General features: G+C 39.9%; 1 protein-coding gene across 3 annotated transcripts; it reads left to right on the forward strand.

The window, feature by feature from the left end:
* Window positions 1-23,188: 23,188 nt before the first annotated feature.
* On the forward strand, window positions 23,189-60,559 carry ESR2 (estrogen receptor 2). Of its 3 annotated transcripts, none has more exons than XM_076345616.1 (9): window positions 23,189-23,394; window positions 26,601-27,073; window positions 33,040-33,215; window positions 35,986-36,102; window positions 46,192-46,491; window positions 51,606-51,744; window positions 54,060-54,193; window positions 55,859-56,033; window positions 58,085-60,559. In XM_076345616.1, the coding sequence occupies exons 1-9, from the start codon at window positions 23,392-23,394 to the stop codon at window positions 58,272-58,274; spliced, it is 1,707 nt and encodes a 568-aa protein (XP_076201731.1). In that variant the 5' UTR covers window positions 23,189-23,391; the 3' UTR covers window positions 58,275-60,559. The 3 variants fall into 3 exon arrangements, with proteins under 3 accessions (XP_076201731.1, XP_076201732.1, XP_076201733.1); XM_076345617.1 differs by lacking the exon at window positions 55,859-56,033 and adding an exon at window positions 56,089-56,134; XM_076345618.1 differs by lacking the exon at window positions 46,192-46,491.
* Window positions 60,560-60,948: the final 389 nt, after the last annotated feature.

Here is a 60,948-nt window from a genome sequence, read left to right on the forward strand (position 1 = left end):
AAGGGGATCAGGCCCAGCCAGCACGGATTCATGAGAGGCAGGTCCTGCTTGACCAACCTGATCTCCTTCTATGACCAGGTGACCCGCCTAGTGGATGAGGGAAGGGCTGTGGATGTGGTCTGCCTGGACTTCAGTAAGGCCTTTGACACTGTCTCCCACAGCATTCTCCTGGAGAAGCTGGCGGCTCACGGCTTAGACAGGTGGACTCTGCGCTGGGTCAAAAACTGGCTGGACGGCCGGGCCCAGAGAGTTGTGGTGAATGGAGTTACATCCAGTTGGCGGCCGGTCACGAGCGGTGTTCCCCAGGGCTCAGTACTGGGGCCGGTCTTGTTTAATACCTTTATCAATGATCTGGATGAGGGGACCGAGTGCACCCTCAGTAAGTTTGCAGACGACACCAAGTTGGGCGGGAGTGTTGATCTGCTCGAGGGTAGGAAGGCTCTGCAGAGGGACCTGGACAGGCTGGATAGATGGGCTGAGGCCAACTGTATGAGATTCAACAAGGCCAAGTGCCGGGTCCTGCACTTGGGTCACAACAACCCCATGCAATGCTACAGGCTTGGGAAGAGTGGCTGGAAAGCTGCCCAGCAGAAAAGGACCTGGGGGTGCTGGTTGACAGCCGGCTGAACATGAGCCAGCAGTGTGCCCAGGTGGCCAAGAAGGCCAATGGCATCCTGGCCTGTATCAGAAATAGTGTGGCCAGCAGGAGCAGGGAAGTGATCGTGCCCCTGTACTCGGCCCTGGTGAGGCCGCACCTCGAATACTGTGTTCAGTTTTGGGCCCCTCACTACAAGAAGGACGTTGAGGTGCTGGAACGTGTCCAGAGAAGGGCAACGAAGCTGGTGAAGGGTCTGGAGAACAAGTCTTATGAGGAGTGGCTGAGGGAGCTGGGGTTGTTTAGTCTGGAGAAAAGGAGGCTGAGGGGAGACCTCATCGCTCTCTACAACTCCCTGAAAGGAGGTTGTAGCGGGGTGGGTGTCGGTCTCTTCTCCCAAGTAACAAGTGATAGGACGAGAGGAAATGGCCTCAAGTTGCACCAGGGGAGGTTTAGATTGGACGTGAGGAAAAATTTCTTCACTGAAAGAGTGGTGAAACATTGGAACAGGCTGCCCAGGGAAGTGGTTGAGTCCCCATCCCTGGAAGTATTTAAAAGACGTGTAGATGAGGCGCTTAGGGACATGGTTTAGTGGACATGGTGGTGTTGGGTTGATGGTTGGACTCGATGATCTTAGAGGTCTTTTCCATCCTTAATGGTTCTATGATTCTACGATTCTATTATTAGCACATTGCTGTGAAAGTAACCACATTCACTGGTTCGCTACAGCTTGCTGGCTTCACAGAATGTTATGAAATATGCTTTAATAGAAATGCATTGGTTGTATCAAATGTAAACATTAGATAAGAGTAACTGTTGAAGTTACTTAAAGAATGAATTAAAACTTTCAAACCATTGGGTTTTTTAGCATCAGAGCAACCTGGATGCCAGGAAATATGTTCAGTAAAATCAGAATTGGGATGATGTGGGCACTAGTTTCAAGAGATCAAAATGTGAGACTGGATTCTATGTCTGGCTTTGCTCTTTTTTGCAGTACACAGAGTAGCTCTTTTTCCCATTGCCTTTCTATTTATTTATGTCAAGACTGCAGATGTTCAAAATATCGTGGATGTTATAAGCTAAAGAGAAAACAGGTTCTTTTCCTCTGGAACGTAGAGAGATGAAGACTGACCACATAGATACACCTTACGAGCAGGATTATTAGAATGTCTCTATAAATTATGCTTGTTTATCTTAAACAACTCTCTTATTCTCACTGTTCTGCCCCAGTTCAGTCTTACGATTTTTCTATACCAATGCCCATTGCTCTGACATCTTTCTAACATTCAACCTTCTCACAACATATAGAGGAGTTAAAAATATCTTGTGAGCATGGTCAAGAAAGTAAACCTACAGAAAAGATATAGTAAAATAAATAGGTGTAGTTGTGGATCTGGTCAGAGGAAATGTTCTAGGGGATAAGGCACAGAGAAGGGAACTCAAAAGCCAGGAAATGAAGTAATTGTGCCACCTTTTTTTGCTTCTGTCTGACTGCCCAGTTCTAATTTTTGAGAGAGACCTCAAACTGCAGGTACCACCAGCAGTGATATTATGGTCCACATCAATGTCTTCTCAAAGCCTACCAGCTTTCTTTAAAATTGCCAGGGAGTCAGTGAGGTTCATTCCTATTGCCATTGAATCTGAATACCTTACAGAGGAAGAAAAAGAATGTATTCCAGAAGAACAGCTGCCAAGCTGGAAAAAAATCTCTTAAAATCTCTTGAAGTGGTTAATTTCATCCCATGTTCTCATTGTTTAAAGCTGGTGAAGAATATGTGTAAGTCCTAAAGAGGAATTAACATCAGGAACTCTGAATTCTAATTACATTCCAATTAACTATCTAATTACTTCCAATTAACTATCCTTCACTGACCAGTTGTCTTACAGAAATCCTACAATTCTGCTGCATGCCCATCTTAGAGACATATTTTAGGTACACTCCATGCTACTTTCAGTTCTGTGGTCTCTGGCTCAAATATTTAGACCAAATTAGGCATTTCTGAGGTCTCAAGAATATATGCCTTTAATATTTGCAATGGTGGTTAACATAAGTCATTGTATAGGATCTATTTGTTAGTTCTTCTTGTGTATTTTTGTGATTGGATTATTTTGATCCAGGGTAGTACAAGCAAGTGAATGTCAAATTTCATGAGAGAACATATGCTTCGTAAGCTTTCTGCCACATAACTGGTGAAGAACTACATGTATTTCTCTCATGCTTTGAATTTAATCAATGGATAGCCTTTGGATTTCTAGCAGGTCCTTAGTGCAGTAGCCCAGCTTAATGTAATGCATTCATTAATATTTGCATTCTTTCCATGTGTGACAAATTAAAAAATATCTAATTCAAAGCATATTACAAAATCAGAATATTTGTTTTCCTCAAGCCATTTAAAGTACAAAATGTGAGAGAGATGGTTGTTTGCTTGATAGCACTTTTAGAATCGCAATGCTAATCTCATCTAGATGTAGATTCAGAGATTTATTTTGAAGTACACTCCTTTTACTTATTTGGTTATTGCATTTGGTCCCCTAATTGAGTTCTTACACTGCCATCCTTCCTTTGGGAGGCTGAGTGTTAAAAAAAGCAAGCAGTATTCAGAAAAAAGCCCTCCTCCTCTTGCCTATTTATCTGCACATTTTCACGACTCCCATTCTATTGTGTCTGAGCAGGAGGTAGAAGAAGAAGAAATTATCACAAGTGACCAGTTGCTGATCCAAAAACTCTGAGAAACATCTGGGTGGATGTCTTTTGTTTTGTTCTTGCAGAACTATACTTAGAATTATATATTGAACTATATGTTGAAGGAAGTAAAAAGTACATATATATATATGTGTGTGTGTATACATATGTATGTTTAATTTTATGCTTCAAGCAGCCTTATTGTTAAGTTGGGTGCATCTTCAGGTGCAGCTGGATAACGATCATCGTAAGAGATGCAAAGTTGTTGCAAGTGTTCAGGAGCAATATTTGCTTTCTTATTATAAGAAATAAAATGTTCCGTATCTTTCTTATCTCTGCCTCACTGCTTTTCATGATACTTCTGGGAACATGACCTGTTGGATGAAAAACATCCAGTTACTGTAATTGTAAATGTACCAAAGAACTTCAAATTTATTACTAGGAGAAGAAAAACCAGAAAGTATTAGACTGTGAGCAGGTTCTCACTTATTATTGACAGCTATTATCTTCTTATCCACTGGAGATGCACTTGTATTAAGGAACATGCCTTAGGCTTTTCATGAGAGAAACCTAGGGATTACAAACTATGTGGAATATTTTAGGATCACTTACAGGCGGCAAGCAAACACAGTTTAGAAAGTCATTTAAACAAACTTGTGTCTAGATTAAACATCTCATATTCCAGAACATGGAAAGTATTTACAGTGTGCTTTTCCAATTAAGATTGTATAAATTGTCCCAGTAGCCTAATCCACTTTTCACAGTATGGGAAATTGGAAGGAACTAAAATGAAGTCAAAATCAAAACGAGTGCAAGCTGGAGTCAGGAGATAATTAGGTCTATTACATGTAGGTCTAATACATGTATTTTTTCTTCCCAAAAATGCAGCTCAGGAAATTGTAGGCAAGTCCAGTCTTACTGCATGCTACATCATGGTAAAACAGTCTGTTTCCCCAAAGCTATGATTTGTGACTTCTGGGGAAAAATATTGTTTCTGATTATATATGTTAGTAGCGTATCCCAGCTCTGGAAAATATGTTTAATCAAGGCTGTTTCACTAATGAGAGTGGAGTTTGGCATAACAGTGCTCCACACTTAGGTACTCACTCTGTGACACGAGCAGATCTTGGCAAGTGGGTGCAGTCAAGGGAAAGAAGATGGCTGGCACTGCTGGGGCTGCTCTTAGCAGCCCTCTAGCATCCCAGGGGTGGTTTTAGTTTCCCTGGGACACAGAAGCAGTCTACAAGCAGCCTTCAAATCAGAACCTCTTATGGTGATATAAAACCTCATTTGTTTCAGTGAGCTCAGCTCACTGGCTTCAGAACATTTAGATGCTGGGAGCCTGAATATGCTGTTTGTGCGTGCTCTTCTTTGGTTATTTTTGGCACAGAATGCAAGTAAAGCCTAGTCAATGAAGTCTTGGGATTATTCTGGATTTTGAATGGTAATTTTCCTGCAGTTTATTCCCATATGGAAGTAGAGATCCTGGCCCTGGTGAATTTAATGGCAAGACTTCCACTGATTTCAGCAAGGACAGAACTTCTCAGAAAGCCCATGCCATTCCATCAGCGACAGTTTCACACAGCTAAGAATTCGGAGGCAGGGCATAAAAATACCTAGAAAGGAGGTTCCTTTCCCAGAAAAAAATCAGTGAAATAGTTTTGAAAATGATTTTCTAACACTAATAAAGAAAATGTAATAGACCATTTTATGCTCCTGTCCTTAGGCTGTGCCTTATACCATGATCAATATAAAAGAAAATGATATTTCCTTGATTACTCATTCAAGCAGAAAATGAGTTCTGTTACCTGAAAATTTAGAAGTTTCCTGAGTAATTGAATAGCCTTTGTACATCTTCAATTTTTGATGTTATTGGGTAGTTTGTGGTATTTACTAAGATGTTTTAGCCTAATCATTTTTTTGACAGGATAAAATATCACTATTACAGTGGGAACATTCTCCTGACAGAGGAAACCATTTAACAAGTTAGATGCTGAATGCAATTTGCTGATCAGCGATGCAGAATATACAATGCATGTGCAAGAAATAGTTTAAATATCAACCAGAAACTATGTAAATTACACAAAAGCATCCTTCATTGTGCTGGTTTTCTCTTTCTTCCAAGACTGCAAAAGGCATTGGCAGAAATAATTTGAACGTCGCAAATACGTTGTATAGAAATCTGTCTGCTTCAGAATTACGGGCTTTTCTTTCCATGCTGAACACACTTAAAAAATCTAGTTTAACATTTGGAGGAGAGTGGATTAACCAGCAGTATGCAGTCAATTCCTCCTGGTACTTCTACAATAGTCATTAGCCTTGAGGGGTGGCTACCAAAGATAGGCACATATCTTTCAAAGCATTCATAGGAAAGGTCTGCTGCCTTGGCCTGCGAGAGTCTCCTTGAGGCACGCTAGCCCTGCTGTGGATTCTTGTTCGGATTTGTGACTAGTGCATTACCCAGCAACAACAGCAATTCAACAACTGCCAAAGAAACATCTCCTGGTTCTTGCACCTGCTGAAGTTTCAGTAGTGAGCACAGAGGCAAAACAGAGATGGAATAAAGCACTCTTATATTTGCATCTCAGCAACTGGCTAAACGCAGTTTAGATCTTCCAGCAGATAGTTTGCTTGAAATAGAAATCAGCATGGTAAAGAAGCAACAGGACACAGACTATGGTTATTTCTAGATTTTATCTGTGGTCCCAGAAGATGGGTGAATGTCACTTAGACATATACATGTAGCTGCAGCTGCTCTGCAGTTCTGCAACATGAAACATGTGCTGCAGAGTATAAGAGAGAATAGTTTCCCTCCAGCCTTGTTATTCTCTATAAACCTACTTCAGTTGTCCTAAATGCTGCCACTGTTAAAACTTTACAGCTCCTAGGAGCTCTGTTTAGCCATTTTGAGCATATGCATTTCCAATAGTTAAAGGACCTAGTGTGTTCAAGTTTAACTTCTCAAAAAAACTAATGAGCACTTCTAAATATTGATTCTAGTTCAGCTTTGTTAGATGGTGCCCCTCTAGTGTCATCAGAAACTGAGGGGAAAGATCATGAAATGCAGATCCTTGCGTGCCTTTTGTTTCTTGCCGGGAAGATAAATTTTTCCTTTGCTCTCATCTCACATGGACTACCCTTGTGAGAACTGGTTGCAGCTTTCATCTACTTGGTGGTGTGCTCTTCTCCAGTGGGACTGCAATGGCGTGAAATCATTCTTTGTCAGTGGAGTAAGGAAGTGGGGTGGGCTGTGCAGAAGCCCAAAAGTCTTTTCTAATATAAAACAAGCTGGGACTATCTGCTAAATTCTAAATAAGTTTGGACAATTAATGGTTGTGGGGCTCTTTTAAGTGTGTTCAGTGCCCACTAGATTGAAATGTTGCCAGAAACAATTTAAAATCCATATATATAACTAGACACTTTGGAATAAATTTGAGGATACTGCAGGTAGGGAGGGGGGAGACAGGAGGAGACGAGAGTTTTGTTCTCTAGTTCATGCACAGAATCACAAAAATAATGCAACCTGAATATCTGTGCCTTTTATCCCTATATTTCTCCTCCTAATTAATTTCTGGTGTTTCTCTTTCTTCTTCAGGCAGTGGACACTGGTATTGTCTTCTTGGCAATTTCCGTTAGCCCTGGACTGGACGCATCTTTATACCTTGTTTCTTTTGACTGTGTCTTCATATATACACAGTTCTGACTTTTTTCTCTAAATCTCTCAAAAGAGATGAACTAGCCAAATGTCTTTAGTTTGCATGTGACAAAGGTTTCATCTGCATGGAATAATTGAATAGAGTCATTGTTTTATGTGTTAAATTTGTTCAGGCATGGGCCTCTATTGAGAGGCCTGTTCTATTCCTTCCTAATTCCTACGATCACTATTACTACATCTCTGCATAATGCTGCCCAGGCAGAGATTGAGAAAATAAGGAATTAATTGGTGAAATGTCTCTAATGTTCATGAATCTTTTGGCTATTCAAATAAAATAGCTTTAAGAGATGAGTTTGCATTCAACTAGAGCCACTGTTGCTAGTCTCTAACACCCTCTTTATTACATTCAGAACCAGTGCAGCAGAAGTAAATGACTGCTCTCTCTGCTGTTTTCAGTTTTCACAATCCTGTGGATTTTGTGAATGTCCTTTCCTATCTTTCTTCCTGCCTCCTGGTTTCATATGAGGATCTCTCAGAACTCTGTCCTTCATCTTGTAGATGACGAAACTGACAGAGATTAAGGTTAAAATGTCAAGTTTCTCTCAATTTTGGGTGCTGATTTTATGTGTCCAGGCCCTGATCCTTTCAAGTGCACTCTGTGTTATTGGACTTTTAGAAGGAAGCTGCCCTTTGAAAACTAACCATTGTTGCTTCTTGCTTTTCAGAGCCTTCAAGGCTGGGTAAAAATCTCCTTGAAGCTGATGGGTGTGCTAGTTGTTTTCCATTCTGGCTGAAAGTGGGAACAATGATGTGCCCCTTTTTTTAACAATAATTGGAACATGGGAAGCTACTTCTGAGACCACTCTGAATGCAAGTACAAGCTGGGAGGTTTTGATTTGCTTGTGGGTGTGTGTGTTTAAACGTAAGCAAGGAAAGAGGCAACTAAAAAGAGAAGTGCTTCTAGTATGAGCTTGAGAGAAAAACAAAAATTGCTTGGAGCTTTTTGTGTAGAATATTTCAGGAAGAGTAAAAAGAACTTCTTATTGATTGCTGCCTTGATTGGAGAAACAGTGTTTTATATATATTCTGCAAGTAAACAGTCAAAGAGAAATGACTGCAGACCCCACATAGTATAAAAGCTTGGGCTTAGAACAGAGGTTGACCATAAACACTTACAACAGAATTGTTTAATGAGCACTTAGATTAAAAACAGTAGGTGCGTGGTAGTTGGGAAGTCCTGCAGCAGAGCTCACCAGGACAGTCTTCACTTAGGTGCTGTGTATCTTCTGTATTTAACTTCCTAATGCTGTAGCAAGTGACATAGTCCTCCTCTCCCTGGAGTGTGCTCCAGGAATGAATACGGGAGGAGTGCTGAAAGATGCAGTTCCCTTGACTGTCTGGCCTCATACCTTATTGAGTTAACGTGCTAAAGCATAAGAAACAGGCTACTTCTGGAAAAAAGGATAAAACAGTTAAGACAAATGACTCCCAAGATTTGATTTTATTCTGCCAATGTATTATGTAGCGCTAGGCAATTTTTTAAAATGGAGTAGTCCAGTTGCTTATCTGCTGCTACTCTCTTTCCCCATTGCTATCCCCCCTCTAGTAGGGAATCTAAGTCCAATCCTTCCAGCTTTGAGAAACCAGGCAACAGACAGGGTAGAGTTCAACAGAACAAGTGTGAAACCGCAGCCAGTCACCCAGCTGATTATCTATGTTGATCCCCTCAACTGGATATCTAGACTTCTTTGAGTTTATAGCTTTTTTTTTCTTGAAGGTTTATTTTTTCAACGGTTCAAGCAAATCAGACTCTGCTACTTCCTTTTCCCCCATTATGTTTGCTTTAGCAAGCTAATAGGTAGAAGCAATATGTTCCGTGCTAATACATTGGCAGCAGACTGTCTTTAAACTTCTATTACATTTAAAGCCTATTTCCATTTAAGACGTTGCCTAAATTCCTAGTGATTCTGGATGAAGAGCAAACCTGATTAGTCTTGGCATATACTAGGTCCTCCGTCCCTCAAGAGTTATCCTGGTTGAAAATCTGGAGCTGCTTTCCTGGGAGAGTGCAGAAGTCATGTCAGCACTGTAGGAATTTAACCCCTTCCAAAATGTTCTGTCTCTGCATCAGAGCACCTCAGCTCTAAAGCTTCTCAGTAAAAGAGAAATGCACATAAAATGCTGTTGTTTCATGATATTTACAATTTATTATTGCATTTCTGATGGAGAACTGTTTTAGGTTAGAATTCTTCTATTTGTTGGTTTCCTTGAGAAAGTGATGGCTTTTTTTGTTTATTGGTTTTGATTTTTTCCCCACCATGTAAATTTTAATCTGGATCCCTACTCTGTGCTATGGGGCAATGGGAATAGAAGGAGAAAGGCACTTCTTTTGGGAGGGTGGTTGTAGGTCATGGATCAGCTGACTAGAAAGGTAGGAAAGGGATGTGGTTTGAGAAGTGGGAGAAGGCTGGTGTAGAGTGAAACTGAAGTGGAGTGAGTGCAGGAGTGTGCTGTGGGAGAACAACCCACCAGCACAGTGTGGCAACAGGGCCTTCCAAGCTCTAGAAAATTATAGAATCATAGAATCACAGAATAGTTTGGGTTGGAAGGGACCTCTAAAGGTCATCTAGTCCAACCCCCCTGCCATGGGCAGGGACATCTTCAACTAGATCAGGTTGCTCAGAGCCCCGTCCAACCTGACCTGGAATGTTTCCAGGGATGGGGCATCCACCACCTCTCTGGGCAACCTGGGCCAGTGCTTCACCACCCTCAGTGTAAAAAATCTCTTCCTTTTATCTAGTCTAAATCTACCCCCCTTTAGTTTAAAGCCATTCCCCCTTGTCCTGTTGCAACAGGCCCTGCTAAAAGGTTTGCCGCCATCTTTTTTATAAGCCCCCTTTAAGTACTGATAGGCTGAATATAAAATACCCTAATTTTGTTTCTGTGACACCTCATGCTGGCTCCTGCTGCCCGTCATTCTGCTGTCTTGCTGGTTCTTATTTGTAGCTTTAGTTCTCTGGGTGGCAAGGGAGGGTTTGCTTGGGGAGCAAGGGGAAGAGGGGTACACGATGGTTCTTTATGAGTTTGGGCAGGGGGCTGACTCCTCCACAGTTTGGGATGATGGGGGAAGAGGGGTGCACACAGGACATGTGGCCTGACTTGAATCTAATTTTATCCTCTAATTTTATCTACTTAGTGCCTCAGCTGTAGCTAGAAGTCCTCCTTGCAGGAAGAAAGGAACTGATCTGATCTAACCGTTTGCAGTCAGGCAAAAGAGCAGTCTTTCCTCCCCCACTTCTGCTTGTGCAGCCCTGCCTTTCTCTTGGTTTGCCATTTGTCTGACCTCTCGAGGTGTAGATTCATCTTACTAGCCCAGCAGTGAGATGAAAAAGGAAAGAAAAAAAAAAGAAACTCCCTCTCTCCCTCCCTCTCTTTTTGCTGGGATAGCTTCCTGCAACGTTCCCAAGCTGAAGTGACTTCTCCTGGGTCAGGTGAGCTCCAGAGCCAGCACAAGGGACAGGGAGGGACCACGTGGTCCTGAGAAGGCAAGGGAGAGACGCTGCTACTGTTGATGGCAGTGAGCTGTCAGACAAGAGGAGATGACCCAATCTGACCTCAGTCAGTAGCTGCTGCCATTGAAGACAGATTATTTTTGAAGGGGAAGTTGAACTGCAACTTGCTGCAAAATGAGGTCTGATTCAGAAAACTGTGAATTAAAAAGATATGTGGGAAGAGTCACCATTTTTTTGTATCTACTTCTTTGTGGTGACATTGAAAAGAGAAACAGAAGTTTTTACCACTGTGGTGTTTGTGATGGTTTGATTTCTTTTTAAACAGACTCCTTAAAGGGCAAGTTGTTTTTAAGTGTCTGCATTGATCAAAGAATAAAGCTCCGTTGCTTCAATTGTTGTAAATACTTTGGGAATCTTTCAGCCACTTCAGGTGGCTTTGTAACTCTCTCTCTTCTCTTGTTCTTCCACTGGCAGAATCTTCTGCATCTTGAACTTTGCTTTGCTAGTTAGATGATTCAGGTTGTCCGCTGAGGAAAGAAAATATATTTCAGTTTGCTTGAGTATATTAGTTGTATTGTAAGAGAGACTCTGAATTAAGGACAGCTGTTCTTGATGTCTGTTGAAAAACTATTGAAGAGCAGTGGGTGTGACCAATTACATTTCATCCCCATACCAAAGCCATTTCATTAGTGATTGCCTTGTGCTAGCAGGCCTTCTCTATCTTGCCCAACTATTCTTCCCCTTCCTGTTGCCTACTTTCTCATAAAATCGTAGCAAAAAAGGAGGCAGCAATCATTTGTAAGCTTAGGTTCAGTAGATCTAATAAACAGGTGTATGACATCAGTCACGACCTTCAAAGCAGTTGTTATCTTCTGTAATTACATGGTTCACATTTTATACCACCTGTCCAGTATATATAGTTAATATATAATAGATAGTTAATTCTCTCTGCTGATTCTTTGTGGCTTCATGGAAAGCAGCCTTTTCCAAGGGCTCCTACGCTATAAGGATTATATGTCTTTTTTTTTTTTCTGAACTTGTCTAGTAGACTAAATGTAACTAGATTAAATGAAGAGGAATTGCTAAGACCCTCCTCAAAAGAGAGTTTTGGCTAGTGTAACTGTAGGGAAGATGGGAAATGAATCTATTGCCTTTAGCCCTGCAGTGCATAGGAAGGAATTCCTTTGGGGAAAAAGTAGCAGGTTGGGGCCCTGGAGAGCATAGGAAGGAAGTGAAAAGGAGAAGAGGGAAATGGACATTTATCTCCTGGACAAGAAGCATAATCCTGCCCTGTGACCTGACCATGGTTGTGTATGGGCAAGAAAAGGCTCATGCTATGGAAAGGACTTTGTTTCTGTTATCTCTAGAGGCCAACTTCTCTGGAAGCAGAAAGGCTGGAGAAACAAGGTCTACTTTCGCTTTTGGGGTAGCAGGGTTGCCCCCTTCATAGCATCAGCAAGTAAGCTAAGATCTCAGAAGAAAATGAATATTTATTTAGAATAACTTAATTGCTACTGCAGGACATATGAGTCCTAATAGACATGATCTACTATAGCAGTGTATTCAAGGCCCAGGCGTCCAAGGGAAGATACAGGAATATGCTGCAAGACCATGAATCATGGCTGGGAGCTGTATCTGGAAAGATGTCAATGAGGGCAGAAGGGAGTTTGAGCTGTGGCAGTGGGGGAAATCCTTTAGACCCAGCAGACCAAATCTCCTATTCAGTAATATCCTATACTGCATATGTGATATGCAGACTGCTTGTTTTTTCATGTATGATTTATAAAAAAGTTTTGGATCCATGCTGAGTATCTGGAAACCCAGGTTTCCTACTTTTGAAAACCAAACTAAATTCAAAACCACCTCTGTTGAATCTTTATTGGATGAGGTAAATTACAGAAAGAGAGAATTCTCTCTTGCACAGAATCAAGAAACACAAGTTCCATGTGCTCAGCCAGTGAATTTCAACCTTTGACCTCAGTTGTCTGCTGCCAAGACTGCAACTAATTGGAAAGAGAATAAAATACTACAGCAATCTTGAATCCTAATGTATGTTGCAATAATTTAATATTTAACATTTAAAACTTTAGATGCCTTTTTTCTCTCTCTCTCTAAAGGATGAACCTATTAGAAATGGTTTTCTTTAATTCCAGCCTACTAGATAAGAGACCTGGATAAAGGGATTCCTTTGAATGCAAGCAAGAATGAACGCTTAGCAGCGTGGACTCGATACATTTATTGGTCTCTCCCTAGTGCAATGGCAGAGCTGCTTATCAATACAGCTGAGCTTCGAAAGAGTGGACCTTCAGAACCTGCAGCTAGCGTTGGATGCGATCTGAATGTATTGCAACATCCAGACCTGTCACACGTCCCTGCTCAGCTTGAAGCTAGGAGCCTCAAGGAGAGGGTCTAGTATTGTGGCTGAAAGTTTTACCAGATTTGGAGGTGCTGTGAACCAGGTGGGTGTATTTAAAGTTGGCAATTTTTCACAGAAGCTTTTCTGTATGGGGTGGAAATAAGCCTTCCCTTGTGATACTGATTTTTCATTTCTTTTGGCAATAGTTAGGGAATGAAGTGCATGGTGCTGGGGTGGAAACTGTGGTAGCAAAGCAAGGTATTCACCCACTGGATGCTCACAGGTGATGAGGAGAATATACCTTTGCCCAGATAATACAGGGATGGGTAGTTTCCTTCAAATTCTTTTAGGCATAATTGTGGTATTTATTTCTGCAAATTTAATATTGCATCCTTCTTTTCCTTAAAGTTTACTTCTTTTTATGGATATGTGAGATACTGCGATGAAACTGTGTAGCTTTTTTTACAGCTATCAGCAGGTGTCCTTAAGGAGATTGCCACAACAATGTAATAATAGGCATGCAAGAACACGTAACGACTGATGAACACTGTCCAAAAAGATTCCCTCTGCAGTTCTGTTCTGGCCCTTTTTCTTCACTCTTCCTTCAGTGTGTTCCTTTCACTATAACACCTTTAAAACTTGTGGGAGGTGGTAAAAAGGTTCTTTGTTAGGTGTATCCTCAAGTCAAACCACTCTTCAAATTGCTTATATAGCGTGAATTTGCTAGAAAGCCAAGTCGTGACTGAGAGACCTGGGTTGCTAAATATAGTGGGAATGCTGAGAAGAAAACTTGGTGCTTTACTTGGGGGGTATACAAACAGTATACACCATACAGTTGGCATGGTGAATCCTATGGTCCCAGGAGCTGCTCAACCTTGAATAATTTTAGGTGATAATACAAATACTCTTTGTATCTGGGTCAATACAGACTTTATCCATTCATTAATGGTGGGCCTAGGTTGTCAAGCAGGTAAGTTTACCCATTTTATTCACTACAACACCTTTGCCTAAGGGAACTGCTTTTTGAATCTATTGGCATTAATGTATTCACCTTCATACACTTGTACACACAGGGGAGCATACCATCCTCAGCTTCATCTTATTTGGATTATTTTTGTCTTGAGTATTGTCTCAAGGCTCCTCGTAGCTGCTCCACATGTCTGCTAGACAGGTGCTGCTCCAGTTACAAACTGCTGTAGCTCAGGGTCTAATCATCCCTTTCTATGCGTGGAAACTCCTGTCTTGACGCGCACCCCCCAAAAAAAGCTATGAGGAAAATACATTAATTAAAGGCCTTCTCATTTTATATTGTTTTAGGAAACATTAATATACATTATATGTAAAAAAGAGAGAGATGAGAACTTGACTTATTTTTCTTTGTCTACTGCCAACCTGTTCCTGATTGTTTATCTAGTTACTCTTTATTCCATCTGCTTATCAAACACATAAAATCCTTAATAAAACTTTAATTTGCCTTGATTGAAGGTTTTTGCTTATCTTACCCAAAATAGCTGTGGCTCCTAACTGAGAGAAGATCTGAATGGAGAGGAAAGGTACAATTCACAGGTAACTACTTAACGCTGCTCCTAATGTTTATTTGGTATCCATAGTCCTTGTTCCCCTTTCCCCTCTTAGATGTGCATTTTGTGGACACTTCTGCAGAGGTGCACATGTATTATTCTATATATAAGGATCTCTTGACCCCACTGATGTCCTCACAAGTCTAACTTCTGCTGACAGCTATGGGTAGCGTCCCCTCTGTCCTTCCTGGTTTTGAAACCTTTTGCCATCCATTTGTGGAAAATAAGGGGCCCTTTAGCAGTAGAGTCTCTGTTGCTGTCTTGTGAAAGGGGCAGGAGGACGGTTGCTAAAAATAGAGGGGAGCTTTGGCAAGGGTCAGGTATTGAGAGTAAAGGGACTCGCAGGACCAGGGCCTGGTATGGATGGTTTAGGGGCTACGTCGGGACGTGAGGGCAAAGCAGCCCTTATACATGTGAACAACTAAGGTACGGTCCTGTAGTATTTAGCAGTAAACCTTTATGTTCCTATCCTGTTAGTATTGAGGATGGTAGAGAACATGACCTTGCCCTTAAACAGTGTTTAAGGGTTACTACAGGCACAAATGGGATTGGATAGACACAGGTCCAACTCTATATAAGAACTACTCATCAAAAAGTGCTGGCAGTAGGGATTTGAATCCCCTGTAGCTTGCAAAAGGCTCTATCTGTCAAAACAAAAGGAATTTCAGATTAAAAACAGCTGTCTTTGGACCTGCAAAATAGTAATGAGAGGAGATGGGGAGGCTCAAGAAAAAGAACATAGAAACAAGGTAGAAAGGCAAATCCGATGTTGAAAAAAATTGCATTAGCATGAAGTAATTATGGGAATAGCTGACTGAGTGGATAGTAATACTACCTTGGTATGGTCCTGGCTGTGCTTGCAGAGAAGCTGTTGATAGCAAAGGGGGCAGGACTATTTCAGCTGCATGGGTTGACAACAGACAAATCTCCTAATTCAGACAAGAGATTTCAGAAGGTTGTGTAGACTTGGAGGTATTTCGGGGTCTAAAATGCAAGAATGAATAACATCAGGCTTTATCCAAGCAAATCTACAAGCATGTCAGCTTCCCTAGAGTAAATGAGGTTAATGCTGTGTAACTAATCAAGCATTTTGAAAGCAATCCCAATGTATAATTGAGAATTGGACCTTGCTGCATGTCTTCAATTTCTTTCTTTTTTTTAATAAATGTTAGCTCGGTAAAATAAAGATATCACCTTAAATGGCTTCTAGTTAATTTGCTTTGTTTGAAAAAGAATGTAGTTACATTTAAAAAAAAAAATCCCTCCTTGTCTGTGTTTATGCATGTGGTGTTTAAAAATAATGCCAAAGTAGTTTATTAATGATGTTGCCCAGAATGTCTAAGAAGATGAGTACATTGCTGGTTCAGAGCAAATGTTAATTATGTTTCAGGTTTTCCTGTGACAAAGATATAAAAAGTTTGATTTAGCTTTTTAAATCTCAGTATTTGCTTCCAGAATTGCTGGTTAGTTAATCATTCATATTTCTGTGCTAAATATGAGAATGCTTGGCTTATAAAATGATTCAATCATGTAAGCGCTTTAACTGCAGTGAACAACAAATTCAGAAGCTTGTTATGTCAGAAAGGAGGAGGAGGAACTTCTGTTTAGGTCTTGCCTTCACAGGGAAAGGAAACACTGATAGTATCTGTGTAATCTTGCACTGATGAGCTGGCATCACATTGCTTTGAAAAGATTCATATTTGAAATCTGATGACTAAGTGGTGGTGGGCACAGCTGCTTTAGAATCAAGAGATAAAGGAAAGAAGGAAAACAAATCCAGAATTGCTATGTGAAAACCTTGCTGACATGTAATGCTGTCAGAACATTTATAAAGAGCAGAAACCCTATTCAGTGTCAATCAGGTACGTGCTATATTGAATGAAATATTTATTATTTTAAATGTTGCCAAAGCTCTGCAATTGATAGCCACTGGATTTATGAACAATAACCTCTATAAGTGAAATGGAATATTAAATTATTGAGAGTTTTTGTTTTAGTTCCAGTGCACATTTTGTTCTTGAAGTCTAACAGTTTATGCAGATAAAATGATCTTTCAACAGGTTTGTTTTAAAAATTCTTTGAGGATTCAGAGAAAATTGTGGAAGTTTGCTATATTTTAGGACTTTGGCTTAAGAATCTAATTAGAATAGGATTGCTGCACTAAAAGCAGAGGAGTATTTTTGAACATAACTTAGGGGTTTGGATTTTTTAACGTTTATGGAAAACTGCGCAAATGAATATGCTAATAAAAGGTAAAAGCCACTTCTTAGCATCATAGTATTTTTAGGACCTGATCCAAAGCAGATTGGAGTTATTGGAAGTTTCCTCATTGACTTGACTGGAGTGTGGATCAGGCTTTTCAAATTCTACGTCTCATACTGATAAACATCTCGGGTTTTGTTCTTACAGTTGCTGTGTCTACCTAAGTAGTTTTCCCATATTAAAGTTGGTGATACAGGTTTACATTCTTTTAATGAGAACTTCAGTTTTGAAAAGGATCTGCCTAATTAGACAAGAAGGTACAAGCCTGTTTCTTACATTTGCTTTTGGAAATGCTAACAGGTATATTTAACAATAACTAAAGATTGGACAGCACGTGTGTAAATCTCATCAAACCTATCAGAACCTCTGCCTGAATGCTAGTAAAGACTTTCAGCTAGCAATGACAAGAATGATCTGGTCTTTTTATCTTGGAGGTTTTATAAGTGAGGTTTTATTACAGAAAATAAATTTCAGTCTAGAAAGAGGATGGGGTAAACAGCAAATTATGCAATTTAGACCTTGGAATGGCTGGTAAATGTGCTAGTTGTTTCTGGGAAAGGGTTCAGCCTTGTCATATGGAGAATGATGCACAATTACCATTTATGTGCAGAGAAAGTTTTGATATGAGTTGCATGAGAAACCACTTTTGAACATAAAGTCATTTAGCATTTGATTCTGATGTGCTGAGTATTACCAGCAATCTGTTTCCTCATCCGTATCCTTGAAATTCCTTGCTCATCTGTTGTCCCCCCAAGAGGGGGAGAAATCTAAGACCGAAGTATGGTGCCTTAACTGAAGTAACAAATACATTTTGTATTTCTAATTTAAAGCTTTAGAACTTTTATTTGCTATTTCAGAACCTTATCAGAATTCTTTTTTATGTTTGTGAACAAAGTTTAAACATAGAATCACCCCTCTGTCGCTATCCTCCTTTTTGCTTTCCTTTCTTAACTTTCCTATATCTTTTTAAATAAGATGTAACTTGCATTTCGCAGACACAGTGACTGTAACACAGTGTTAGAGGAAGACAGCTGTAGCGTCTCCATTCTCCGACTGGTAACTCTGTGTGTGTGTGCAGTTCAGCTTCCTCAGACTTTCAAAAGAGAAATAACAATAAAAACCTTAGACCTGAAGGGATGGACTAAATCTTCTTTACAGTTGATCTCCTAAGTGCTGTAAATTATGAGAACCAGTTAACGGAGCTTCAAGTATTGCTGGAGAAAGTGGAATCACAAAAATGATTTTATATCCCAGTGAATTTTTTTGTTGGTAACCTGATAAATTTAAAATATCACAGGAAGAAAATACCCATAGTTTTAGAGATGGTCTTAAAATTTTGCACTTGCAGAACTGCCTTTGATAAGAGTTAGCCACTGTGGCTGCCTATGATGATATTCTGATAAAGAATGGATTAAAATGTATTAATTAAAACCACTATAAAGCCATATTAGTATATGATCTCTTTAAATACACTTAGTTTTAGTTCTGCTTCTTGAATATTGACTTGAAGGTAAAGTAGAAAAGAACTTACAGTGAAAAGGGATGGTGATCCAGGGGGCTGAATAGATTTTATATCCACTGTGGTGTTGTGCTCTTCCTCAGTCATCTGTAACATGCTTTTGCTAGCAGCAAGAAATATTCACATAGAAGAGTTTGCTGGTCCATTCCTTCAGAGACAGGAAATACGAAGGTCAGAGAACAGAAATCCCAGAATCATTTCTCTGATTTAATTTTAATAGGACTAGGAGGACATTCATGTTTTGTCTTGATAAATATATTAGACAAATGTCCACCTGTGTGAATCAACAACAAAATTCTGACTAACTCAGTTGAGACAGGATTTTACCCACAGTAAAAGGCAGTTTTCATGTCCAGGTTAATGATGAGACAAATCTAGAACAGCTTTTTTTGTTTAAGGGACTAAAATATACACAAACTTTGGTTACCTGTGGATGATGTTAAATGTATCTGATCTGGGATTTCATGCAGCATTGTAACAGTGTTTCATAGCTTGAAAGGCAAGAATAAGCAATGTGTTGGTTTGTGTGTTATTTCAGTGAATTAGTGATGATGAAGGAAAAGTTATGGCATAATTACTAATTTGTCAGGCAGTTGTAAGTCTTTTAAGTCATCAAAATCAGGTATCAAATAACTGCATTGCAAAAAATTTTCTTTTAAAGAAAGTTAGAATAAAATTGCAGGGGCAAAAATACTTAGTCTTAAATTTTCTGTTAATGTGAAGATGTATAGCAAAATGAATACAAATGAAATAGTGTTTTACACAAATTCCAGTAAGGAAACAAATTGAACTATAGCTAAAACCAGAAAAGCAGCTAAGATTGTACTGCATTTCATACATATTCATACATAGATTTCATTTCTATCTAATTATAGAAATGGTTGTTTATTCAAGTTTTATGACTAAAAAGTTTGCTTTGTGTAGTAAAAGGTAAGGCAACCATGTATTAGGTAAGGCAGCCATGTATTTATGAAGCGTGTTGTTTGGGTACTGAGTACAGCAAGACGCAAACTGGACACTCCTTGCTGTCATAGCCACACAAATGAAGCCAGACTCTCAGTGTCTCCCAAGGCATGGTTCAACTCCACAATCTGAGTTGCTGCCTGAGTGGCAGTGATGGAGATGGCATCTTGCATGTGGCATGTTTTTCGTGGTCAGACACAATAGGCTGTCTTGAAAACAATGCTGACAAGTGCTGTTAGTTGAAGAGGCTTTGGGCCTGTTGCTTAATAAGACCACTAGTGAAACTGTCTCTTTCGTTACGTAAATTAGTCCTACAGCATAAATAATTTGCATAGTAAAGAGGCTGTGTGGAAAAAACACAGTAAATAAGACAGTTTTATCTGGGGGAGGAGAGAGTGGAATAAGGGATATGGCACGTTGGTCTGACAGGGAAAAGTCTGCTGCTTTTTGTCCACTATTCATGTCACTTAGATCTGAAAAAATGGTTCTCTGACAGCAAGTTTGCAAAGAGGGTTTTCTTATGCCAAAGACAACTCTGGTTATCACCGTTCCCTCTCGGCCTCATAAAGCAAGAGGTCATTTCAGGAGCCTGAGGCATGGCACGCCCAAGGGAACAGCCAATGTATCATGTCTGCTTAACCAGGAGGAACTAAATCCCACATTCACTGACATACATGTCAAACAGAAACTCCCACCCTGTGTTTTGGAGCGATGGCAGGTCAGATGCTTGGGTGGCACAGCATGTTCTGCAGAAATAAATTAGTTCATGTCGTTTGGGGATATGTCCTGTTTGTCTACCCACCAATCTAATCTTGTTGCCTATAGATTGCCAGGGGGTCTAGGTTTTAGGGGCAGTTATGACCTTACTCTATTGTCCATTGGCCAAATGGCTCTTAATCTCATCACAGGTTTTTATGGCTAGTGATGGACAGCTGCTGCCAGGGAAAATCTCTCATCTTTGCTTTCCTCAGAAAGCAAGACAGACAGTCTCTCTTCCTGAGAGAACAGGAAGTTTCAATTCCTGCTCTATTCCTATAGTCTGATTTACTTGTTTTTCTTCACATATTGACTTTTTTCCCCTTCCCTTTTCTCTCTTAAGTTTCTGTCTGGCATGAGTGCATTGCTGCTGGCACTGCTCTGTGTGTGCCTGCTGTATATCCTCACAGACTTACATGGGGGAACTGCTGTGGGAACAGGGAATAAATGCAGTGGTATTTTCAGTCCCTGATTGATTTATTTCTAATACAGGAGATGCTGAATTGTTATAAAAGTAAACAGAAAGAACTTGACTTTAGTCAAAGAATCTCAGCCCCTGTGCCAGCTCATGTCTACAGCATGCAAATAACTAAGAGAGAGTTATTCAGTAACCCGTCAAGCTGTGTATAAGTCCTACTGGGCAAAATGAGGCTGTTTCTCCATATATATTTGCCCTTTTTGAAGGCAGATGATTGAGCATGGTGCTCTGTTTCTCAGCAGAGTCATATGAATTAAAGATGTCCCTCAATACAGGCTTTTGTAATGACTAGAAAGTAATGAGGTGGAGGAAGGCTCCTATACCCTTGTTCCTCACTGTCATTAAGGGAGAAATGGTGGTTGAAGGAATTAATTCCTCCTGGACCGAAGGAACTGGTGTATTCCCTGCTGTTGGCACAGAGCTGTGTTCTGATCATCAAACCAAGAATTAACTTCTCAGAATTAACTTCTTAAGAATTAGCTTAATTAATTAGCGTGTGCTGAGAGACCCAAGTGTGCTTCAGAGATGCTGGATACAGATGCACATCCCAGCTACATGAAAATCTGAGTCCCAGGTGTAGGCCAGCCTGTACAGCTCTTCCCTGCCCTTCCTTGCATCAGAGAGAGATGCTTTCTTTTAATAACAAAGTTCTTATTGGGCAAGGGTGATATTCTCTCTACCAGCTTCTGCTAGGATACTGCTGTGGATTGAAGTGTGATTACAAAATCCTCGGATAGATCCTTGTAATTACTACTTGTGTAACAGTTTTAATAGACGTTTCTTTTCTAATGGAACATGCTAAAATTTTCACACTGAAATTCAAATATTCTTTTTGATGGAATAGTATTGAGTGTCCACACTGTACTTGGAAGTAATGACACAGAGAGTAAAGGAGCTGAAGTCTCCCAGTTTGTATTCTTGAACAGGACAGTGGCTTTCCATTTCTGGTCTCTGGATCCCTAAGTCTATGAAATGTACCTAAGAAATGCAAATCACTGAAAGCTTAAATCCATTCTGAGGTCTGATAACATTTTAAGGATCTATAAATTAAAAGGCTAAAAACTACTGCAGTCAATCTTAACTCTAGTTTGAATTGAGATCTGAAAATCTTTTCCAATTGTATGCATACCTTCTTCTAGTGAACTAATCCCATTGCAGTATATGCAAGACAGCTGTTTTCATGTACCATGAAGTGTTAAATGCTGGTTGTCTTTGGACAGGACCCACAGCTCTTACCTTCTTGAACAAAGTTGACAAGGTGGTCAGTGTCCGGGGTAATTAATGATGCTTTAATATGCTTCACTCATTCTAGCACAGGTAAAATGGAATTTCCTCTGCTATGAATGCGTCCAGTAGTGGAGGGACATAGTCATAAAACAATTCTGGTGGGAAGGGACATCTGGAGAGCAACTAATCCATTGTCCTGCTTAAAGCGAGGTCAGGTTGCTTAGGGCCTTTTTCAGTCAAGTTTTTTTTATATCTCCAAAGATGGAGATTTCACAGCCTTTCTGGGTACCCTGTTCCTGTACTTAATTCTCACTGTGGAGAATTTTTTCATATGTCCAACTGGGATTTCCCTTGCACTGACTTGTGACTGTAACCTCTTGGCCTGGCTTGTGCACTTTTTCTGAAAAGAGCCTGGCTTTGTCATCTTTGTAACTCCACTTTAGGGAGTAGAAGACTGGAGTTACACCCTCCTGCAGTCTTGTGTTCCTCTGGTGGAACAAACCCAGTTCCCTTGGTGCCTCCATGTATGTCATATGCATTGAGCCCTGAAATATATTTATGAATGTTTAGAATAACCTAGAGGTTGTCAGCATCCTCAGTAACACAAAGGTTAAGATAGGCCAAAGAGAGTGCTCCTTTTGCTTAAGTGTTTCAAAGTATTCTTGCCCCTGTGCTTTTAATCTGCAGTATTTTCTTCAGAGGAGGTCTTGATCTCATTGAGAACAGGCTATTCATTTTGCAGGAATGAGTACAACATCTGATGTCTGGAATGATAGCTTTATTTTCATTTTGCTTCCCTATCTGTCCCCTATTTGTTGCATCCTGTCCTTCTCAGGTAATAATGAACTTGTTTACTTGTATGCCTTCTGTTGGCAGTATCTGGCACTGCTGTGTTTAATGAGTAATAAGTTTTTCACAAAACTTGAAGTACAAGTGCCATTTTATGCATCAGGAATGACTTTTCTTTAATGATCAGTTTTTGAGAAAATGATTCAGTTCATTGTTGCGGTGAGTTGTGTAAAGTTTAACTTAGCAGAATATTAATAGAACACTTCGCAAGATGACTGAGGGGCTTAGGCTGTGGGCTAGTGGAATGCATGCTTGCTGAATCACCTCTATTAAAACGAAAGGAAGAACGATTGCACTTTAATTTAAGCCTAGCAGAGAAAAAGGTCATCTTAATTCTCTATTGCAAAAAAGTCTTTGCTCAAAATATATGACTTGCCTATAAAATTCTAAGCATGTTGTAGTGTATGTTGATGGAATGGTGCCTGAGAACATCCATCACTCTATTGCTTTTTGCAGACTGTTGCATTTTTCTAGGAAAAGCTATTGTATTATGTTTCCAAGCAGGCTCTAAAACATGGCAACCTGCCCTCTCTACCTATTTTTTCCCCTTTCCAAAACTAAAAAAACCTAAAAAAACAAAAAAAAATTTCATACAAGGCTTTTAAAAAGATACTTGCTATAGGTAATGTGCAATAACTGGCTTTTGAGTTTGTTCAAATAGGTCAGATGGCTTAATTATTTACCCATGTATCTGTTTGACTATGACATCTAAACCAGTTCTTGTGCCTGATCTGGTGTGTCTTGCATGGTGACTCTCAACATACATCGAGTTCAATATGTAGAGCTGTTTAAAGACCAGAAACCTAATTTTTTTTTGGTGGAGAACGTTGATAACATCACATTTTTGTTTCTACATCCTCATGGATAGTGGTGTCATCCTCTATGTACTGGAGCCAATGGAACTACTTTCTCTTATGCCAGATGTGAATCCTGCCCTTAGTGACTTAGATTTGTGAATGGTAAGTGTTACTCAAGGAATCGGACAAAATGGCTATTTACTTAATAATGGCATTTCAGTTGTCGAGTATCTTGCTAAGCTACACTGACTTAAGCAGACTGAAACATTTGCAGTCTCCCAGAAGACTGCAGTATAAAAATAATGGATGCCGGTTTTGTTTCTGTGTCTGGTACAGATCTAGTGCAGTGCTGATAGATTAGATCTAAATAATGTACTTTAAAATTGAATCTTGCTTTTAAAATCTTTCTTCAGAGAAGGAGGAGATGTTGGAATGGGAGTTCACTTTATGCAGGAGTTCACTTCTGTTTAATGAATGGTGCTTAAGATATGAAGACATTATACCAGCATGGAACAAATTTATTAGCCTGTTGCACTACTTACTCTAATCCTTGACTTAAATGTGGTCGTGCTTCCTTCTGAGGTATTGGTGTTAGTGGAGTTTGTTTTCTGTATCCTTAGATCTTAAGATCTGGTTCCCTGAATCTACACTCCTTCTTTAACTTCACAGTCCTTAGAACTTCACAGTCCAACAGTCAGTTTTTAGGACCTTCTGAGCAATACCGGATAATTTCAGCAGCTTCACTTTATTTGTAAGGCTCTGGGCTTCCCGTTCTAAATTCTCTAGGTATAAGGAAATGTGAACAACGTGATCTCATGTAGAACCATAGTCTACTGCAGCTAAACTATTTCTATGACCCAAGTTAATTATCTTAAGCCGATGCTGTTATTCTTTCACTATATTGCAGTCTACTGAAAACCATGAGTACAGTTTTCTTTAACCTCCTGGAACCCAGAGTCCCTTCTGTTGTAAATAAGTCATGAGCAGACTGTTTTTGAGGAAGGCTGTACTGACTTCTCATGCTTGCATGGACTCCTCCCTCTAAAACAAACTTCACTCTTGCTTCTTGTAACTTCTATGTATGTTTCTAAACACTGTGTGTTGCCCTTTGGAGAGAATATGTCCTTCTGCTAAACAGGCAGTTATCCTGCATACCACTCTACTGGATTACCTCTTCAGAAAAAGGTGACTTAAAGCTCAGCTGATTTCAGTTCGTAAAATTGTGTAGTACCAGCTCTGTGTTCTCTCTGCTTCTACAGCGTACATGCATATATTTTCCAAATGTCTGAGGGAAACTACACAACCGGTTGCCTGCTGCAAAAACTATCAAAGTATCATAGCAGAATGTCTCCAGCTGACTATAACAGAGAGGTTGTTGTAATGCCTCTCAGGTGCTTCTCTCAGAAGGGTTTGGGGTTACCCTGCACTCTGTGCCCTTCGTAGGGGGGCAGAGGGACACAGCACGGTCAGCTCTTGCTGGACATTCCAGATGCTCCTGCAGAGTGTCCACGCACACCTTGAATATGTGCAGCCTCTGAGATCACAAATGGTGTACAGCTTTACCTACACAGAAGCTTTAAATGCATTTTGAATTCATTGTGCTCACTGGGTCCAGTCGTAGTGACCACTGAAAATAGTCTTGATACCATTTCTTAGTTCCATCATTTGCTGCTTAAAAATTACTTGGGCTACCCACCCCATAATCTGGGAGCGAAAGCACCTTTGGGATTTTCAGTGCTTTTTGCTTGGTTTCTCTTAGAGGAGACTGTGAAGCATCTGGCTGGGGCAAATGAAGCATGTAGATTGTGTGAGGAGCGAGGTCAGATTCTCCTGCTTTGGCTGCATTGGAGTTCCAGTGCAACAACTGCTGGACATAAACAGCTGCTGACATATCTCATTTTCCTGTTTCCCACAAAGGAAAAAACAGCAGCTGGGCCTGAAGTGCCTGAGATGATTTAAATGAGTTCCTGGTTATTTCTATAGATATCTTCAGTTTCATCAACAGAGTGCAAAGTGAGAAGGAAGGACGGACCCTAAACTATCCATTTTATTCAAAAAGACTACTTCTTACATTTTTTGTTAATGCTTCTACCCTCAGTCCTGACCCTAGAGGAGAAAAATGTGTCAATGCCCCAAGACAGCATACTAGAAATGCCATCTGGCTGAGAATTTTGGGGACAGGGAGGTTGCTGGTACTTCAGCAAACCTGTGTTTGAATCTTCCTCATCTTGCTTTATGGTCACGTGAGGTGAAAAAAGGTAAGAATATTTGGCATCAATACTTTGGCCACTTCTGGAATAGCAAAGCTGCGGGTGACTTTTTAATTAGCCCATGATTTTTCATGTCAAGATCTTATTACCATCTGTAAAAGTACACTACGGTGTCAGTTGTGGGGGCTGCAACTTGCTATTTTGTTTGGATTACAAACTGTAAGAGGGCTGCATGTCTGTCTCCAAAGCTGGAATGAATTGCAGATGAAATTAGTGAAGAATAAAAAAGAAATATTTTTAAATGCAACTGTAAAAGTAATGCTTCCAGGACAGGGATTATGTCTCAGGAGGATGGTTTTGGTCGGCTTTTTTTTTTTCTTTTCAAAACTTTTTCTCCCTTAAACCTAAATCTGACAAAGAGTATTTACTGTGGGCAAATTAAGGTCTCTGTTTTGATAGTTGATTCAGGTGGGAGGAAGGATGAAGAGTAGTTGGGATGGGGATGTAGAGTGGCAGGAAATTATAAAACTTCCTGACCTTATGAAATTGCTCAAGTTCTGTCTTGTCAGCTTTGGGAATATCTGCATTTTGCGACTTCTATTTTTATAATGGCTCTGTTCAGAGGTGCCGTATCCAGGGACCTCTCTGTGATGAAGTTGCATTGCTTACTGGCATCCATTACATGTCTTCCTCCTCTGTGGAGAGGGATGTGCAGTGGAGTTCTGGTTTCGGAAGGTAAAGGAGATATATGTGTGTGTGTGCGTGTCCTGGTTTCGGCCATAGAGTAATTTTGCCTCTGACATAGAGCAGTTTTACCCTGGTTGTAACGAGTTACTTTTGTTAAGATCCAAGTTGTCACCAGCATCTTTGTTTCAGGCTTCAAGTGCTTTTTTTTTTTTTTCATTATTATTGTTAAGGGAGTCTAAACTCAACATGTGTCTTAGTCTTTATTTTTAAGGAAGTTCAAGAAAGCTTTCTTTTTCTTAAAGGTAGTAAATTTGTACATTGACTGTTTAAGTGCATTTGGTATGTAATCTGTTTTAACAGGATATTTTTATATTTTCTGTTTTACTAATTCCTTTTTTCTTTTATAGAAAAGACTTAATACAGAACTTTCTTACTTTTTAATTCAACTTTTTTTATGCCTTGCCATCTTAGGATGAATATTTAAACAACAATCTTCAGACTTGCTTCAAAATGTCCCTGTGTGCATCTTCTCACAAGGACTTTTCTCAGTTGCTGCCACTTCAGGATATTGGATGCAATAAAACAGAAATTAAAAACTCACCGGCTGGTATCGTCTCTCCAGTTCCGTACAGCTGTAATCAGTCCACGTTGACAGCAGAACACAGTCCAGTCTATATTCCCTCATCTTACATGGAAAACAGACATGAATATTCTGCAATGGCATTCTGCAGTCCTGCTATCATGAATTACAACATTACCAGCAATTTTGGTGATTCAGAGAGTACATCTGTGAGGCAGACATCAAGTCCCAATGTGTTATGGTCTGCTCCTGGCCATCTCTCCCCTCTGACGTTGCACTGTCAGTCATCGCTTCTGTATGCAGAGCAGCCAGAGAGTCCCTGGTGCGAAGCAAGACCAATGGAGCCAGTGCTACCTGTGACCAGGTCAGTACTACTTATTTCTTTAAAACTTTGCTGAAAATTATTTACAGTTTCTTTAGTTCTTTTAAGTCTTTGCTTTTTACATTTGACTTCTATGTGTTGGTCTCTCTGAAAAACAAAACAAAACCAAAAAACCTCCACCAAACACCAAATCAGTCCTGGGTTTTGTGGTTCTTTTAACGTAACTTCTGAAATAGGATTTCTTTTCCAATAGCTCCTTAGAGAACTATACACTGACACAAAGCACTACAAACACTACAACAGCTGTTGGATGGCTAGAAGCACAGGGTGTTGCAGGTGCTGTTCCTGTTTCAGCAGCTGTATGTTTATTCATAGGGCTCCTTATTTAACTTCAGCAGTCATTGTCAGTATGAAAAATAGTGTGTCCTGGCAACAGTTTTAGTTCAATTGTTAATAAAGGTTTTGTGCTATTTTTGAGACTACCCACGTTCCTTCTGCAATGGGTGGGCCTTATGTTGACTGCACAGGGCTAAGGCGTGAGATCTGTCTACTTCAGACTTGCAGGCTGCACAGATCTTCAGCCCAGCCACCTGACTAGTCTCTATTTGGAGTCAGCAGAGAGTAGCAGGCAGTTCCGGAGTGCAAATCTACTTTAAGTGTAAGTGTGTGGATTGGGAGAGGCCGTTTGGGTAGCACTTATATACAGCATTCCCCAAGCAGGTCTAATGTGACTAGGGCTAACATCCAAACTCTTCCTGCTTTGGTTAATGTTTCAAAACTTTGACAGCCCTGGGAAGGCTGCTGTAGGTTAGTGTTTGAAATTGTCCAGGTGATGGGACAGCAGCTGGAATAACCCAACAGCAAGAGCACCCCATCTGATGCTCTGCAGTGTGCTCTCTACATAGACAGAAGGGAAGCCAAACCTGCCACACTGGAGTTTAAGTAAATAAGTCTTCTGCCATTTGTATAGATTCATACAGACTATTGCTCTTGTAGCTGATGAAGACCTAACTTAAAGAGGAGAAATGAAATCTGGAGTCTATATTTATGGATGATCTTTGTTGTTCAGCAGCAAGTAACTACTGTGTTGCTTGGTAGCTGGACCTTCTCAGTGGTTCATTTGTCTCAGTATGATGCAGTGTAACGCCCACTTTGTGTATAGAAGTTGTAAAAAAGAAAAAAAGAATTTGGCATGGAAACACAAAAAGCAAAAGCTGTAATTCCCTTATTGTGGATATCTGTCCTGAAATAAGGCTATAAAGAAAAAAAGCCCTGTGTTTCCTTTTGCTTTATCCTTTGGTGAGGTCTTAAATTAATGTCATGAACATTATATTTATTGCCATGGGAACAACGACTGTGACACTACAGATTCGTAGATTATACCTTGAAGGAAGAGTTCTTGGGATTGAAACTTAAAGGAATAGCTCTGGGGGAAGGAAGAGACTAATGCTGTAAAGTGTAAGTAATTTCAAACAGTGTTGTAGTTTGAGAAAAGGGATTTTGTTTGAAAGATGAGCAAGAAAGCATTACTACATACACAGTTATGTGTACATACATACATATGTACTACAACGTAGCCTGTTACACAGTTTATTTTACCTTTCAGAATAAAGCCAGAGTCTCACCATGGGAGGAGTTTATTTTCCCTGGGTGTAAATTTCCGTTAACATTAGCTAAACTAATGTGGTCCACTTTGCTAAAGCTGATCACGGTGTAATTTGGTTCTCCTTGTAGATCAGCTTAAAATAAGGAACCTGAATTCTCGGCATTCTTTCTTCACAAATAGGTTCATTATATGAATACAGAAGAAATTTATTTAACTTTGTTAAATGCAAATGTTATGCAGTGTAGTATTACTTTGCACCAATCGTTCAACAAAAATGAATTGTATTCCATGTAAAAATAGATGTGAATTTTTAGAGTTCCATGGGTTTTGTACAAAATGGCAATAATTTGGTGATAAAGACTCTGCTATATGTATTTGCATTATAGGTCCTGTACCTAGTGAAGACAATAGAAATAGTCTCATAAATTTTGTTGGTGCAGGATCACTCAATTTATATTAAAATGACATGAAGAGAAAAAGAATGTGACAGTGTAATTACATTATATTTAAAAGTAGTCTGAAATTGACTTCTGTCTTCATCCCCTAAATAAAAGGATTTTAATTAAAGAAACAAAAGGTTTATTTTCAAAACAAACAGATATATTACTTTCTAAAAAGTATTAGGAAACTTTAATGAAGTTGCCAGAGTGATGTTTCTGGAACTGAATTTGTTCTTCTTTTATTTTCCTTGTGCTTCCAACTAATTGCAAGTAAAGCATGTAAGTAAAGGTTTTTGGGTACACAGGCTAGCAATGCTTGCTTAATTAGAAATTATTTAGTAACTTTGTCTTGTTCACTGTGTGCTAATTTCATATTTATACATATTTATATGTATATATACATATTTATACAACTCTGCTCTGAAGCCATAATTATTTGCATTGTTCTCCCATGCTTTTTTAATTGTGCTCATTCTGCAGAGCACTTAAACGTATGTTGAAGTCTCTTTGAGGTAATGGGTTGGCATCTCCATTTTATGATGGAATGGTTACAGAGATTAAGCAAAAATATGTCCCTTAATTTTGAGATATCTATGACATAATTTTCAGCATATTAATCAATGTTTGGAGTATAGCAGAACCTGTGCTTTGGAGACATAAATATTGACAGTTGTGTGGTATTAACAATTCCAGAAGTTATAGTGGAGGGAGTCTCTAGAAAAAGAGGAAGATAAAGACTGAAAAGTATTCTTCAGCTGATTTTTGCCCATCATCTTGCACACATTCTGGGAGAGAAAGGAAGAGCCTTCATCCTATAGCTTAGGCTCGTATGGGATGGAATTATCCCCAGGCACTGAATGAGCCAGTGGCCTGTGGGAGGGAGGGAAGAGTTATAAGAAATTATAAAATCTGGACTATTAATTTTTGACTTAATGGATTTTTTTAAATTTTCTCAGTGTTTTTTTTCTCTCTTTCTTTTTATAATGTACAATAGTTTAGGTTTTAGAAAAACCTGACAGACAACAAATGCCATGAGCAAATCTTGCTACTTTCTAGGTCAAATCCTTGCCACCCTTCTTAATTTTTAATAAAAAGTTGAATTTATGTTCAAGTTTTCCGTGGCATATGCATCAAACACTTGCTGTGGCAAAGCTAGAGGTAATTAGGAGACACGATAGATACTGAATAACCTAAATAGTCTTGCCAATTCCTTCTCCTTTAGGGTAATCATCTTGTCACTGTTGATGACTAGTAGGAAATCACTGGTTTGTTACTTTCAAAAAAAATTTAATTCTTTTTATGGAAACATAATATCTCTATATAGAAACCATGATCATAAAATAGAGAGGAGTATTAGGAGGTGTAAAGCGATAAATCTTTGTCCATGCGGCTCCTCAGTAGCAGCCAGGGTACATCCCCCATTTTCCTGCATCCTGTGGTGCAGGAGCTTTGTGGGCACACAGCCAGGTACTTCCAGTTCTTCTGGAGGACCTGGCAGCTCATTCATCTGCTGAGCATGCTGGAGTGCACCAGTCCCAAGAGCGCTGGGAGGTGGTCTTTGACCACGTGTGGGGCTACCCACTCCGGTTTGCTGTTTGTGTGGATACGCTGTCTGATCCTCAGGGTAAGGAATGTGTACCTTAAAGCTCTTTACTATTTCCTAGTTCTGTCGTCCTTAAAGGCAACGGTAATAAAATGATTGTGTTTGAACCTCCTGCTGCACTGCTGCAGCTATTGCAGACGAGCAGATTTGATGCCCGTTCGGCCTGCAGGAGGAATTCATTCCAGATTGTTGCTCTGTGTGCAAGCTGTTTGCCACAGTCTGTGGAAGTCACGCAACTTGCATGTGTGCAGGGTGACTGTCATTAAACTTTTAAGCAGGGAAAGAAAAAGTGTTTTTTAAAACACTTATCATGACTGGAAGGTAAAAAACAACACCCCTCAGTGAGATGTTACGGTGTGTGCTTTTTTCTTTATTTTCATCCATATCATCTTCGTGCTTTAACGAGGGCAATAAACATTGCTCTCTATAGCATATCAATCAGTCACTGAGATGCTCTCTAGCTGATTCTGATTCTCTTCTGACTCTCACAATTGGATCATGATTCCCAAGGACAGCTTAAAAATATACCTCTTCTACTAATGTGAAACGCCAAATTACTTTTTCTTCCAAATACAGGGAGACAGGAAGGAATAGCAATGCTTTTTCTTCTTGCATTAGCAGCATATTAGACGTGTGTGATACAGTCCCTTTATTCTAAGGGCGAGTTCCCCCACACTGGTCTTCCCAGCGTAGCAGAAGGGGAAACAACCTAATGATTCAGCAATCCATGAATGGGGGGGTGTGTGTAATCAAAGACTGGACTTGTTAAACATCTAAACACCCTTATGCCCTGTAATATCTGAATGAATTAACATTTTTTAAAAGCTTGCAGTAACTTAATTGTACAACAAATACCTTAATTTTTCTGTTTTGGAATTTGCTCAGAGAACCACCTTTTTTCCTTTCCAAATTTTCTACTAGGAAATCGGAGCACGTTCTCCTCAAATACTTACAAACTTGATGATTTTTAGTTGGCGTGTGGGTGTGTTTGTCCTTACCTCCTGTCATGAAACCGGCACAAAGTCTACTTTTAATATGTTAGTTAAAGCCTCTTCGACAGCACTTTCAGCATGTTTCTACTGTTCTGTTTAAACTTGCTCTTGTTGGTGAACAGGTTTCTTCTGCCCTGGCAACGTACCCTTGTTCTTTAGAAGTCATAAACCATGCTGCCTGCTGTCTTATCCCAACTGATATTTCTTCTCCTGCCTAATCCTGCTGGAAAGTGGGATGATGAAAATTCTGCAGTTTCTAACTTCTGCCTCTGTGCTTTTAAGTTTTCTATACAGCTTTCCTTTTGTAAAACTGCTGCTGAGAGTTTGCACATGACCCTGTTTTCTCTCTACCTAGAAATTGTATTGACCATGAAGGTAAGGCATGCTAAAACCACCAAGAAAATGAAGTCCAGAGAAAAAGTACACAATGGATGTGTTTCCTATACCTAAAAACCACTTTACTGATAATCTAAGTTCCTTTCCTCTTGCTGTTTGTTTACAGGATCTTGGTGTCAGGAATTGGCTGTTATTTCATGTTTTTATCCTGTTCTAATTTTAATCCAGTCATTAAGAATAGTTCCAGTAAGTTGGAACTATTTGCAGAGCTTCAGGAATGCATATATCTTATTAATTTATATGGAGCAATAATATTTTTAATATATGAAAGTATTTTATTAATTGTGTTTCTCCATTCTTCTTGTATTCAGACTTACTTTTATTTAGCATTAGGATGATAGCGTGGGTCGTCACCTTGAACAGAAAACTTTGTCTAACATTGTGAGTTGATCTTGTAGGCTGAGATTCACATCTCAAGATATTTGTCTCCAGCATCTCGTTGAATGAATAAAGCCTCGTTTAAAGGATGAAATACTTGAGACTAGATGTATATTGCTCCGTCTAGACTTTTGCCTTGCTAACAGTACGAAGCAACCGCAGCTCTGTTCGTGGTAGTGTTTATCATGTCAGCCCAAGCTGTCTGAGTTCACATTTTCCATGCGAAGCTTCCCAAAGGCAAAGTCCACTTGGTTCACAAATTCCTGGACTTGTAAATTTCCAAGAATTCTTCAAGATCCATCATAATTCCATATGATTTTCCTAGAGTTCATGTGAATGACACATCAGCAGTCCAGTTTTATGCCTTAGAGTATTTTAAAACTTTATAGTCTGTCGCCATTGAAAGCTCTGGGATCAGACTATATGCTTTAAATAACCTTATCAGAAAAAGGCTTAACAGTGTTTCACACTGTCCTGTGTTCAGTAATAAGAAGACTATAGAGAGAGAATAGAAGACAATGGAAACTAATGGAACTCTTTGCAATGTAGATTAATTTTTTCCTCTTTTATAACATGTTTTTCTTTTCTATCAGAGAAACGTTAAAAAGAAAAACTAATGGCAATGACTGTACAAGCCCAATTGCAAATAATCCTGGCTCAAAAAGGGATGCCCACTTCTGTGCAGTCTGCAGTGACTATGCTTCAGGATACCACTATGGGGTCTGGTCATGTGAAGGCTGCAAAGCATTCTTTAAAAGAAGTATTCAAGGTAGGAGAATCAGCTTTTGATAACTTTGCTCAAATAAGTTGTTTCATATGATCAGGGGCTGCAGCGGTTGTTCTAGTAATGAGTTGATCTAAAATCCTGGTGTATGGTGCTGCATGCTGAAAATAGAGCAACACGTGATTTGACTACTTTATCTTTTGACTCTTATGTTATCAAGATCTGGAAACATTACAAAGTGAGCAATTGATTCCTTTAGAGAAGAGGTGGAATACATAGCACAGGAAGGCCCTGCAGCAAAGGCTTCGGTGGGATGGCTCTGCAGACCTGTGAATCTGATTGCAGGTTTTGTCCCAAAGTACATAGTAATTGTGACTTTGTTATAATAAACACAGTTAGAGTAGATAATTGCCTGGAGACTTTGCTTGCCAGGAACTATTCTTGACAAGAGTATATTGCCTGGAGCTGTTGAGTCATAGCATATAATATCTACATAGTATGTAGGATATAAGAATATGTGTAGCAAGTATTCAGTACAAACCTGATTATTGTTATTTCTCAGCCCTCCACCCCCCAGAGCCTACATTGCAGTATTTCTTACTCTGCCAGATCTCTCTATCTAAGGTTTACACTTCAGTGTTTAAATTCTTTAATATTTGGTATTTAGTTCAAATTTGCTGAGTGGCTGCAGTATGAAGTAAATGTAGGTCTCCATGTTTGTTATCACAGCCTATGGGCAGTGACTTACGCACCATATTGCAGCTTTGGACCACTTCATTTCTTTAACCTTGGCTCTAGTTATCATGTTCTTTGGCCTCATCCGGGGCCTCTTGGTGGAAACTTAATTGGATTGACATTGGATATTACATGCAGATACTAACACAGAAAATCCTGTCATTTTTTGGTCTGTAATGTTCCTTTCCTCTTCTGCACACAAAGCCTTTAGTAATCTTGAGATATTTTCTTTTGGATCAATATGGCAGAGTTGGTGTCACCATTAGAATCAAATTTAATTCAAAACTTGTTTGCCTTTTCAATCTATTGTGCAAGTTCTGCATGGGTGAATAACAATTTCTATAAACTGGTGCAAGTTCTTTTGATTTCTAAAATAATTGAAGAGAACTTTGTCTCCAGTTTGTCACAAATGGAGATTGAATTTGATCTCAAAGTGTTTTCTGTCAGAAAAACTATTTGCCTGCTCTGTGTTGCTCACATGTGCTTTGGCCGTGAACAACTTACCCATTGTGGCCTTTTGTACGCCTTAATGTACCCTGTCAGGTAACGTTTGATTGTAATTCAAATACATGAAAGTAAGTTCTTGGCATAAAACACTATCAAGCACTTAGTTGCAACAGTTGTTATGAAGGATATTGCTTATAAAAAGTAAAAAACTTCTGGGCCTACCATAGACGAAAATGTTGGGCTAATGTCTAATTAAAATTAGATGGTATGACTGAGCAACTGTGTGTGGTCTTCTCTGCTTGTCCAAGTTTGTAGTGTAGTGTATTCGTCCCACATCTCTGAACATCTGCCTGCAAGCTAAATTATCCCAAGGCCACAGGAGTTTTAAACCACTTTATACTCCTGTGTGCTTGGGTTATAGTGCAACAGAGAGCTTCCTCCTCCTTTCCCCCCATGTTGTGTGAAGACTGATAAACAGTAATTTGTTTTTCAGTCATATCTGCCAGTAGGAAATGGGACAAACTGTAACCTAATCTCTTACTTTTAAAATTGTCAGTTCAAAAATTCAAGGTCAAAATTATTTTAATTTTGCAAGGAAATAGTCACAATGGTTCAGTTAAATAATTACTCTTGGGGGCATGAACTCTTGGACTTGCATCAAGTAAAAAAAACTCTAGTAGCTGTATCTTTGCCTGATCTATTCTTAAAGGTTGAAAAAATAACTTAAAAAACAACCCGAGAGAAAAGACATTAAGAAATGTAAATGAGTGAATATTTTTTGCATCCTTTGGTAACTACTGCAAGAGAGATTTCCAGTATTTGTATGTATTTGACTGTATTTACACCAAGAGCATACTCAAGTCCAGTTTACAGTAATAAACCTTTGGACCAGATTATTGATTAATGAAATACAATAATGTAAAGGGGTTTGGGTGGGGGCGAGGTGAGGTGGGATAGAAGGAGAAGACAACAGAAGGGGCTGTAGTGGAAACTGATGAAAATAAGAGAAACATTTGTCCACAATATCTAAAAGTTATACCTTCTGCTTGTGCTTTTCTTTGTACTATACAGTGTGCATTATTTTATACTAGTTTTCTTTTTCTCTTGGGCTGCTTTTTTTTATTAACTTTGGTCCAGGGTCAATCCTCCAAAGGCTTCTTCATTCCTGGAACTCACCACGTCAGAGAGTTCAGTAAATAGAGCTGTAGTTTACTTAAATCTTTGCCGGACTGAAGCTGTGTGCACTGCTGTTTTTAACTTTGCTGAGGAAAAAAAAAAATCTACTGTCTGCCATCTGTACAGTCCCAATATACAGTAAGAAGTTGGAGGTTGGGAGCAAATTTCCACAAGAGCCTATGTCCCATTTTCAAAAATGAGTTGGTATTAGAAAGTGCTTGGTTACCTAACAGTCATCAGTGAAAGCCGGTCTATGTTGTCTGGTTACTTTTTGAGGCCACGGATTGATGTTTTCAGTATAGGATAAATATGCATTTTTGCATCAGTTAAATTAATGGAGCTTAGATAGATGCATATGAAAAAGTTGAGATGCTTAAAATCAAGAAGGTCCTGATTTGGGAAATGACCAAGAAAGACTGTCGGAGATGTTAAATTTTCTCTTCTTACTCTGCTGCAGGACACAACGATTACATCTGCCCAGCTACCAATCAATGCACGATAGACAAAAACAGGCGCAAAAGCTGCCAGGCATGCCGGCTACGGAAGTGTTATGAAGTGGGAATGATGAAATGTGGTGAGTTTTGCATGTCTGTGTTGTTTGCTTGGGTTTTGCTGGCTTTTTTTTTTTCCCCCTTCAGTCAATTCTGTGTAGTTTTTTTTTTCTCTTTTTTTCTTGGAATCCTAAAAAGGCACAACAGGCAATTAGAGCAAGGTTTAAGCTGGTTTTATAGGAAGGAATGTACCGATTCTTAAAGCAGAAGACGACTTTTCATTTTCAGAAGAAAACCCGTGGGAAGGAGTAAGGTGTAGGTTCAGCACAGGAAAACCGTAGTACCTCTGCAGAGCTCTGTGAAGGCAGTTGACTTGCATGCTACATTCTGCAAAATGGGTACCCAAGACCTGCTGCTGCCTGAGCCTCAAACCAAACTGAAAACCTTTCTAATATGGGGTAAGCGAGCCTGTACTGTGCTCTGCTGGTTGAATGTAATGCAAGAACAGCAGTGCTGCATCAAAGCAGTAGTTAATTAACCCAGTATCCTGCTTCCAAGAGTGGCAAGAGTGAATGCCTCGGGAGGATTGTAAGAATAAGACCGGCACCTAAGTGAAACTACTGCTGACAACTCTCAGCTTCCAAAAATTAGCAGTTGGGGACTTCTGGTCTGGAAGAGGTTTCTTGTATTTAATAGGTCTCAATATATTAATGGAATGACAACTTGTCCAATGTCCCTCTTTTTTATCCCGTGAAGTCTTAGCATCTACAACATCCCATGGCAAGGAGTTCTGCAGCTTGACCACACGTCCTGTGAAGAACTAGCTTTCTGGTTGCCAGGCTTTTTTGTGGGGCTTTGGTGGGGCAGCAGTGGGAAGGCAGAGGGGGGGCTGGTTTTTTTTTTGAACAGGCTATTTTCAGATGATGTCCTCCAGCTCTTCCATCAAAAGAAGTAGTGAACAACCACAGTTTGTCTCTGCACCACTCAGAATTATCCAGTCTTTACTCCTATTCCCATCTTGTACTTACAGAGATGTGACTTCACTGTAGTTGTACATTTATAGAGGATATTTTAAAGGTTACTTCTAAGAACAAAATAACTTAAAAGATATTTCAATATCTAATGTACTTTCACAGCCAAGGTTTGTTGTTGTTGTTTCTTATAGATTCCCCAATGTACATGATAGAAATAGGCTGGGAAAACATCACATAGGAACACTGGAGTGGAAAGGAGAAGGTTACTGTGCTTGGTCCTCTGTGATTGGCAGGTGTGCGTCTCATTTCATCCCATTTAATGTAGATACCTATTTCTATTTCAAGGCTAGGCAGTGTTTTCATCCTCCCACTGCTTTGATCTGAAGGCTGTTTGTAGAATATTATTTCTTTCTTTACAAACATTCTTCAGAATTCCAGCCTGCGTTTATTGCTGGACAATTAATGCCTGTTTGTTCTTGTGGCAACATTGTCTTGTAGCTTAGAGGCTCCTCTTCTCTTTATTGTTAATGCTCTGGTTGTGTTTACGGACTACATCATATCCCCTCACAGCCTTTGTTTTATTAGACTAAATAAACCGAGAAATCTCGTCCTCTTGCAAAAAAGGAAAGTAGACAGAATCTGGAAGTCGTCAGGGTAGCTTGTCCCTCAGTCTGCTCCAGGCTGAAATAATCTGTTTTGCACTTGGATGACCAGAATCACGGACAGTGTTCCTGTGAACTCTCCTCACTGTAGTAGCATTAATACATATCTGTTTCTGTGGGAGCTTTTCTCTGTGTGAGCTTTTCTCTGCGTGCAACCCAGGATCCTATTTGCCTTTTTCATGGTTGCATCACGCTGGTAGTTCGTAATCATTCTATGAGCTGTTATGATTGCAGCATCCTGTTCATTCCTAGCGGATAACTCCCAGCTTAGAGCTACAATTGCAATTGTTCCCTGTATTATTTTTGTACTCCTGAAGTACATTTAGTTTTTGTTGCTCAAGTCAGCTAGTTCTTTCTATATGAAGCTCCTATCTTCTTCTGCACTGATGATGCATCTCAGCTTTATCGGTGTTTTTCATTAATATGGTCTTAGCTACCTTTGCTGTCTGGCCTCCAGAAAGGAAAGCCTTACCCTTGCAAATGAGACTCCTTTTGAAACCTTACTTTCTGAATGGTGTTGCTGTCTTTTGTTCGTCTTTATGACTGAGAATTTTACTCAATGTTTTTCCAACAGGGGTTTCTATCAAGCCCCAGTTCTGGAGTTGGAGAGTTTCTGTAAAGACTGATTCCACTATGATATTATAAGGTGGTCCTCCACAGTGTTTTCCTCAAATGAATCTTTTTATTCTAATTATCCAGGAAGTCTTGATTTGTGATTAGACCTCATAGGCACTATGGTATTACAAGTAATAAATAATGATAATATGTACTTATGTCTTAGCCTGTGTTCCTTTTAATCTTGTCACATATTCATAGATTTCCTACAATAATGAATGTTTATAGGACATTAATGACTGTGCCAGCCCAAAAAAGGCACTTTGAAACTATAACAGGAAAACAACAGGAACTGTATTTTTAAAAAAAAATTAGTTTTTTAAATAGTAGCACTGAAATTTGAGACTCTTGAGAATTCAATTTGAGAATCTTAACAATTTAATTTCAGAAAAAGGAATATAAAAATTATTCAGAATTGTCTGAGTTGCCTGATGAGTTAAGAGGCACCTGTGAGTAAATCTGATGCCTGGACACATGGTGACAGACATTTAAACCAGACAGATTTTAAGACTGTATTTCTTGCATGAAATGTAAATGCCATTTCCTGCAGACTGGAGTGATTATCTTTTAATTTTTTTCTTGTTAGAGCCATGCTTTAATACCAGTTTTTTACTGTAGAAAGCCATAGAAGAGTATGTTTTCTTTTTAATGAAGGCTTTTCCCCATCTCCGCTCCTTTCCCAGGTCTCTTAGTGAATGCATTGGTTCACAACTGCTAAAAACCTGGATAGGATAGAATGGTTTCTAAGTGCATTTTGCTCAGTGGAGACCTGTTGTCCAGCAGAAGTGATAAAAGAACCTCAATTACCACTTTCATAGTTTATGAAAGCTCTTCATAAAAACTCTGCACTGTTTGCATCAAATCTTTAAATCCTCATTGTGCATATTATCAATAGACACCTTGAGAAAAAATACACATGTATGTGTGTGTGTATATATAGCATACATTCTGTGTGCAAATGTGTTTGGGGGGTACTTGCCATCTTTAAAACAGTAGGAGGCAGTAGGAAAGTGTTGCTTTGGAGTTTCGTGGTCTGAAATTCTCTTGGATGTCATCGCATTCATAAACGTTGAGAAGTCAACCCAACAAGCCACGGGTATTTCAGTGGAGACTAGCTTGGGGGTGCTTTGTATTAAGGAGATAACAGATTTTCTTACAAAATATACCATCATTGCCAAAAGCACAATAAGGGTCTTAGACACTGCATCTGCAAAGTTCTCTGTAGGAAGTCTGCGTTGCCTACTGTTCCAATCAAGAAAGCTACTGCTAAATTTTGGCACTGGGACTAGTGCTACCGGTAGAAAAATAATTGCAAAGCACTGTCACCAGGAACAAGGAAAACAGAAATACTGCAGTAAACTCTGCCCAGCAAACCCGAATAAAACAGATTGGGATAAAATTGATCTTCTCTTGGAGCTTTCTGGTGTTTACCTGGGGAGCCTGAAACGGACTGGGCTGTTTGCCAAGGGCAGTAAAGAAGAGAGGAGTTGCCTCATCACTTAGCTATAGCCACCCTGGGAGCAGCTATGCTTGTACTTTTCTTTTTTGCTTCCTGAGGCTTAAATAGACCTTCTTCCAAAAGGATTTTTCAGTTTCCCTGTGGGACTAGACTTACCTTTCATTTCCCTGCCCCGCCCCGCTCCCGTATCTTTTTCCCCATGTGCCAGTTCTCAACGTGTTGAAAATGTTCCAAAGACAAAGCTCCTCTCTGCCCCCTCCCCGCCACAAATGAGGAGGCTGAGGGCCATACTAAAAAGCGATGGATAGATACTGCCCTTAAATACTGGCATCGTTCCACAAGTTTTCGGAAAGAAAAACGGACTTCTCTGTGGGCTGGTATGGTTCAGGGTCTGGCGCTCTTTTTCTCCTGTGCTTGGCTGCTGCGTGCGGTTTCTAGATAGCACTTTGAAATACTGTAAATTACTTTTCACACAGAAAGTAAGTAGGAAAAAAATGTTTCATGGCATTCTTTGGACATCAGATGTATTAATTTGTATTTTAGCTATCACAGAAATTACTGTAATTTCAGCTCATGTTCTCATGTGTGTATGGCAGACGGCAGCTTCTTTGTCAGTAGGTCCGCTCCGTGAATACAGGCGTACTCACCAGAACATTTGCATTTGCTTTCAAAGGTGACTGGAGTGATAGTGATTTACTAATGTATACCTGAGTGAGTAATAAGCTCAAACACTTACAAAAACTGGTTATAATATATTCAATGGTAGAATCTGCAGTTGCTGTTGAACCAGTTAGTTACATAAGCAGTTGCCGGGGACCAAAATCAGTATTAAGAGCAACATGCCATATAACTGCCCACCGTATCAGACAGCAGAGACATTTGCAATTTTCAAAGAATTTGTAAAGCAGGAGTTGCTTTAAAAATAGTGTGTTTCACTGCCAATGATGTCTGTTGTGGCTTGTTCATGGGTGAGTGAACAACAGGCTCATTTTAATGACTTTTTTTTCAATATGTGTCTTATTTCTTATATTCTTGTGATCATTTACCCATGTGGTCCATGGTGCCCTTGGTCCAGCATTCTCAGCTGAATACTGCTATTTTCTTGTGCAAAGAATAGCTCTAAATAAGGAGAGTGCTGTAGGAAGAATGAGGGATTTGATCATCTTGTGCACTTCTCCAATTGCCTGAATTACCTTTATATGAATTAATGTTAGCTATTAAGTATAGTTAGAGCGTTTGTGGTAAAGTCGGAAATAGTCCCTAATCTGGGAAGCTGTAACTATTTTACTGCTGTGCCTTTACACAGATTGATTTACATCTCTGTGTCTAGTTAAGCCAAACATTAAGCTGGTCTATAATTATTTATAATATATAGATTTATAAGCACTTATACATGACTGTTGGATGCTAATAGACGTATAGGTAAAATTTCTCAGTCCTGCCTAAACTTTGGGTTAGAACAAAAAGCACAGAAGCTCCTTTACGTTGTTGAAATGTTGTTTTGATTGGAAAGGCTGCTACTTTCTGATATGTCAATTGACTAGCAAGCTTAAATGTTGTTTTCTTAGATGTGTAATCTTACAATGCACTCTTTTTTTTTTTTTTAATACAAGCAGAATAAACTTTAATGTGGAAATAAATGGTATCTCTTTTAATTACTGACGAGCTGTGTTTTATGCACACTGCTCAGTGACTCAGCCTTCACCTGCTTTGGCAATATATGTTGATTAAAAAATACAAACAATAATTCAGAATCTGGTTTAGTGGGGATTTTTTCCCCTCTTTTTTTCATCACCAACTATATTTTTTTTAGCAACAAGTTTTTTATACAGAAATGTCTAACACTCCTAGTTTGGCTTTCTGCACTGGAGATATGATTATAGAAACCGTTTTTATGTTTTAAATGGAGCATTTTTTTTTTTTTTTTTAATAAGTACTGGTTATACATGAAACTTGATTTAGTTAAATAACCTAAAGTAATTTAAAGGGGCTTGCTGTTTCCCAGTAAGAACCCTCCACAAGTATTGATACCTTTAATACTGTCAATAAGTATCACAACCTGACTGAATTATTTTAAGATGGAGCATGGAGTGCAGCTGCGCAGATGAAAATTGTACAAGATTGTATCAATTAGAACAGGATGCTAGACTACTATTTTTTAATCTTTTTTTAAATTTTACTGATTTCTTTGATCTTCATTAAAGTACCTGGTCACTTACCTGTGTGTTTATATTTTGGATAGGTTACAAAATAGTATTTAAAAATCTTTACAACAGTAAATTTGAAAGGATAACTTGGGTCTTGGCATCAAAGGCCTGATATTTTCCGTGCCGCAGAGAAGTCTGGGTGACAGCGTAACAGAGCTGAGGACAGCTGGTCAGAGGATGTAGAGTCCCACAAGAGTGCACTTGCTTCACTTCAGTGCCAGGAACTGAACTAGGGTCAATGAGCTGGTTGCAAGTGCTTGCTTGACCACATGTTACCTCTGGCAGGTGTGTCCAAACTGCTGGAATTTCTTCCTCATAGTGTCGTCAGGCATCTCCTCCTCTCCCCAGCTCCCTCTTAAACCAGCAGTTTTTCTGACTTTATTGTTTTAGATATGGTCCCTAACTGAACACCTTTTCCATGTGTTTAATTAAAAGCCTGCTATTTGTGTGTCTTCTTTTTTGGGGCTTCACAGCTCCACCAGGTACTGGAGAATAAAAACTATGCATGTTGTGGAGCAGTTGGTATTTTTTGATAGCCCAAGAAAATTTCTCCTCTGCCCTGCATCCCCCTATGGCTTCTAGTCCCTCTGTGCTATTTTTCTTGTTCTGTCCTTCAAGATGCCCATGTTCAATGTGCTTCAGCTCTCTAAATAGTGGAAACGATGTGAGGTGTTGCTTCTTGCTTTAGTTCAGTTCTCTCCTGGTGGTTACGGTCTCTACCGTGCACATTCATATGGAAATCAGAGCCATGGAGATCTCTGTAGGTAGACCACCCTGATACCTAGGCATTTCCTCATCTGTCTCCAGTTGTACTTTTGTTCTAGTTGCTTAGCTCACAGTCGACCTTTCCTCTTTGTCTTCCCTGATGGAAAATATTTACATACTTTCTGTGCATGACATGACTTCAGAACAGTCTGCAGCCCGCTGTGCCATTCTAATGGTTTTCTGAAGCTGACAAAGCACTTTAAGATTTTCCTCTTGACCTTTGTGCATCAGTCCAAAATGAGGCTTAGCACAGAGTTCACTACATCATCCAAGTGTCTTTTTAGAAATTAGTCTATGCCTCACTGTCCTTTGACTCTCTCAGGAAGAAAAGGATTTGCCCAGACAGACGGTTGAACTCTGACTTTGTAGTTCTGCAGGTAACCTTTTTTTGGGTATCATCAAGTTTGATTTCATGAATCTACCATAAGATAATGTCTCCAGCTCTGATTGTCTCTCCTGGTATGTTTTCTTTCCCTAACTGCTGTTCAGCTGCTCTGGCAACTTCTAGCTAGACGTCATTCAGCTAAGCATTTGGTTCTGCAAATCATTGATTGTTTTCCTTCAGTCCATTATTTCTGCAAATAGCCTGTCAGTACTCAACCCATTTCATCATACCCATATTCCTTTCAAGGACGCAAACCCATCCTTGCCCAAAATGGTGCTGACCTTAAGCTGGACTTCCCAGCTGATAATGCTTCCAGTTCCAAATGCCTTGTTCCATTTGGATTCCTCCATGCCTGAGGACTGTTCATTGAACCAGCTTTGCCTATTTGTATTCTCTAGTCTCTTGGGTTTCCAGATAGAGGGTGTTCTCCAATATTGAGAACTTCTTTAATGGTCATCCTGTTCTCTCTTACATCTGAGGTGGTTTACTGAACAGGCAGCAAGTGAGGATGATAGCAATGTGCAGTTGAAAGTTCCACATCCTTAAAGTCCTGGCAGACTTTGTTAGTCCTTACCCAGTCTTTTCAGTGCCTTCAGGTTGTACCCGATTGGCCTTTGCATCTCACCTTTCTCATGGGTTGACTCAAATGGTGCTTGATAGCTGCTGAAGACAAGACAGGACTATGACCTGAAAAGCCACCTCATCTGAGGAACCACCACCACTGAGAGTCTGCATTCACCCAACATTTTATTTACCAAGACAAAGCCTTGTCAACAGCATCTGAAATTAATTTTTTGTGCCCCAGTCCCTTTATTTTTAATTTGGTTTATGTTCGGACCTCTTTGCTAACTGAAACCCAGGGCCAGAATTCCATTGCCTGGTTGGAATTTAGACAACTCATGGTCTATATAACTCTGATGGATATGGATGAAGAATGGTAGGAATTACTGAATCCAGCAGCTTGACAGAAGGGAAACTGCCACATTGCCATGTCCCCAGATCCAGTAGCAAGTCTGAGCATGTAGTATTAGGCACATACACACACTATACCTGTATCCACAGTCAGCCACACAGATCAGCACAGACAGAACATACAGCACTCATGTGAACTGAGCAGAGGAAAATATATGTGTTTATACAATATGGATCCTTCCAGTAGCTGGGTTTAGACACTCAGTCTGTCAAATAATTGGCCTGTGGATCCCCATATCTCCCCAGCTGATGGCCTCTGGGTCTGCAGCCTCACCGCAGTTGCTGGTAGTCAGACCTTCTCCCACACAAATGGCTACAGAAATACATGTGCTATGGATCCCTGCAATAACTGGCTTTAGAAAGTCAATGTTATCCAGTAGCTGGCCCCTGGATCCTCTATTCTTCCAGGTACCTTGTGCACAAACTCCTTTGCACACATGTGCGTGTGTGCGCGCACACACACACACACACACAAATAGGTCTCTGGCAGCTGGTCCAAACCTATGGCCTTACTGGTAGCTGACACCCAGATCCTCTGGTCTTTCTAGTAGATGGCTTGGAATGCCTGGTCCCTCCAGGTGAACTGAAAAGCCTTTCCTGTTGACTTATCTGCTGGGTATCATGCCCAGACCACAGGCTGATCATTCTCCTTTGATAGCCCTGACAGTAGCCTAGTCAGTGTGCTTGTCGTCATTGATTAGGTTCTTGGGATTCTTCCATCTTCGTCGTTCCTTTGCTTCTTTGTCTTCATGCACTTTATGGAGCCTTTAATCACATACCCTAATGAAGAAGAACCAGAGACTGTGACCAGCACAAGAAGTCTTTAGGCAACACACCAAAAAGGCTTCATAAATGTAGTAATGTCAAGATAGTAGCAGTAGCAGAAAGGATGCTTTTGTCAAATTCATTGTGGGACTGAAACCAAATGAGACAATTTATTATGCTTTAAGACTCCGTGGTCTCTATGTATGCAATAATAAATGTTGGTTTGGTATAGATTTATGTTAGCACAGGCATTTTCATACCTATGAAAATTTAACCTTTGAGTATCATATGTCAGTAAAAGTATTGATGACCAGCACAAAAAATTAACTTCTAAAAGATTTGGAGGACAATTTAGCTGTGATACTAGAAATGTTAAGTGCTGGAGGATTCCTGTCTAAGGATCTCTTCAGCAACTTAATGTTTTTAAATATCCTGATTTTTAATACGGTACAATCTTGCACGTTAGTTGCTGCCAAGGATTATTTGTAAATCAGTAAACATAGCCCTTGTTACAGAATATGCTGAAGGGGTGAGGGAAGTAGAAACCATGGCTGAATGTTTTAGCAAATCCCCATACTGTGTTTTTGGAGACACTTTTAGACTCTTTCCATGGCAGCTATGCAAGAACAGATAACAGTGTTCTTGCACTGTTGGTGGTCCCACCAATAACACTGACAGAGAACTGGAGAATGTTTGGTGTCGTCAGAATGAACAATAAATTAATTCCAGGAATTTAAAGGACTGTTCTTTGCAACAGAAATAGCGTTCTGCATGCAGAAGTCCAAACAGGGGGCTTGCTCCTTCAAGTTGTAGATACCTGAATTCGCTTCGGGGAAACTCCTGCTGGCTTAATGGGATGTAGGGAGAAAATGGGTTGCATCTTAGTAAGTCCCTAGCTGAACACCCAGCTGGCAGTGAGGCCTGGCTGTGCTTCTGGCTGAGGTATTTACTCTGTATCATGGCCCAGACTTTCAGAAGTCTTTTCTTCCCCCAGTTTACATCTAAAACAGAATTTAAAAACAGAATTTACAAACATGTATCTTTATTTGCATTTAAAGACCTGATTTATCTCTTTTTGATGTCAATGGGAATTTTCCCATGGACTTTTAAAGTGAGTTAACTGAAGTTAAAAAATAAACATTTTTCAACATTATTTTTTGTTTAGTAGAATAAACAAAAGCCTCAGCTGAAGTCAGTGGAAACAAAGTTAACTCAATGCTGAATGCTCTAGCAATTCTGAAACCTGATGTTCAATATTAGAACATCCAATTTTAAAGGGTTTTTCCCCTTCTCCCCAAACATTTGGATTTACATAATGCAACGCTGAGAGAAAAATACTTCAATGCAATCATGTGCCTCTCGTGTCAGCCTCAAGAAGAGAACGTTGTGGATATCGGATCCTGCGTCGCCATCGTAATTCAGAAGATCAGGTGCATTGCATTGGCAAAGCTAAGAAATACAATGAGACGGCGACCCGCGTAAAAGAGATCCTGCTCAGCACAGTCAGTCCGGAGCAGTTTGTTTTAACACTACTTGAAGCGGAGCCTCCCAATGTGTTGGTGAGTCGTCCCAGCAAACCATTCACGGAGGCCTCCATGATGATGTCCCTGACAAAACTGGCAGACAAAGAGCTGGTTCACATGATTGGTTGGGCAAAAAAAATTCCTGGTAAGAATTTCAATCTTGTTTTTGTTTATTTTATTCAATGCTTTTATCATCAATATATCATTCTCTACCCTGAAATAATAGCACAGCACAGTAAATGTGCGGTATGAAAATCTTAAGCTTTTTATCCTATAAAGTAATGGACAATTTATTGCTCTCAGTAATTCACCTGGATGTATTTTGATTTAGACAACGACCTAGCCCATAATTTGCTATCTGTTGTTAGTCAAATACTCGTTCATTTTGCTAAAAAGCGTAGTTGGTGTTGCATGTAATTTCTACCTCATCAACTAGAAATACCTGATTAATCTGATTTAGATGGTTCATTAAAAGGGGTATTAATTAGACTGCTATAAAAAAGAATTTAAGACCAAATTCTTTCCTTGAATCCTGATAGAAGGTTTCCAATACAGTTGATGAAAACTGAAGTGTGTCCAAGCGCTGAGTGTCTGCAATTGCTTCAGTTGACATAGTTACTGCACAAGAGCATCAAAGTGGTGCATAGTATCAATCTCAGAATTATTGTGCCCTCTTCTTCAAAACAAAAATCAATAAGGATGCTTTTGGTTGTTGGCAGCACTAAGAACATGCACTGAAGTACAACTACATGCGTTATTGCCTTGAATGTTTCAAATGCGACCACAGTATCGTGGCAATGTACCATTTCATGTCTTACAAACTAGAAGCGGTGAGCATTTGCAATTCCTTCTTCATGAAGCACCCATGATTAAAACAGTCAGACTAAAGAATAAAAGCCAGAATAAAAGCAGCCAGCAAACAGAGAAGATAGTTGGCAAAGTTGTGCAGAAAAACTTGCTGGCTGGCATAGTCTAAACCGCAGACTGTGGCCCTTTAGTGAGAACTAAGGTGACCAACTAATAATAGTGAGCTGAAAGAAGCATTGAATAATTGATAGACGTATAGCAGCACGGGGCTTAATCCTTAACTTCAGACATAGTGCTCTGCTAGAAGTTATCCCTACGGCTGTGCTTACCTCGCATGGCTAATATATTCTGCAGTGCGTCTGGTAGTCCTAACCCCACGTCCATCAGGACTGAGGAGCCAGCACACCATGGCTCCTCTCTTGGATTTTATGCTGAAGGCAACCAGAGCATGCTGGCACGTGCCCTGGTCTTGTCACGCTTGTGCACTATAAACAGCACTTCCTGCTGCTTGAATACGCACCTAGGAAGACGTGACAGTTATCCTTACGTCTAGAAATAAATCGAGTGTGTACACAGTACGGGAAACAAGCTTGGTGGAGAATCTTTTGTATAATCCTTAAACTAAAACTTTAGCATAAGGGAAGCGGATCCTATTTCAGATCTAGTTGGAGTGGCTGAAGGTTCTACCAGCTCCAGCTGCTGGACCACATCTCCTAGTTGCAGATTACAGTCTCCATGGCTCAGTGTGGAGCCATGGAGACACAACTCCACATGTTGGAGGGTTCAGGTGTGACGGTTTTAGGGTGTGCAAATTCCAGGTCAGCTGCTGAGCTGCTGGGGAGGAGATGCTTGCACAGCACGAGCATCTTAAACCACGCTGGCCGTTTGGAAAGTGATAGTGTTTTTGCTGTTAATGTGGAATGTTTTAAACTGAGAGCCCGAATCCTTAATCCTTTTTTTTCCTGATTTAAGAAACTCTGAAAATCACTGTAAAGTAAGTAACCATAGGGGGTTAAGTGGTGTCTATTGCTATAATTTCTTGTCTGATCAGAAAAACTTGAATAAAAGGTACCATTTCAGAGGACTCCATATAGTCATGTTAATCCAGTAGGAAGTGAATTGTGAAGGAAAACCAGAGAAAGTCTTAGCAAACAACCTCATTTTAAGCAATATTTGAATGGGGAAAAAACCCAAAACAACCTTTTCCATTTTCTGATTGTTCTTAATTTCTGTTTTTTTTTAACTATGTCAGCTGTTTAAAAAAACCCAAACAACCACAAATACAAAACTTCAACCAGTTGAGATTAATTTTTTTAATTTGTTAATAGATCAGTTTCCAAACCAACCCCAATTTTGACATTGATCGCTTCTAGTTTATTTTCGACATCTGTCCGAAATAAAGACTTTTCTTGGCAATAAGAGAACTGTATGAAGAAAACCCATTGAAGCAGTCAAACCCCTTCAAAACAGTTCCTGGGAATGTTGACACTTTATCGTGTATGTTTGTTTTTTCTGATCACTCCTGTTACACAGAACAGAAGTAAACACCATTTTAAAGCAATGCCAAAAATAGATGTGATGTTTAATACGTACCTAATTATAAGTAATATTGCCATATTACATGGTAGTTAGAGCATTTTACTTGAATGTGGATTTATTTATTTTTTCCATTAAAATAACTGTGATGACTAAAGCTTAAGTCAGAATTTCAGTTTTCAAAAATTCTTGCCTGAAGTTAATCATCTAGATCCATGCTCTGCTTCCTGGAGGTAAGGTCTTAGGAAAAAAATACAGAGTTCGTGACTAATGGCCCAGTGAACAGTAATTTTACTTTCTGTAAAGCTGAATATTTGCTTTTGTGTAGCTGAGTAAGAAGCCCATTTTCACCTCTAAATTATTATTGGATATTATTTTGACACCGAAAGTGAAAGAAAATCTTTTTATTTTTCCTTATAGATGCTGATGTTAACAGTAACATTTTGTCTAAATAGGAAAGATAAATGTTTAAATTTTATGGTTTTTCATATTTAATATTTAATGACCTTTTACTCTGTGACTGTATTTTTTTTCTGTACTTTCAGCTTAATGGATTGTATTTTTGTTGTTGCTCAGTAAAATAGAAGCTGACACCTGGATTTTTTTCCTTCTGAATTCCAAGTATTTTAATTTTAAGTTGTCAGACAGCAGAACATAACTTCTGTAATTGCCTTTTACTTTGTTGACCTAGTCTAAGAGAGTTGAATGTGGTTCATAGCTGAACCTGTATTGCTAATCGATAGGATGTTGTCATAATATTGAAATTTGGATTCATTATGCAACCTAGCGTGTCGATGGCCAGAGCAGTGTGTCTTTTGCTAGTTACTGTGCATCCAGCACAAGATTTTTCTTGTCTTAGTAATTTGTAATTAAATGATTAGTTATAGAGCACACGAGTTAAAGGACATGTCCTACAGCCATAGAAAAAGAAGTCGTTTAATGTACTCTGCAGCAAATACAGTAGGACTTCTGACACTGCAATGGAAGCTGTGGTGGTTATGATGTGCTGTCCTCGATCTTTAAAGCTTGTTAGGAAAAGGGAAGGTATAGCCCTTCTGACAGCTGTGCTCAATGGTCATAAATCATACTGCTGGTGCTGATAATGTGAGTTTAGCAGATGACATCTGGGATAAATCTGCATCTTTAAGTATCTGTAGATTGAATGCTGGGACTTGGTCTGACACCTCGCTCAACTGAGATAGTTTTTAAACCAAATAACTGGTTGTTTATGCTAGAGAAATCAGCACACGCCTGTGTAAATATTTATTTAAATAAACTTCTGAAATGTCTTTGGGCTGTTGTTTCCCAGGAAACTGCCACTGTCGGTTTATACTATTCACACTTCCATGGTTATTTTTCTAAAAGCGCTTTTAAAATTATGAGTGTGTGTCTGGCAGATAATCTATTGTTGGCTGTGGATTCGGTAGTAAATTCTGTGACAGCGAAATCCAGGACGGAAGGTACTGTTCATAGGCTCCTGTTTACCCTTCTTATAAAATAAAGAGCAAGGCTATCCATTTTGAAAGGCAGCACTTTTAGCAATGATAAGAGAGAGTGCACATTACCCAGTTTATGTCAACCCAGGGCTGTCACCGACTGTCTTCCAGCCTAGTAGTTTAATAAGATTAAAATACGTGGAGCATTTGTATAAATTACTGACAGCAGATTCTTTGACAGCGCAAAGGTACTGTGTGCATTTTAAGACCTCAGACAACTGGAAAGAGCTGTGGGAAACCTGTCTCCCACGGCCAGGCTGTGTAATGATTTTTCACTATGCAGAGTCGTAGATACCAGCTTGTCTAAAAATGAAGCACCTTTGCTGATACCTATCTAACGCAGCTCTGCTTTGAAAACTGTGGCCTGATCTTGGTTTTGAACACAGCTACGCTTTGACCACTGAACTGGTTATCATCTTATCTGTGCTTTATTCCTTGACTGAGCAGTCTGCTTTCCCACTTGCATTTTGGTAATTCACACGTCTTCTGTTTTCTGTGTTTTGGGGTTTTTTTTGCACGTGTGTTAATGTTATTTCTCTTTATTTGGCTTCTATGCATCTTTTTTCCCTGGTCTTTTTTGCAGGGGAAGAGAAAGGGAGGGCAACTACTCTATCTCCCTTCTGGCTGTGTTGCAGTGCTGTCTGACACCTTGCTATAACTTCTGGAGACAACTAAATGCTGGGACAGGCTTAGGCACAATCGCATTAATTGTGTTCTTGCTTCTAGGATGCTGCGAATGGAGGCAATGGGGACACTAATACCTTCAGCAACTACCCTTGAGTTTTTTTTCTCTGGTTTATTGCAATTTTGGGGAAGGGGGTTGCAGGAAAAGGATGGGCTGGGGTCAACACGTCATTTACAAAGGGGATGATAACACAGAGGCACAAATATGTGGGTTCTTTCATAGTTACCCAACAAACCCAGAAACGTGCCTGTCTTATGAGAAAAAAAAACCACCCTGCAAGCAACAACCATGTGCATTCTGGGGAAAGAACAGGCTATTTTCTTAGGAGTCCTCTGCAGTGCAATGCAGTAATCTCCCACAAATGTGAGTTTCCTGAGTGAATCCCTGATGCCTCTCAGGAGCCTGTGGGACTGACATCTAAAGAGGTGGCCAAGCATAAGGCAGGTCCTCTGCCATCACCTGAGTTTCACCAGCTGTGTGGGAGTAATTGCACTTGACCATCACTCTGCTTTATTTCAAATGTTTTGTGGAAGATTTGACAATGATAATAACAAAAATTTATGTTCCTATTTGAGATGGCAGCATGGCGCTTCTGATGTCAGTGCTCCCTTTTCTGGCTTTCTTCACAGCCCATCATTCTTTCTATTTCTTTTTGTTTCTAACATACTCAGTCTTCTTTATCAAAACAGAGAAATAAACAGGTTGATTTATTTTATGCTATTTTCATCATTTTAGGTTTCATTGATCTCAGCCTCTATGACCAAGTAAGACTCTTGGAGAGCTGCTGGATGGAAGTTTTAATGGTTGGTTTGATGTGGAGATCAATCGACCATCCTGGGAAACTGATTTTTGCACCTGACCTTGTATTAGACAGGTAAGGGAAATAAATTTCTTGAGAACACTTCATATTAGCATGTTTGGAGGGGGTGTGAATGGTAAGAGGAAGAGGATTAAGTATGGGAGATGCTATTAGTATTTTATCTAACAATATCATTTACTTGTATTGGTAACAATAATGTCACAAGGTTCCACATCCTTACAGGGGCTTAAGGAATGCTAAACATAAACAGTATTGTTGAACTTGCCAGTTCCTTAATTCCTGTAGCATGTGACAGTTTGAAGTTTCTCTGTATTTTTTTTTCACATCTTTTGTTGGTTTTGTTCCTTTTGGTCTGGGTCTCTAGATGCTGAAACTGTAGACACATCAACACAATGCACTACATTGTCAATCAATTTCTTCCAGCTGATAGATTTTCTCCCCCCATCCCTCAAAAAAAAGCAGACATAGTGTCAGGCCATATTTTAATTATTTTAAGTAGCTTTTCTACCTATTTTTCTTCCTGCCCCTAGTGCAGACTTCATAAATAGCTATAATAATGAACATTGCAGCACTAGTCAAAAGGGATTAAAAAAACCCTAGCTTGCTTTTTAATACTGAAGGTATTTTTTTCAAGCTAAAGCAGGGTGTTTGCAAAATTATTTCTCCATAACATCATGTACCAACAGGGAAGAACATGGATTAGTAAGGGTGTTTTTCTACAGGATCTTAGAAGGATTTGACCTGGGCTTCACATTGGTAAAAAGTCAGGGAAACAATCTACTCTCTTGGGTAGATTTAAAATGCCTCTTAACCTTTTCAACCTGGGGAAATTCAGTTCTGTACCAGTTCTGTGGCTTGAGCTGAATAATGATCACCGTCATAGATACAGAAAGCAAAATGGGTTAGTAAGAGAAATAAATTTAATTTATAAAAGATATGAAATAAATTATTATTTGCTTATATAAAATTCAATGCAAGGACACGCTGTGTCGTTCAATGCAATAATAAGAAATTCCTGAAAATGTATGATACATTTAGTTCCTCGGGAGCTAACATGTGCTGAATAGAGTGAGCTTATTTGATGCATTCCTTCATCTCCACACGACACAGCAGAGTGGGAGCTAGCAAGCGTCTGGGCATACCGTAATTTTATTCTTTTTAAGACATGCGTATATGAAACTGGTCTGTAACTTCATTGTTTTTATCTTAGCTGAACTTCAGATACATTTCCTACATAATCTTTGTAGACAAGTACTTCTCTGATGCTTGTGTCTCTGTTTTGAAACTGGCAGCTGCCTGTGCTTCTACAAAGCTTAAAATTCTCCTTTGCTATGAGGAACGTGGGAAACTGGGCGATCCTCAGGCAGCTGCCTTTCTGCGGGCAGTACTTGCTGCACCTGGTTAGTGTTGTCTGCCTGCGCCTGCCTCACAGCCTGCAGGCTCAGCGCCTTCCGCTTGGGATCCAGTAGAGGAGTAAAGTTCTTTAATTCTCCTGCACTGCTGTGCTTAAGTCTGTCTTGTCTTAAAAAAGCTACAGAAAAAAAAACCCTCAGTCTTCCAGATGATAGTATAAGAAGCAACCCTTTGAATACTCTGTTGTAGAGCTTAATTGCTTTTTAAGTCCAGTACGTGTAAAAAAAAAACTAACCAAAAAACTGGAACAGTAACTTCAGTGGTTTGAAATTTGCTGCTGCTTAATTTTAAACTCATTGGAATGGCTTAGGGTTGTTTGGGTTTTTTTTCAGATCAGAGAATGGGACCGTTTCTAATATCCAAAACAGAGAAAGTTGCATTCAGTAAACACTCGCAAACAGAAAAATAACCAAACCACCAAAACCCCAAAAATCTTCAAAGAAAAAGGGGATGGAGGATGGGGGTAGAGGTTGTTTTATTCTTTAAAAATGTCTTAGTGTTCCAAGAAACTTATTTTAGGGGATCTGTCTTATTCACCAAGTCCTGAGGCCTCCGTCAGGTACAAATAGTGATGGCACCAGTTGTGGTATTAACTCTTCGTGGAACAAATCTGGAAGATGATTCAAAATGGTATTGTGCCCTGCACTACAGAGTTTCAAACCGATTATCCAGAATTATACTGGCTATGAGGATAAAGCCTCTACACAGAAATATGGTCATACTTACCTGCAGTCAGTCCTGCATGCGCTTTAAAGAGAAAATCAGTTTCTTAGGGGTGCTGACCTTTTATACCAGTGTAATTTTCAATTTAGATTTCATGATAGAACCTTTTGAATCCTCCCAAAGATGAGATGGATAGGCCTTTTGCAACCTCCTTTATGCTTTGACTTTTATCTGGCTGAGTCAGAGTTCCTTAATTCTACTTTTTGGGTAATATTTTAAATGTGTTTCCATAGGGATGAGGGGAAATGCGTAGAGGGAATTTTGGAGATCTTTGATATGCTCCTGGCCATGACCTCGAGGTTCCGAGAGCTGAAACTGCAGCACAAGGAGTATCTGTGTGTCAAGGCAATGATCCTCCTCAATTCCAGTGAGTACGCAGTTGACTCTGACGCTCACCAAATTGTACTTTTTATTTCGAGAGTGGCTGGGAAATCAGCCTCTAAAAATGGCAGAAATATCAAATGCGATAAAGCCGTTGAAAGAGAACAATAGGAAAGGACTTCTAACCATCACTTTGTAAGGATTTTTGCTCAAGAAACTTCTAAACTGTATCATTTGCTGGATTTAGGGTCTATGTTCTGTTGTAAGAATCGCATGAAAGACCCAAAGTCTGAGAGCTTCTCACAGGGTTGGGCTCATGACCCAGGCTGTGGGTCTGTCCTTTTCAATAAGAACTTTTGCTCGTATCTCTGTGGATCCTGGTCATGTGTAAAGTTGCTGTACAGCTCTACAAACCTGTCCTTAATTCTTAATTCTAGTAAAACTAATTACTCAACTGAGTGATGATTAATTGGGCTTAAATGCTCCTATTTAATGGTAATTAATTGGTAGAAATGATTGAAAGTACTCAACAGTTCTGCAAGATGAATTTCAGGACAGGAGCTTTGCTTTGCAGCCTCTTACACAAGGTGAATAAGAGTGTGTGTTTGCTAGTTTAGGGTAGTCTGCAGTAAAATAATTTTGTTCCCCAGAACATGCTGTAATTAATGTTGTCAGAAAAAACCCACAACAAAACAACATCTAACTATTTACATCTCCTGTTTTCAGCAAGGAGCTGCTGCATAATTCTCAGCCTGGTTCTGAAGGGGAATAGTCCAGCTGTTATCCCACTTGTTTATTTCAACAGACAACAAAAGCTGTTCTTTCTTTCTTAAAAAAACCCACAACAACAACCAACCAAAAAACCCAACAAAAAACCATGTTCATCAGCCATATTTTCTTCAAAGCCTCACCTCTCAAAAAGTCTGTCCTTTCACCTCTCCCTGCTCTCCTTTCTTGTCAAAGTTAATCTTTTACTCCTAATTTTCAAGGTGTTCTGGAGCTCTGTCCTTCCATAAGTATCTTTGGAAGGATTTTTTTTTTTTTAATAATACCCAGGTCTCTTCTACTCTATCAATAATGTTATTGTGTGTTTCCAAACCTTCCTAGTGGTGTTTTCTTCTCTTCCCTCTCCATACCCCCAATCCCCTTTTTTTGCTTTTGCTGACTTTTAAGGTTTCTCACTGTAGGCAAGTACTGCATTATGGCACCCTTAGCGAGCTGTAGGGAGACCATGGCAGGCTGGGTCTATGAGCTGTGTCTCTCACCATGTTCTCTTCCCTCCCTAGGATATACTCAGAGAAAAAAAAAAAAACTTTTCAGCAAGAAGGTATTAGAGCAAGCATAATGCTATAATTCATAATAGTTACTGAACTACAAGGTACAGAGTGATTCAAAGGAAAAACCCCTGGAGAATGGAGAGCATGTCCATTCTCTGGACTGACGGGTCTATGTTCAACATGTTGTCTTGGGAGGATTTGGGAGAGTTATTCAGTTTGCAAATGATGTGGCCGTCAAATTTTGGCAAAGGAATGTAAGTAAGTCGGAGCTTGGTGTGGCACATGGAGCATCGTTTGTGCAGCCTTGAGAGGGAGCGTCAGGAAGTCTATCTTCTCTAATCCTGTTGAAATATTACATCAGAAAAAAAATCCACAGTGGTAGCTTTTTTTCCTTCCTCATAAGCAGGGAGTATTTCTTTCTCTTCTCTGGTTAGGCATGTTTCCTTTGTCAGCAGAAGAACCTGAAAGCAACAGGAAACTGCATCACCTTCTTAATGTAGTCACAGATGCTTTGGTGTGGGTTATTGCAAAGAGCGGAATCCCCTCGCAGCAGCAGACAACTCGTCTGGCCAATTTGTTGATGCTCCTGTCTCACGTCAGACACGCAAGGTAAATTTAACAGAATGTGTGTAAGGCGTAAGGTGTTGGTGTTTGTTTCTTACAGCAACAAAGCAAGGCTTGAAGTCCAGAGCACTCCCGAGGGAATCCAGGTACTGCTCTTCATCTCTGTTCATTGTAAGGCTTTCCTTCCTAGCACAACTAAACAGGCAATATGCTGAAGTGCTTGCTGGCGCTCAGAAATGTTGTGTTGATATTGAAATGCTGCCTTAACTGTATTACGTTAAATTGTTCGTTATCTATCTGCCTGAAATGTTTAACAATAATAACACAAATTCGGTCTGTCAAAAAAAAACCCACCCGGCCACCAAAACTCTTCCACTCTTCGCCTCTTTCAGAACTGATCTGCAGCGTGGGCTTTGGTGGAGCAAAGTGTACTTTGGGTGCCATGTTTGTCCCAGGCCACATTTGTTGTTTTTTATTCAGAACCACAGTATTTTTGCCAAATGACTTGTGCTACAGCGATGCCACCCTCCTGCTTTCCCCATGGGAGGCAGCTCCTCTGCTCCCTGCCAGTTCCTGGACCTCCTTGAGCTGCTCATCTTTGCTTGCAGTACAGCAGACTCAAACGCAGGGCCCTACAAACAGATGCTTTAATTTTCAGGCTGTTTGTCACTTTAAATTATTACCCAGAGACCAGCTATTCACAAGGCTGTCTTATGTCTTGGCTTTGGACTGTGTTTCCAGGGAAGACGGTCCTGGGACCAGGCTGGAGCATGCAAAGGGGAGATGGGCATATCTGACTTGTATAGGGACACTGGAAAAGAGACAGCCACCTTTGCAGCAAGCTTCCTGGGAGAGCGGGTAGCAGCAGCAGGGACCTGACTGTGCCAAAAGGCAGCTTTTAACAGCCAGTTTGTGAACTGAGGGGGGAGTTTGAGAGCCGGCCCTACGGAAGCTACAGCACCAGCCAGAGCTGAACCTGACTCACGCCTCTGATGCATTGCCATCACGTGGGTTGCCCACTGCGGTGTGACACCACATCACAGCATCGCAGGAGCTCTTGTTCTGGCATGGTGTGAATAAACATTGTAAATCTTTGCAAAATTTTTATATTTTCTTATTAAAACGAGTTTTTATGGTGTGCCTGCCTCAACTGAAGTCTGGAGGCTACTCGTTGTGACCTGTCTCCTTTACGTTGCTTAGCACTGGTCAGTCAATTATATTTTGTTCTGGAAATAATTGATGCTCTTAGCCTTGATTACCAAATGATGCGGAACTCTCAAGAGCTGGGTGTAGGAGTGGGGCTGCAATTTCGTATTAACGTATTTATAACTCTTGAATTGTAGCAGAACCTCATTTTTCTGGAAGCATTGCCCCCCTCCCAATCCAGTCCACCAGGTCAGCTATGTGCTGGCTGTCTGCTGCTATTTCCACTGTATTTGGTATTGAGCAAGCACACTTAGATTTCAACCCCAAAACCTTGAGTGCATCTGAAGTAAATGTATGTGCAACTGCAATGGCAACAGCCATTTCCTGGTAGTCCAAATCATGATACAGCCACAGAGCGTTCAAGCTAACAAGGTGACATTGTCTCTTACTGCATAACAAAAAAATTACTTTTAAAGCCTGTAGCCATCTGCAAGATCTGGCACTGGACATGCAGAGAGGAAACAAACTGCTTGAAGTTAGCCAGGGTAGTTTCGTCTTCCTACTCAACCAGGCAGGAGGGGTAGGTAGTCACTAGGGCTACACATTGTAAATTCCCCTTTTGTATAAAGCTGCAGCGTGTGGGCCTCCCACTTTTACAGCATCAAAGAGGTTTTCTCTTTGATTTCAATAGGGTCGGTACATCTGCATTATTTTCTGAAGTCAGTTCGTGTGGTGTAGAACAAATCTTGGTTCTCTAAATAGTAAAACACTCAGCTTTGAAGTATTGGGATGTTGTTACTGTTGATAGTGGTAAGTGATCTCCGGGACTACAGCAGCTGAATCCTTTTAACTCCTGATAAAAAAAGGACTCTCTTGAGGCCGCGAATGTGTTTTCCTTCTCTGCATTGTCAGACCCAGATCGCTGACTTATTTTTTGTTCTCCTTCACAGTAACAAGGGAATGGAGCATCTCCTGAGCATGAAGTGTAAAAATGTGGTCCCAGTGTATGACTTGCTGCTGGAGATGTTGAATGCGCACACTCTCCGAGGCCCAAGGAAGTCTCCGGTCACACATCCCGAATTTGGCCCATTAGAACAAATGGAGACGGGAGACAGTCTGCGGAACGGGGCAGCCCAGTAATTCTGTCGAGACCTGGAAATGTGAAGCTTGTTCAAAGCTATGGGAGAAAACAAAGCTGCTGTGATGGGACTGCTGCAGTGTGACCAAGTGCGAGTCCTCATCTCTTCTAGATTTGCACATCTGCATCTCGGGAAGGGCTTGTGGGACGCACACCTTTGTCTGTGTTTCTGACAATTATAATAGCTGCACTTTTATAGTGCCTTTTCTGAGACTCTTCAAAAACACCTTGTGAAATTAAGCCTCAGAACAGTACTGCGAGGCAGGGAATTGCTGCCTCTCCTTTCCAGAGGCAGGTGAACTGAGGAGACAGAGAGATAAAGGGCCTGGCTTAAGATGACAGAAGAAGTCTGTCAGGGCTAGGAGTGAGCACCTAGGTCTCCATCTCCCGGACCAAGGCTTTTAAGCGCTGACTGATGATCTCCTCTTTCAGCATGAGATCGTATGAAATGTAGAGCAGCATTGTTTGGGACAGATCCGCTTACCTGTGTGCTGGTCCCTGGGGAATACCTGGTTTGCAGCTGATCTAGATAAAGTGCTGAGATATGTACAGCGTAAAGGAGTTTCTTCTGTTCTTAAATATGCAATGGCTGCAAGCGCCTTCATTTGAAGGCCATTCAGAATAGCTTCTAGGGCCTGTTCAGAGCCTCTTCAGAAATGTTAAACCAAGCTTAAGTTTGTATTTTGTGAGCCTGTTCTTAACACTCACATTATTATCTGTGTATAATTCTTCAGTGCTTTAAACAACGACCAAACTGCCTAGATTTTTCAGTCAATGGTGACCTTTGAAACGTGTTTTGTCTGTGAGATTAACATGTTGTTTTATATATTTATTAATGATGTTAAATCTATTATAATATTTAGGTACAAGAGGTTTCTCTGTGAATATTAACTGTTTGCATTTGTTTATGATCTGCTAATCAGGGCTTGTGAAATCAGCTAGAAACAAACCATCTTCCCTCCCCTTTTGACTCGCGTGTGGAATTATGTCCTGCCCACCCAAAACCTCTTGCAGGGGGTGAGGCAGTGGATGGGAATCTAAGCTGGGACCTGCTTTTGCCTGCTGCCCTCAGGTTTGCTGCTTGCTTGTTTTCAAAGCGCATGGCACCTTATGCTCTGGTTTTCGTATCTTGTATAGGATCCCTCAAAGAGCAGGGGGGATGATGGTTCTGGCACTGCCTTTGCTTCGCAGGTGTGATGACTTGTTTGAATTTCACTGAAAATTACATTAAACCCCCCCTGTTGCGCTGATTTCTGCATGTGTTTAAGCTGCACTGAGCAAAAAGACAAGAGGCAATAGCCTAGCCGATGACCTCAGCAAAGAGCAGGATGGCATCATTCGTTCTGGCAACTGCCGATGCCGCATTTTGATGTGAGCTAGAATTGCAGTCACTCAAAATGTGTATGTTTAAATATAATACATGTATGTTCTGGACATTTCAGGTGTGGTGAAATTAAATTGGGATCACACCAAAAGTCTATTTTGAGCCAATAAGTCTTTTGGATTAGGGACTTTGATTAGCATGCCATTTGCATACTTTGAATATTAGTCAAACCTTTGATCTTGGTGTTTTTTCAAAGCCAAGGACAACATTTTTTATAGGAGGAGCACAAAGAGTTTTCAGTGAGTCACACAAATATATTGTCTTGTTTTGATCTTGTACTATAGCAGATGCTGCTGATGGTCTAAATTTTTACTAGCTATCTTTTTATTGTTTTTAAGAAACTGTAAAATAGCAGTGCCCTTCTAAATAAGTGTAATATTTACTACAAAAAAGGGAAAAAATGTGAGTACAGTCTGGAATTTATGGGTACTTTCATTCTGAGGGAAGTTTTGCTGTGAAACCGACGTGTTTCAGTGTTTCTTGGGCTTGATCACCTTCTGGCCTCAATGCCTGTTGTATTGTTCTTCTTCTGATTTTCCTTATCCTGTGTAATCTTTTTGTTTAATATAGTTTTTCAAAGAAATGTTTAAGTGATTTTGTTTGGTTGGTTGGTTTGCTTTAGAAGTGCTGAATTTACGTGCAATCTTGAAAGAAACCTCTCAACAAGAAAATGGGAAAGAGCGGGTATAAATCGTAAGATTAACTTCTAAACGGAAATTTGCTCTGGCTTGACTTTGTAAAAGGGCGATGCTGCAGATTTGTGCCACGTGTTGTGATTCATATATGCCGTTACTAGCACAGTGCGACTAGGAAAATGATGTGATTTTAACAGATATTTTTTGTCTTGTTGAGCACCATTTTATTAAAAGTTACTACTAGTGTTTTAAAGTGGGCAAAAGCCAATAGCTGTCGACTCTGGATTAATGTAGCTGTGTTTGTATTTGGATAAGGAGAAGGTGCACGTCTCTAAAGCAGCACAGTTTATAAACAGGGAGCTGTGTGACAAAAATGACTGAACAGGGGTGCCTTCGCCTCTTGAGAGAGATGTTGGGTTTATCATGGGTCTGTGTCCCGCAGACTCTCTCGATGCTGCATTCCTGGTGTGGAGCATGTCCATGTCCCTGCCAGGCCTGAGCAGAGCTGCCACGCTGTGTTCCCGTTTAGATATTGGAGGGGCTTTTCCAGTTTCAGCACGAATGAATTGAGTGCTGAGGAGGGGGTGAGGAGGGAAGGAGAGCGGAGCTGGTTGATGGCTTTCCTACACTGCTCTGCTGTACCTCGGCTTCTGCTGC

Source organism: Aptenodytes patagonicus, chromosome 7 (genome assembly GCF_965638725.1).
Source record: "Aptenodytes patagonicus chromosome 7, bAptPat1.pri.cur, whole genome shotgun sequence".
Lineage (NCBI taxonomy): Eukaryota > Metazoa > Chordata > Aves > Sphenisciformes > Spheniscidae > Aptenodytes > Aptenodytes patagonicus.

Coding starts and splice junctions, on each gene's coding strand:
- ESR2 (XM_076345616.1), top strand. Junction 36,103..46,191: donor AGTGGGAATGATGAAATGTG/GTGAGTTTTGCA, acceptor CTCTCGTGTCAG/CCTCAAGAAGAGAACGTTGT. Junction 46,492..51,605: donor TTGGGCAAAAAAAATTCCTG/GTAAGAATTTCA, acceptor TCATCATTTTAG/GTTTCATTGATCTCAGCCTC.